This window comes from Ambystoma mexicanum, chromosome 8 (genome assembly GCF_040938575.1).
Source record: "Ambystoma mexicanum isolate Mex_15411 chromosome 8, UKY_AmexF1_1, whole genome shotgun sequence".
Taxonomy (NCBI): Eukaryota; Metazoa; Chordata; class Amphibia; order Caudata; family Ambystomatidae; genus Ambystoma; species Ambystoma mexicanum.
This window is the reverse complement of record NC_090929.1, coordinates 959791-1028514: the sequence shown is the minus strand read 5'-3', so window position 1 is coordinate 1028514 and position 68724 is coordinate 959791.

Here is a 68724-nt window from a genome sequence, read left to right as displayed (position 1 = left end):
AGAAGAGGATGTGAAGGTAGCTGCATTGGGGGGGGTGGTAGAAGTGCAACCCTTGTAATGAAGAGGAGGTACAGGTAGCTGCATTAAGGGGGTGGTAGAGGTGCACCCCTTGTAAAGAAGAGGAGGTGAAGGTAGCTGCATTGGGGGGTGGTAGAGGTGCACCCCTTGTAACGAAGAGGAGGTACAGGTAGCTGCATTAAGGGTTGGTAGAGGTGCACCCCCTGTAATGAAGGGGAGGTGAAGGTAGGAGCATTGGGGGGGTGGTAGAGGTGCACCACTTGTAAAGAAGAGGAGGTGAAGGTAGCTGCATTGGGGAGGGGGGGTGGTAGAGGTGCACCCCTTGTAATGAAGAGGAGGTACAGGTAGCTGCATTAACGGGGCGGTAGAGGGGCACCCCTTGTAGTGGAGTGGAGGTACAGGTAGCTGCATTAAGGGGGTGGTAGAGGTGCAAACCTTGTAAAGAAGAGGAGGTGAAGGAAGCTACACTGGGGGGGTGGGAGAGGTGCACCCCTTGTAATGAAGAGGAGGTACAGGTAGCTGCATTAAGGGGGTGGTAGAGGTGTACCCCTTGTAAAGAAGAGGAGGTGAAGGTAGCTGCAATAGGGGGTGATAGAGGTTCACCCCTTGTAATGAAGGGGAGGTGAATGTAGCTGCATTAAGGGGGTGGTAGAGGAGCACCCTTGTAATGAAGGGGAGTTACAGGTAGCTGCATTAAGGGGTGGTAGAGGTGCACCCCTTGTAAAGAAGAGGAGGTGAAGGTAGCTGCAATAGGGGTGATAGAGGTGCACTCCTTGTAATGAAGAGGAGGTGCAGGTAGCTGCATTAAGGGGGGTAGAGGTGCACCCCTTGTAATGAAGAGGAGGTACAGGTAGCTGCATTAAGGGGGTGGTAGAGGTGCACCCCTTGTAAAGAAGAGGAGGTGAAGGTAGCTGCAATAGGGGGTGCTAGAGGTGCACCCCTTGTAATGTAGGGGAGGTGAATGTAGCTGCATTAAGGGGGTGGTAGAGGTGCACCCTTTGTAAAGAAGAGGAGGTGAAGGTAGCTGCAATAGGGGGGTGATAGAGGTGCACCCCTTTTAATGAAGGGGAGGTGAATGTAGCTGCATTGGGCGGTGGTAGAGGTGAACCCCTTGTAAAGAAGAGGAGGTACAGGTAGCTGCATTAATCGGGTGGTAGAGGTGCACCCCTTGTAAAGTAGAGGATGTGCAGGTAGCAGCAATAGGGGGGTTATAGAGGTGCACCCCTTGTAATAAAGAGGAGGTACAGGTAGCTGCATTAAGGGGGTGGTAGAGGTACACCCCTTGTAAAGAAGAGGAGGTACAGGTAGCTGCATTAAGGGGGTTGTAGAGGTGCGCCCCTTGTAATGAAGACGAGGTACAGGGAGCTGAATTAAGGGGGTGGTAGAGGTGCACCCCTTGTAAAGTAGAGGAGATGAAGGTAGCTGCAATAGGGGGGTGATAGAGGTGCACCCCTTGTAATGAAGGGGAGGTGAATGTAGCTGCATTGGGAGGTGGTAGAGGTGCACCCCTTGTAATGAAGAGGAGGTACAGGTAGCTGCATTAAGGGGTGGTAGAGGTGCACCCCCTGTAAAGAAGAGGAGGTGAAGGTAGCTGCAATAGGGGGGTGATAGAGGTGCACCCCTTGTAATGAAGGGGAGGTGAATGTAGCTGCATTAGGGGGTTGGTAGAGGTGAACCCCTTGTAAAGAAGGGGAGGTTGAGGTAGCTGCATTAAGGGGGTGGTAGAGGTGGACCCCTTGTAAAGAAGGAAGGTGAAGGTAGCTTCAATAAAGGGGGTGATAGAGGTGCAATCCTTGTAATGAAGGGGAGGTGAAGGTACGAGCATTAGGGGGGTGGTAGAGGTACACCCCTTGTAAAGAAGAGGAGGTGAAGGTAGCTGCATTGGGGGGTGGTAGAGGTGCACCCCTTGTAATGAAGAGGAGGTACAGGTAGCTGCATTAAGGGGGTGGTAGAGGTGCACCCCTTGTAAAGAGGAGGAGGTGAGGGTAGCTGCAATAGGGAGGTGATAGAGGTGCACCCCTTGTAAAGAAGAGGAGGTGAAGGTAGCTGCATTGGGGGGTGGTAGAGGTGCACCCCTTGTAATGAAGAGGAGGTACAGGTAGGTGTATTAAGGGGGTGGTAGAGGTGCACCCCTTGTAAAGGAGAGGAGGTGAAGGTAGCTGCAATAGGGGCTTGATAGAGGTGCACCCCTTGTAATGAAGGGGGGGGGTGAAGGTAGGAGCATTAGGGGGGTGGTAGAGGGGCACCCCTGGTAAAGAAGAGGAGGTGAAGGTAGCTGCATTGGGGGGTGGTAGAGGTGCATCCCTTGTAATGAAGAGGAGGTACAGGTAGCTGCATTAAGGGGGTGGTAGAGGTGCACCCCTTGTAATGAAGAGGAGGTACAGGTAGCTGCATTAAGGGGGTGGTAGAGGTGCACCCCCTGTAAAGAAGAGGAGGTGAAGGTAGCTGCATTGGGGGGTGGTAGAGGTGGACCCCTTGTAATGAAGAGGAGGTACAGGTAGCTGCATTAAGGGGGTTGTAGAGGTGCACCCCTTGTAAAGAAGAGGAGGTGAAGGTAGCTATAGCAATAGGGGGTTGATAGAGGTGCACCCCTTGTAATGAAGGGGAGGTGAACGTAGGAGCATTAGGGGGTTGGTAGAGTTGCACCCCTTGTAAAGAAGAGGAGGTGAAGGTAGCTGCATTGGGTGGGTGGTAGAGGTGCACCCCTTATAATGAAGAGGAGATACAGGTAGCTGCATTAAGGGGGTGGTAGAGGTGCACCCCTTGTAAAGAAGAGGAGGTGAATGTAGCTGCATTGGGGGGGTGGTAGAGGTGCACCCCTTATAATGAAGAGGAGGTACAGGTAGCTGCATTAAGGGGGTGGTAGAGGTGCACCCCTTGTAATGAAGAGGAGGTACAGGTAGCTGCATTAAGGGGGTCGCAGAGGTGCACCCCTTGTAAAGAAGAGGAGGTGAGCGTAGCAGCAATAGGGGCTTGATAGAGGTGCACCCCTTGTAATGAAGGGGGGGTGAAGGTAGGAACATTAGGGGGTTGTTAGAGGTGCACCCCTTGTAAAGAAAAGGAGGTGAAGGTAGCTGCATTGTGTGGTGGTAGAGGTGCACCCCTTGTAATGAAGTGGAGGTACAGGTAGCTGCATTAAGGGGGTGGTAGAGGTGCACCCCTTGTAAAGAAGAGGAGGTGAAGGTAGCTGCATTGGGGGGTGGTAGAGGTGCACCCCTTGTAATGAAGAGGAGGTACAGGTAGCTGCATTGAGCGGTGTTAGAGGTGCACCCATTGTAAAGAGGAGGTACAGGTAGCTGCATTAGGGGGGTTGTAGAGGTGCACCCCTTGTAAAGAAGTGGAGGTGAAGGTAGCTGCAATAGGGGGGTGATAGAGATACACTCCTTGTAATGAAGAGGAGGTGAAGGTAGGAGCATTACGGGGGGTGGTAGAGGTGCACCCCTTGTAAAGAAGAGGAGGTGAAGGTAGCTGCATTGGGGGGTGGTAGAGGTGCACCCCTTGTAACGAAGAGGAGGTACAGGTAGCTGCATTAAGGGTTGGTAGAGGTGCACCCCCTGTAATGAAGGGGAGGTGAAGGTAGGAGCATTGGGGGGGGGGGGTGGTAGAGGTGCACCACTTGTAAAGAAGAGGAGGTGAAGGTAGCTGCATTGGGGAGGGGGGGTGGTAGAGGTGCACCCCTTGTAATGAAGAGGAGGTACAGGTAGCTGCATTAAGGGGGCGGTAGAGGTGCACCCCTTGTAGTGGAGAGGAGGTACAGGTAGCTGCATTAAGGGGGTGGTAGATGTGCAAACCTTGTAAAGAAGAGGAGGTGAAGGAAGCTACACTGGGGGGGTGGTAGAGGTGCACCCCTTGTAATGAAGAGGAGGTACAGGTAGCTGCATTAAGGGGTGGTAGAGGTGTACCCCTTGTAAAGAAGAGGAGGTAAAGGTAGCTGCAATAGGGGGTGATAGAGGTTCACCCCTTGTAATGAAGGGGAGGTGAATGTAGCTGCATTAAGGGGGTGGTAGAGGAGCACCCTTGTAATGAAGGGGAGTTACAGGTAGCTGCATTAAGGGGTGGTAGAGGTGCACCCCTTGTAAAGAAGAGGAGGTGAAGGTAGCTGCAATAGGGGTGATAGAGGTGCACTCCTTGTAATGAAGAGGAGGTGCAGGTAGCTGCATTAAGGGGGGTAGAGGTGCACCCCTTGTAATGAAGAGGAGGTACAGGTAGCTGCATTAAGGGGTGGTAGAGGTGCACCCCTTTTAAAGAAGAGGAGGTGAAGGTAGCTGCAATAGGGGGTGCTAGAGGTGCACCCCTTGTAATGTAGGGGAGGTGAATGTAGCTGCATTAAGGGGGTGGTAGAGGTGCACCCTTTGTAAAGAAGAGGAGGTGAAGGTAGCTGCAATAGGGGGGTGATAGAGGTGCACCCCTTTTAATGAAGGGGAGGTGAATGTAGCTGCATTGGGCGGTGGTAGAGGTGAACCCCTTGTAAAGAAGAGGAGGTACAGGTAGCTGCATTAATCGGGTGGTAGAGGTGCACCCCTTGTAAAGTAGAGGATGTGCAGGTAGCAGCAATAGGGGGGGTTATAGAGGTGCACCCCTTGTAATAAAGAGGAGGTACAGGTAGCTGCATTAAGGGGGTGGTAGAGGTGCACCCCTTGTAAAGAAGAGGAGGTACAGGTAGCTGCATTAAGGGGGTGGTAGAGGTGCGCCCCTTGTAATGAAGAGGAGGTACAGGGAGCTGAATTAAGGGGGTGGTAGAGGTGCACCCCTTGTAAAGTAGAGGAGGTGAAGGTAGCTGCAATAGGGGGGTGATAGAGGTGCACCCCTTGTAATGAAGGGGAGGTGAATGTAGCTGCATTGGGAGGTGGTAGAGGTGCGCCCCTTGTAATGAAGAGGAGGTACAGGTAGCTGCATTAAGGGGGTGGTAGAGGTGCACCCCTGTAAAGACGAGGAGGTGAAGGTAGCTGCAATAGGGGGGTGATAGAGGTGCACCCCTTGTAATGAAGGGGGGGTGAAGGTAGGAGCATTAGGGGGGTGGTAGAGGGGCACCCCTTGTAAAGAAGAGGAGGTGAAGGTAGCTGCATTGGGGGGTGGTAGAGGTGCATCCCTTGTAATGAAGAGGAGGTACAGGTAGCTGCATTAAGGGGGTGGTAGAGGTGCACCCCTTGTAATGAAGAGGAGGTACAGGTAGCTGCATTAAGGGGGTGGTAGAGGTGCACCCCCTGTAAAGAAGAGGAGGTGAAGGTAGCTGCATTGGGGGGTGGTAGAGGTGGAGCCCTTGTAATGAAGAGGAGGTACAGGTAGCTGCATTAAGGGGGTTGTAGAGGTGCACCCCTTGTAAAGAAGAGGAGGTGAAGGTAGCTATAGCAATAGGGGGTTGATAGAGGTGCACCCCTTGTAATGAAGGGGAGGTGAACGTAGGAGCATTAGGGGGGTTGGTAGAGTTGCACCCCTTGTAAAGAAGAGGAGGTGAAGGTAACTGCATTGGGTGGGTGGTAAAGGTGCACCCCTTATAATGAAGAGGAGATACAGGTAGCTGCATTAAGGGGGTGGTAGCGGTGCACCCCTTGTAAAGAAGAGGAGGTGAAGGTAGCTGCATTGGGGGGTGGTAGAGGTGCACCCCTTGTAATGAAGAGGAGGTACAGGTAGCTGCATTGAGCGGTGTTAGAGGTGCACCCATTGTAAAGAGGAGGTACAGGTAGCTGCATTAGGGGGGTGGTAGAGGTGCACCCCTTGTAAAGAAGAGAAGGTGAAGGTAGCTTCAATAGGGGGTGATAGAGGTGCACCCCTTGTAATGAAGGGGAGGTGAACGTAGGAGCATTAGGGGGGTTGGTAGAGCTGCACCCCTTGTAAAGAAGAGGAGGTGAAGGTAGCTGCATTGGGTGGGTGGTAGAGGTGCACCCCTTATAATGAAGAGGAGGTACAAGTAGCTGCATTAAGGGGGTGGTAGAGGTGCACCCCTTGTAAAGAAGAGGAGGTGAATGTAGCTGCATTGGGGGGGTGGTAGAGGTGCACCCCTTATAATGAAGAGGAGGTACAGGTAGCTGCATTAAGGGGGTGGTAGAGGTGCACCCCTTGTAATGAAGAGGAGGTACAGGTAGCTGCATTAAGGGGGTCATAGAGGTGCACCCCTTGTAAAGAAGAGGAGGTGAGCGTAGCAGCAATAGGGGCTTGATAGAGGTGCACCCCTTGTAATGAAGGGGGGGTGAAGGTAGGAACATTAGGGGGTTGGTAGAGGTGCACCCCTTGTAAAGAAGAGGAGGTGAAGGTAGCTGCATTGGGTGGTGGTAGAGGTGCACCCCTTGTAATGAAGAGGAGGTACAGGTAGCTGCATTAAGGGGGTGGTAGAGGTGCACCCGTTGTAAAGAAGAGGAGGTGAAGGTAGCTGCATTGGGGGGTGGTAGAGGTGCACCCCTTGTAATGAAGAGGAGGTACAGGTAGCTGCATTGAGCGGTGTTAGAGGTGCACCCATTGTAAAGAGGAGGTACAGGTAGCTGCATTAGGGGGGTGGTAACGGTGCACCCCTTGTAAAGAAGAGAAGGTGAAGGTAGCTTCAATAGGGGGGTGATAGAGGTGCACCCATTGTAAAGAAGGGGAGGTGAAGGTACGAGCATTAGGGGGAGTGGTAGAGGTGCACCCCTTGTAAAGAAGAGGAGGTGAAGGTAGCTGCATTGGGGGGTGGTAGAGGTGCAACCCTTGTAATGAAGAGGAGGTACAGGTTGCTGCATTAAGTGGGTGGTAGAGGTGCACCCCTTGTAAAGAAGAGGAGGTGAAGGTAGCTGCAATAGGGAGGTGATAGAGGTGCACCCCTTGTAATGAAGGGGAGGTGAAGGTAGGAGCATTAGGGGGTGATAGAGATGCACCCCTTGTAATGAAGATGAGGTGCAGGTAGCTGCATTAAGGGGGTTGTAGAGGTGCACCCCTTGTAAAGAAGTGGAGGTGAAGGTAGCTGCAATAGGGGGGTGATAGAGGTACACTCCTTGTAATGAAGGGGAGGTGAAGGTAGGAGCATTACGGGGGGTGGTAGAAGTGCAACCCTTGTAATGAAGAGGAGGTACAGGTAGCTGCATTAAGGGGGTGGTAGAGGTGCACCCCTTGTAAAGAAGAGGAGGTGAAGGTAGCTGCATTGGGGGTGGTAGAGGTGCACCCCTTGTAACGAAGAGGAGGTACAGGTAGCTGCATTAAGGGTTGGTAGAGGTGCACCCCCTGTAATGAAGGGGAGGTGAAGGTAGGAGCATTGGGGGGGTGGTAGAGGTGCACCACTTGTAAATAAGAGGAGGTGAAGGTAGCTGCATTGGGCAGGGGGGGTGGTAGAGGTGCACCCCTTGTAATGAAGAGGAGGTACAGGTAGCTGCATTAAGGGGGCGGTAGAGGTGCACCCCTTGTAGTGGAGTGGAGGTACAGGTAGCTGCATTAAGGGGGTGGTAGAGGTGCAAACCTTGTAAAGATGAGGAGGTGAAGGAAGCTACACTGGGGGGGTGGTAGAGGTGCACCCCTTGTAATGAAGAGGAGGTACAGGTAGCTGCATTAAGGGGGTGGTAGAGGTGTACCCCTTGTAAAGAAGAGGAGGTGAAGGTAGATGCAATAGGGGGTGATAGAGGTTCACCCCTTGTAATGAAGGGGAGGTGAATGTAGCTGCATTAAGGGGGTGGTAGAGGAGCACCCTTGTAATGAAGGGGAGTTACAGGTAGCTGCATTAAGGGGTGGTAGAGGTGCACCCCTTGTAAAGAAGAGGAGGTGAAGGTAGCTGCAATAGGGGTGATAGAGGTGCACTCCTTGTAATGAAGAGGAGGTGCAGGTAGCTGCATTAAGGGGGGTAGAGGTGCACCCCTTGTAATGAAGAGGAGGTACAGGTAGCTGCATTAAGGGCGTGGTAGAGGTGCACCCCTTGTAAAGAAGAGGAGGTGAAGGTAGTTGCAATAGGGGGTGCTAGAGGTGCACCCCTTGAATTGTAGGGGAGGTGAATGTAGCTGCATTAAGGGGGTGGTAGAGGTGCACCCTTTGTAAAGAAGAGGAGGTGAAGGTAGCTGCAATAGGGGGGTGATAGAGGTGCACCCCTTTTAATGAAGGGGAGGTGAATGTAGCTGCATTGGGCGGTGGTAGAGGTGAACCCCTTGTAAAGAAGAGGAGGTACAGGTAGCTGCATTAATCGGGTGGTAGAGGTGCACCCCTTGTAAAGTAGAGGATGTGCAGGTAGCAGCAATAGGGGGGTTATAGAGGTGCACCCCTTGTAATAAAGAGGAGGTACAGGTAGCTGCATTAAGGGGGTGGTAGAGGTACACCCCTTGTAAAGAAGAGGAGGTACAGGTAGCTGCATTAAGGGGGTTGTAGAGGTGCGCCCCTTGTAATGAAGAGGAGGTACAGGGAGCTGAATTAAGGGGGTGGTAGAGGTGCACCCCTTGTAAAGTAGAGGAGGTGAAGGTAGCTGCAATAGGGGGGGTGATAGAGGTGCACCCCTTGTAATGAAGGGGAGGTGAATGTAGCTGCATTGGGAGGTGGTAGAGGTGCACCCCTTGTAATGAAGAGGAGGTACAGGTAGCTGCATTAAGGGGTGGTAGAGGTGCACCCCCTGTAATGAAGGGGAGGTGAATGTAGCTGCATTAGGGGGTTGGTAGAGGTGAACCCCTTGTAAAGAAGGGGAGGTTGAGGTAGCTGCATTAAGGGGGTGGTAGAGGTGCACCCCTTGTAAAGAAGGAAGGTGAAGGTAGCTTCAATAAGGGGGTGATAGAGGTGCAATCCTTGTAATGAAGGGGAGGTGAAGGTACGAGCATTAGGGGGGGTGGTAGAGGTACACCCCTTGTAAAGAAGAGGAGGTGAAGGTAGCTGCATTGGGGGTGGTAGAGGTGCACCCCTTGTAATGAAGAGGAGGTACAGGTAGCTGCATTAAGGGGGTGGTAGAGGTGCACCCCTTGTAAAGAGGAGGAGGTTAGGGTAGCTGCAATAGGGAGGTGATAGAGGTGCACCCCTTGTAAAGAAGGGGAGGTGAAGGTACGAGCATTAGGGGGAGTGGTAGAGGTGCACCCCTTGTAAAGAAGAGGAGGTGAAGGTAGCTGCAATAGGGAGGTGATAGAGGTGCACCCCTTGTAATGAAGGGGAGGTGAAGGTAGGAGCATTAGGGGGCTGATAGAGGTGCACCCCGTGTAAAGAAGAGGAGGTGAAGGTAGCTGCATTGGGTGGGTGGTAGAGGTGCACCCCTTGTAATGAAGGGGAGGTGAAGGTAGCTGCATTAAGGGGGTGGTAGAGGTGCACCCCTTGTAATGAAGAGGAGGTACAGGTAGCTGCATTAAGGGGGTGGTAGAGGTGCACCCCTTGTAATGAAGAGGAGGTACAGGTAGCTGCATTAAGGGGGTGGTAGAGGTGCACCCTTTGTAATGAAGAGGAGGTACAGGTAGCTGCATTAAGGGGGTGGTAGAGGTGCACCCCTTGTAAAGAAGAGGAGGTGAAGGTAGCTGCAATAGGGGGGTGATAGAGGTGCACCCCTTGTAGTGAAGCGGAGGTGACGGTAGGAGCATTAGGGGGGTAGAGGTGCACCCTTTGTGAAGAAGAGGATGTGACAGCAGCTGCATTGGGGGGGTGGTAGAGGTGCACCCCTTGTAATGAAGAGGAGGTACAGGTAGCTGCATTGGGGGTGGTAGAGGTGCACCCCTTGTAATGAAGAGGAGGTACAGGTTGCTGCATTGGGGGTGGTAGAGGTGCACCCCTTTTAATGAAGAGGAGGTACAGGTAGCTTCATTAAGGGGGTGGTAGAGGTGCACCCCTTGTAATGAAGAGGAGGTACAGGTAGCTGCATTAAGGGGGTGGTAGAGGTGCACCCCCTGTAAAGAAGAGGAGGTGAAGGTAGCTGCATTGGGGGGTGGTAGAGGTGGACCCCTTGTAATGAAGAGGAGGTACAGGTAGCTGCATTAAGGGGGTTGTAGAGGTGCACCCCTTGTAAAGAAGAGGAGGTGAAGGTAGCTATAGCAATAGGGGGTTGATAGAGGTGCACCCCTTGTAATGAAGGGGAGGTGAACGTAGGAGCATTAGGGGGGTTGGTAGAGTTGCACCCCTTGTAAAGAAGAGGAGGTGAAGGTAGCTGCATTGGGTGGGTGGTAGAGGTGCACCCCTTATAATGAAGAGGAGATACAGGTCGCTGCATTAAGGGGGTGGTAGAGGTGCACCCCTTGTAAAGAAGAGGAGGTGAATGTAGCTGCATTGGGGGGTGGTAGAGGTGCACCCCTTATAATGAAGAGGAGGTACAGGTAGCTGCATTAAGGGGGTGGTAGAGGTGCACCCCTTGTAATGAAGAGGAGGTACAGGTAGCTGCATTAAGGGGGTCGTAGAGGTGCACCCCTTGTAAAGAAGAGGAGGTGAGCGTAGCAGCAATAGGGGCTTGATAGAGGTGCACCCCTTGTAATGAAGGGGGGGTGAAGGTAGGAACATTAGGGGGTTGTTAGAGGTGCACCCCTTGTAAAGAAGAGGAGGTGAAGGTAGCTGCATTGTGTGGTGGTAGAGGTGCACACCTTGTAATGAAGAGGAGGTACAGGTAGCTGCATTAAGGGGGTGGTAGAGGTGCACCCCTTGTAAAGAAGAGGAGGTGAAGGTAGCAGCATTGGGGGGTGGTAGAGGTGCACCCCTTGTAATGAAGAGGAGGTACAGGTAGCTGCATTGAGCGGTGTTAGAGGTGCACCCATTGTAAAGAGGAGGTACAGGTAGCTGCATTAGGGGGGTTGTAGAGGTGCACCCCTTGTAAAGAAGTGGAGGTGAAGGTAGCTGCAATAGGTGGGTGATAGAGATGCACTCCTTGTAATGAAGAGGAGGTGAAGGTAGGAGCATTACGGGTGGTGGTAGAGGTGCACCCCTTGTAAAGAAGAGGATGTGAAGGTAGCTGCATTGGGGGGGTGGTAGAAGTGCAACCCTTGTAATGAAGATGAGGTACAGGTAGCTGCATTAAGGGGGTGGTAGAGGTGCACCCCTTGTAAAGAAGAGGAGGTGAAGGTAGCTGCATTGGGGGGTGGTAGAGGTGCACCCCTCGTAACGAAGAGGAGGTACAGGTAGCTGCATTAAGGGTTGGTAGAGGTGCACCCCCTGTAATGAAGGGGAGGTGAAGGTAGGAGCATTGGAGGGGGGGTGGTAGAGGTGCACCACTTGTAAAGAAGAGGAGGTGAAGGTAGCTGCATTGGGGAGGGGGGGGTGGTAGAGGTGCACCCCTTGTAATGAAGAGGAGGTACAGGTAGCTGCATTAAGGGGGCGGTAGAGGTGCACCCCTTGTAGTGGAGAAGAGGTACAGGTAGCTGCATTAAGGGGGTGGTAGAGGTGCAAACCTTGTAAAGAAGAGGAGGTGAAGGAAGCTACACTGGGGTGGTGGTAGAGGTGCACCCCTTGTAATGAAGAGGAGGTACAGGTAGCTGCATTAAGGGGGTGGTAGAGGTGTACCCCTTGTAAAGAAGAGGAGGTGAAGGTAGCTGCAATAGGGGGTGATAGAGGTTCACCCCTTGTAATGAAGGGGAGGTGAATGTAGCTGCATTAAGGGGGTGGTAGAGGAGCACCCTTGTAATGAAGGGGAGTTACAGGTAGCTGCATTAAGGGGTGGTAGAGGTGCACCCCTTGTAAAGAAGAGGAGGTGAAGGTAGCTGCAATAGGGGTGATAGAGGTGCACTCCTTGTAATGAAGAGGAGGTGCAGGTAGCTGCATTAAGGGGGGTAGAGGTGCACCCCTTGTAATGAAGAGGAGGTACAGGTAGCTGCATTAAGGGGTGGTAGAGGTGCACCCCTTGTAAAGAAGAGGAGGTGAAGGTAGCTGCAATAGGGGGTGCTAGAGGTGCACCCCTTGTAATGTAGGGGAGGTGAATGTAGCTGCATTAAGGGGGTGGTAGAGGTGCACCCTTTGTAAAGAAGAGGAGGTGAAGGTAGCTGCAATAGGGGGGTGATAGAGGTGCACCCCTTTTAATGAAGGGGAGGTGAATGTAGCTGCATTGGGCGGTGGTAGAGGTGAACCCCTTGTAAAGAAGAGGAGGTACAGGTAGCTGCATTAATCGGGTGGTAGAGGTGCACCCCTTGTAAAGTAGAGGATGTGCAGGTAGCAGCAATAGGGGGGGTTATAGAGGTGCACCCCTTGTAATAAAGAGGAGGTACAGGTAGCTGCATTAAGGGGGTGGTAGAGGTGCACCCCTTGTAAAGAAGAGGAGGTACAGGTAGCTGCATTAAGGGGGTGGTAGAGGTGCGCCCCTTGTAATGAAGAGGAGGTACAGGGAGCTGAATTAAGGGGGTGGTAGAGGTGCACCCCTTGTAAAGTAGAGGAGGTGAAGGTAGCTGCAATAGGGGGGTGATAGAGGTGCACCCCTTGTAATGAAGGGGAGGTGAATGTAGCTGCATTGGGAGGTGGTAGAGGTGCGCCCCTTGTAATGAAGAGGAGGTACAGGTAGCTGCATTAAGGGGGTGGTAGAGGTGCACCCCCTGTAATGAAGGGGGGGGGGGTGAAGGTAGGAGCATTAGGGGGGTGGTAGAGGGGCACCCCTTGTAAAGAAGAGGAGGTGAAGGTAGCTGCATTGGGAGGTGGTAGAGGTGCATCCCTTGTAATGAAGAGGAGGTACAGGTAGCTGCATTAAGGGGGTGGTAGAGGTGCACCCCTTGTAATGAAGAGGAGGTACAGGTAGCTGCATTAAGGGGGTGGTAGAGGTGCACCCCCTGTAAAGAAGAGGAGGTGAAGGTAGCTGCATTGGGGGTGGTAGAGGTGGACCCCTTGTAATGAAGAGGAGGTACAGGTAGCTGCATTAAGGGGGTTGTAGAGGTGCACCCCTTGTAAAGAAGAGGAGGTGAAGGTAGCTATAGCAATAGGGGGTTGATAGAGGTGCACCCCTTGTAATGAAGGGGAGGTGAACGTAGGAGCATTAGGGGGGTTGGTAGAGTTGCACCCCTTGTAAAGAAGAGGAGGTGAAGGTAACTGCATTGGGTGGGTGGTAGAGGTGCACCCCTTATAATGAAGACGAGATACAGGTAGCTGCATTAAGGGGGTGGTAGCGGTGCACCCCTTGTAAAGAAGAGGAGGTGAAGGTAGCTGCATTGGGGGGTGGTAGAGGTGCACCCCTTGTAATGAAGAGGAGGTACAGGTAGCTGCATTGAGCGGTGTTAGAGGTGCACCCATTGTAAAGAGGAGGTACAGGTAGCTGCATTAGGGGGGTGGTAGAGGTGCACCCCTTGTAAAGAAGAGAAGGTGAAGGTAGCTTCAATAGGGGGTGATAGAGGTGCACCCCTTGTAATGAAGGGGAGGTGAACGTAGGAGCATTAGGGGGGTTGGTAGAGCTGCACCCCTTGTAAAGAAGAGGAGGTGAAGGTAGCTGCATTGGGTGGGTGGTAGAGGTGCACCCCTTATAATGAAGAGGAGGTACAAGTAGCTGCATTAAGGGGGTGGTAGAGGTGCACCCCTTGTAAAAAAGAGGAGGTGAATGTAGCTGCATTGGGGGGGTGGTAGAGGTGCACCCCTTATAATGAAGAGGAGGTACAGGTAGCTGCATTAAGGGGGTGGTAGAGGTGCACCCCTTGTAATGAAGAGGAGGTACAGGTAGCTGCATTAAGGGGGTCATAGAGGTGCACCCCTTGTAAAGAAGAGGAGGTGAGCATAGCAGCAATAGCGGCTTGATAGAGGTGCACCCCTTGTAATGAAGGGGGGGTGAAGGTAGGAACATTAGGGGGTTGGTAGAGGTGCACCCCTTGTAAAGAAGAGGAGGTGAAGATAGCTGCATTGGGTGGTGGTAGAGGTGCACCCCTTGTAATGAAGAGGAGGTACAGGTAGCTGCATTAAGGGGGTGGTAGAGGTGCACCCGTTGTAAAGAAGAGGAGGTGAAGGTAGCTGCATTGGGGGTGGTAGAGGTGCACCCCTTGTAATGAAGAGGAGGTACAGGTAGCTGCATTGAGCGGTGTTAGAGGTGCACCCATTGTAAAGAGGAGGTACAGGTAGCTGCATTAGGGGGGTGGTAGAGGTGCACCCCTTGTAAAGAAGAGAAGGTGAAGGTAGCTTCAATAGGGGGGTGATAGAGGTGCACCCCTTGTAAAGAAGGGGAGGTGAAGGTACGAGCATTAGGGGGAGTGGTAGAGGTGCACCCCTTGTAAAGAAGAGGAGGTGAAGGTAGCTGCATTGGGGGGTGGTAGAGGTGCAACCCTTGTAATGAAGAGGAGGTACAGGTTGCTGCATTAAGTGGGTGGTAGAGGTGCACCCCTTGTAAAGAAGAGGAGGTGAAGGTAGCTGCAATAGGGAGGTGATAGAGGTGCACCCCTTGTAATGAAGGGGAGGTGAAGGTAGGAGCATTAGGGGGTGATAGAGATGCACCCCTTGTAATGAAGATGAGGTGCAGGTAGCTGCATTAAGGGGGTTGTAGAGGTGCACCCCTTGTAAAGAAGTGGAGGTGAAGGTAGCTGCAATAGGGGGGTGATAGAGGTACACTCCTTGTAATGAAGGGGAGGTGAAGGTAGGAGCATTACGGGGGGTGGTAGAGGTGCACCCCTTGTAAAGAAGAGGATGTGAAGGTAGCTGCATTGGGGGGGGTGAAAGAAGTGCAACCCTTGTAATGAAGAGGAGGTACAGGTAGCTGCATTAAGGGGGTGGTAGAGGTGCACCCCTTGTAAAGAAGAGGAGGTGAAGGTAGCTGCATTGGGGGGTGGTAGAGGTGCACCCCTTGTAACGAAGAGGAGGTACAGGTAGCTGCATTAAGGGTTGGTAGAGGTGCACCCCCTGTAATGAAGGGGAGGTACAGGTAGCTGCATTAAGGGGGCGGTAGAGGGGCACCCCTTGTAGTGGAGTGGAGGTACAGGTAGCTGCATTAAGGGGGTGGTAGAGGTGCAAACCTTGTAAAGAAGAGGAGGTGAAGGAAGCTACACTGGGGGGGTGGTAGAGGTGCACCCCTTGTAATGAAGAGGAGGTACAGGTAGCTGCATTAAGGGGGCGGTAGAGGGGCACCCCTTGTAGTGGAGTGGAGGTACAGGTAGCTGCATTAAGGGGGTGGTAGAGGTGCAAACCTTGTAAAGAAGAGGAGGTGAAGGAAGCTACACTGGGGGGGTGGTAGAGGTGCACCCCTTGTAATGAAGAGGAGGTACAGGTAGCTGCATTAAGGGGGTGGTAGAGGTGTACCCCTTGTAAAGAAGAGGAGGTGAAGGTAGCTGCAATAGGGGGTGATAGAGGTTCACCCCTTGTAATGAAGGGGAGGTGAATGTAGCTGCATTAAGGGGGTGGTAGAGGAGCACCCTTGTAATGAAGGGGAGTTACAGGTAGCTGCATTAAGGGGTGGTAGAGGTGCACCCCTTGTAAAGAAGAGGAGGTGAAGGTAGCTGCAATAGGGGTGATAGAGGTGCACTCCTTGTAATGAAGAGGAGGTGCAGGTAGCTGCATTAAGGGGGGTAGAGGTGCACCCCTTGTAATGAAGAGGAGGTACAGGTAGCTGCATTAAGGGGGTGGTAGAGGTGCACCCCTTGTAAAGAAGAGGAGGTGAAGGTAGCTGCAATAGGGGGTGCTAGAGGTGCACCCCTTGTAATGTAGGGGAGGTGAATGTAGCTGCATTAAGGGGGTGGTAGAGGTGCACCCTTTGTAAAGAAGAGGAGGTGAAGGTAGCTGCAATAGGGGGGTGATAGAGGTGCACCCCTTTTAATGAAGGGGAGGTGAATGTAGCTGCATTGGGCGGTGGTAGAGGTGAACCCCTTGTAAAGAAGAGGAGGTACAGGTAGCTGCATTAATCGGGTGGTAGAGGTGCACCCCTTGTAAAGTAGAGGATGTGCAGGTAGCAGCAATAGGGGGGTTATAGAGGTGCACCCCTTGTAATAAAGAGGAGGTACAGGTAGCTGCATTAAGGGGGTGGTAGAGGTACACCCCTTGTAAAGAAGAGGAGGTACAGGTAGCTGCATTAAGGGGGTTGTAGAGGTGCGCCCCTTGTAATGAAGAGGAGGTACAGGGAGCTGAATTAAGGGGGTGGTAGAGGTGCACCCCTTGTAAAGTAGAGGAGGTGAAGGTAGCTGCAATAGGGGGGTGATAGAGGTGCACCCCTTGCAATGAAGGGGACGTGAATGTAGCTGCATTGGGAGGTGGTAGAGGTGCACCCCTTGTAATGAAGAGGAGGTACAGGTAGCTGCATTAAGGGGTGGTAGAGGTGCACCCCCTGTAAAGAAGAGGAGGTGAAGGTAGCTGCAATAGGGGGGTGATAGAGGTGCACCCCTTGTAATGAAGGGGAGGTGAATGTAGCTGCATTAGGGGGTTGGTAGAGGTGAACCCCTTGTAAAGAAGGGGAGGTTGTGGTAGCTGCATTAAGGGGGTGGTAGAGGTGGACCCCTTGTAAAGAAGGAAGGTGAAGGTAGCTTCAATAAGGGGGTGATAGAGGTGCAATCCTTGTAATGAAGGGGAGGTGAAGGTACGAGCATTAGGGGGGTGGTAGAGGTACACCCCTTGTAAAGAAGAGGAGGTGAAGGTAGCTGCATTGGGGGGTGGTAGAGGTGCACCCCTTGTAATGAAGAGGAGGTACAGGTAGCTGCATTAAGGGGGTGGTAGAGGTGCACCCCTTGTAAAGAGGAGGAGGTGAGGGTAGCTGCAATAGGGAGGTGATAGAGGTGCACCCCTTGTAATGAAGGGGAGGTGAAGGTAGGAGAATTAGGGGGAGTGGTAGAGGTGCACCCGGGGTAAAGAAGAGGAGGTGAAGGTAGCTGCATTAGGGGGTTGGTAGAGGTGAACCCCTTGTATAGAAGGGTAGGTTGAGGTAGCTGCATTAAGGGGTGGTAGAGGTGCATCCCTTGTAAAGAAGAGAAGGTGAAGGTAGCTTCAATAGGGGGGTGATAGAGGTGCACCCCTTGTAAAGAAGGGGAGGTGAAGGTAGGAGAATTAGGGGGGGTGGTAGAGGTGCACCCGGGGTAAAGAAGAGGAGGTAAAGGTAGCTGCATTGGGTGGGTGGTAGAGGTGCTCCCCTTGTAATGAAGAGGAGGTACAGGTAGGTGTATTAAGGGGGTGGTAGAGGTGCACCCCTTGTAAAGGAGAGGAGGTGAAGGTAGCTGCAATAGGGGCTTGATAGAGGTGCACCCCTTGTAATGAAGGGGGGGGGTGAAGGTAGGAGCATTAGGGGGGTGGTAGAGGGGCACCCCTGGTAAAGAAGAGGAGGTGAAGATAGCTGCATTGGGGGGTGGTAGAGGTGCATCCCTTGTAATGAAGAGGAGGTACAGGTAGCTGCATTAAGGGGGTGGTAGAGGTGCACCCCTTGTAATGAAGAGGAGGTACAGGTAGCTGCATTAAGGGGGTGGTAGAGGTGCACCCCCTGTAAAGAAGAGGAGGTGAAGGTAGCTGCATTGGGGGGTGGTAGAGGTGGACCCCTTGTAATGAAGAGGAGGTACAGGTAGCTGCATTAAGGGGGTTGTAGAGGTGCACCCCTTGTAAAGAAGAGGAGGTGAAGGTAGCTATAGCAATAGGGGGTTGATAGAGGTGCACCCCTTGTAATGAAGGGGAGGTGAACGTAGGAGCATTAGGGGGGTTGGTAGAGTTGCACCCCTTGTAAAGAAGAGGAGGTGAAGGTAGCTGCATTGGGTGGGTGGTAGAGGTGCACCCCTTATAATGAAGAGGAGATACAGGTAGCTGCATTAAGGGGGTGGTAGAGGTGCACCCCTTGTAAAGAAGAGGAGGTGAATGTAGCTGCATTGGGGGGGTGGTAGAGGTGCACCCCTTGTAATGAAGAGGAGGTACAGGTAGCTGCATTAAGGGGGTGGTAGAGGTGCACCCCTTGTAATGAAGAGGAGGTACAGGTAGCTGCATTAAGGGGGTCGTAGAGGTGCACCCCTTGTAAAGAAGAGGAGGTGAGCGTAGCAGCAATAGGGGCTTGATAGAGGTGCACCCCTTGTAATGAAGGGGGGGTAAAGGTAGGAACATTAGGGGGTTGTTAGAGGTGCACCCCTTGTAAAGAAGAGGAGGTGAAGGTAGCTGCATTGTGTGGTGGTAGAGGTGCACCCCTTGTAATGAAGAGGAGGTACAGGTAGCTGCATTAAGGGGGTGGTAGAGGTGCACCCCTTGTAAAGAAGAGGAGGTGAAGGTAGCTGCATTGGGGGGTGGTAGAGGTGCACCCCTTGTAATGAAGAGGAGGTACAGGTAGCTGCATTGAGCGGTGTTAGAGGTGCACCCATTGTAAAGAGGAGGTACAGGTAGCTGCATTAGGGGGGTTGTAGAGGTGCACCCCTTGTAAAGAAGTGGAGGTGAAGGTAGCTGCAATAGGGGGGTGATAGAGATACACTCCTTGTAATGAAGAGGAGGTGAAGGTAGGAGCATTACGGGGGGTGGTAGAGGTGCACCCCTTGTAAAGAAGAGGAGGTGAAGGTAGCTGCATTGGGGGGTGGTAGAGGTGCACCCCTTGTAACGAAGAGGAGGTACAGGTAGCTGCATTAAGGGTTGGTAGAGGTGCACCCCCTGTAATGAAGGGGAGGTGAAGGTAGGAGCATTGGGGGGGGGGTGGTAGAGGTGCACCACTTGTAAAGAAGAGGAGGTGAAGGTAGCTGCATTGGGGACGGGGGGTGGTAGAGGTGCACCCCTTGTAATGAAGAGGAGGTACAGGTAGCTGCATTAAGGGGGCGGTAGAGGTGCACCCCTTGTAGTGGAGAGGAGGTACAGGTAGCTGCATTAAGGGGGTGGTAGATGTGCAAACCTTGTAAAGAAGAGGAGGTGAAGGAAGCTACACTGGGGGGGTGGTAGAGGTGCACCCCTTGTAATGAAGAGGGGGTACAGGTAGCTGCATTAAGGGGTGGTAGAGGTGTACCCCTTGTAAAGAAGAGGAGGTAAAGGTAGCTGCAATAGGGGGTGATAGAGGTTCACCCCTTGTAATGAAGGGGAGGTGAATGTAGCTGCATTAAGGGGGTGGTAGAGGAGCACCCTTGTAATGAAGGGGAGTTACAGGTAGCTGCATTAAGGGGTGGTAGAGGTGCACCCCTTGTAAAGAAGAGGAGGTGAAGGTAGCTGCAATAGGGGTGATAGAGGTGCACTCCTTGTAATGAAGAGGAGGTGCAGGTAGCTGCATTAAGGGGGGTAGAGGTGCACCCCTTGTAATGAACAGGAGGTACAGGTAGCTGCATTAAGGGGTGGTAGAGGTGCACCCCTTGTAAAGAAGAGGAGGTGAAGGTAGCTGCAATAGGGGGTGCTAGAGGTGCACCCCTTGTAATGTAGGGGAGGTGAATGTAGCTGCATTAAGGGGGTGGTAGAGGTGCACCCTTTGTAAAGAAGAGGAGGTGAAGGTAGCTGCAATAGGGGGGTGATAGAGGTGCACCCCTTTTAATGAAGAGGAGGTGAATGTAGCTGCATTGGGCGGTGGTAGAGGTGAACCCCTTGTAAAGAAGAGGAGGTACAGGTAGCTGCATTAATCGGGTGGTAGAGGTGCACCCCTTGTAAAGTAGAGGATGTGCAGGTAGCAGCAATAGGGGTGGTTATAGAGGTGCACCCCTTGTAATAAAGAGGAGGTACAGGTAGCTGCATTAAGGGGGTGGTAGAGGTGCACCCCTTGTAAAGAAGAGGAGGTACAGGTAGCTGCATTAAGGGGGTGGTAGAGGTGCGCCCCTTGTAATGAAGAGGAGGTACAGGGAGCTGAATTAAGGGGGTGGTAGAGGTGCACCCCTTGTAAAGTAGAGGAGGTGAAGGTAGCTGCAATAGGGGGGTGATAGAGGTGCACCCCTTGTAATGAAGGGGAGGTGAATGTAGCTGCATTGGGAGGTGGTAGAGGTGCGCCCCTTGTAATGAAGAGGAGGTACATGTAGCTGCATTAAGGGGGTGGTAGAGGTGCACCCCTGTAAAGAAGAGGAGGTGAAGGTAGCTGCAATAGGGGGGTGATAGAGGTGCACCCCTTGTAATGAAGGGGGGGGTGAAGGTAGGAGCATTAGGGGGGTGGTAGAGGGGCACCCCTTGTAAAGAAGAGGAGGTGAAGGTAGCTGCATTGGGGGGTGGTAGAGGTGCACCCCTTGTAATGAAGAGGAGGTACAGGTAGCTGCATTAAGGGGGTGGTAGAGGTGCACCCCCTGTAAAGAAGAGGAGGTGAAGGTAGCTGCATTGGGGGGTGGTAGAGGTGGAGCCCTTGTAATGAAGAGGAGGTACAGGTAGCTGCATTAAGGGGGTTGTAGAGGTGCACCCCTTGTAAAGAAGAGGAGGTGAAGGTAGCTATAGCAATAGGGGGTTGATAGAGGTGCACCCCTTGTAATGAAGGGGAGGTGAACGTAGGAGCATTAGGGGGGTTGGTAGAGTTGCACCCCTTGTAAAGAAGAGGAGGTGAAGGTAACTGCATTGGGTGGGTGGTAAAGGTGCACCCCTTATAATGAAGAGGAGATACCGGTAGCTGCATTAAGGGGGTGGTAGCGGTGCACCCCTTGTAAAGAAGAGGAGGTGAAGGTAGCTGCATTGGGGGGTGGTAGAGGTGCACCCCTTGTAATGAAGAGGAGGTACAGGTAGCTGCATTGAGCGGTGTTAGAGGTGCACCCATTGTAAAGAGGAGGTACAGGTAGCTGCATTAGGGGGGTGGTAGAGGTGCACCCCTTGTAAAGAAGAGAAGGTGAAGGTAGCTTCAATAGGGGGTGATAGAGGTGCACCCCTTGTAATGAAGGGGAGGTGAACGTAGGAGCATTAGGGGGGTTGGTAGAGCTGCACCCCTTGTAAAGAAGAGGAGGTGAAGGTAGCTGCATTGGGTGGGTGGTAGAGGTGCACCCCTTATAATGAAGAGGAGGTACAAGTAGCTGCATTAAGGGGGTGGTAGAGGTGCACCCCTTGTAAAGAAGAGGAGGTGAATGTAGCTGCATTGGGGGGGTGGTAGAGGTGCACCACTTATAATGAAGAGGAGGTACAGGTAGCTGCATTAAGGGGGTGGTAGAGGTGCACCCCTTGTAATGAAGAGGAGGTACAGGTAGCTGCATTAAGGGGGTCATAGAGGTGCACCCCTTGTAAAGAAGAGGAGGTGAGCGTAGCAGCAATAGGGGCTTGATAGAGGTGCACCCCTTGTAATGAAGGGGGGGTGAAGGTAGGAACATTAGGGGGTTGGTAGAGGTGCACCCCTTGTAAAGAAGAGGAGGTGAAGGTAGCTGCATTGGGTGGTGGTAGAGGTGCACCCCTTGTAATGAAGAGGAGGTACAGGTAGCTGCATTAAGGGGGTGGTAGAGGTGCACCCGTTGTAAAGAAGAGGAGGTGAAGGTAGCTGCATTGGGGGGTGGTAGAGGTGCACCCCTTGTAATGAAGAGGAGGTACAGGTAGCTGCATTGAGCGGTGTTAGAGGTGCACCCATTGTAAAGAGGAGGTACAGGTAGCTGCATTAGGGGGGTGGTAGAGGTGCACCCCTTGTAAAGAAGAGAAGGTGAAGGTAGCTTCAATAGGGGGGTGATAGAGGTGCACCCCTTGTAAAGAAGGGGAGGTGAAGGTACGAGCATTAGGGGGAGTGGTAGAGGTGCACCCCTTGTAAAGAAGAGGAGGTGAAGGTAGCTGCATTGGGGGGTGGTAGAGGTGCACACCTTGTAATGAAGAGGAGGTACATGTAGCTGCATTAAGGGAGTGGTAGAGGTGCACCCCTTGTTAAGAAGAGGAGGTGAAGGTAGCTGCAATAGGGGGGTGATAGAGGTGCAACCCTTGTAATGAAGGGGAGGTGAAGGTAGCTGCAATAGGGGGGTGATAGAGGTGCACCCCTTGTAAAGAAGAGGAGGTGAAGGTAGCTGCAATAGGGGGGTGATAGAGGTGCACCCCTTGTAATGAAGAGGAGGTACAGGTAGCTGCTTTAAGGGGGTCGTAGAGATGCACCCCTTGTAAAGAAAAGGAGGTGAAGGTAGCTACAATAGGTGGGTGATAGAGGTGCACCCCTTGTAATGAAGAGGAGGTACAGGTAGCTGCATTAAGGGGGTGGTAGAGGTGCACGCCTTTTAAAGAAGAGGAGGTGAAGGTAGCTGCAATAGCGGGGTGATAGAGATGCACCCCTTATAATGAAGAGGAGGTACAGGTAGCTGCATTAAGGGGGTGCTAGAGGTGCACCCCTTGTAAAGAAGAGGAGGTGAAGGTAGCTGCAATAGGGGGTTGGTAGAGGTGCACCCCCTGTAATGAAGAGGAGGTACAGGTAGCTGCATTAAGGAGGTAGTAGAGTTGCACCCCTTGTAAAGAAGAGGAGGTGAAGATAGCTGCAATAGGGAAGTGATAGAGGTGCACCCCTTGTAATGAAGGGGAGGTGAAGGTAGGAGCATTAGGGGGTGGTACAGGTCCACCCCTTGTAAAGAAGAGGAGGTGAAGTTAGCTGCAATAGGGGGGTGATAGAGGTGCACCCCTTGTAATGAAGAGGAGGTACAGGTAGCTGCATTAAGGGGGTGGTAGAGGTGCAACCCTTGTAAAGAAGAGGAGGTGAAGGTAGCTGCAATAGGGGGATGATAGAGGTGCACCCCTTGTAATGAAAAGGAGGTACAGGTAGCTGCATTAAGGGGGTGCTAGAGGTGCACCCCTTGTAATGAAGAGGAGGTACAGGTAGCTGCATTAAGGGGGTGGTAGAGGTGCACCCCTTGTAAAGAAGAGGAGGTGAAGGTAGCTGCAATAGGGAGGTGATAGAGGTGCACCCCTTGTAATGAAGGGGAGGTGAACGTAGGAGCATTAGGGGGGTTGGTAGAGTTGCACCCCTTGTAAAGAAGAGGAGGTGAAGGTAACTGCATTGGGTGGGTGGTAAAGGTGCACCCCTTATAATGAAGAGGAGATACCGGTAGCTGCATTAAGGGGGTGGTAGCGGTGCACCCCTTGTAAAGAAGAGGAGGTGAAGGTAGCTGCATTGGGGGGTGGTAGAGGTGCACCCCTTGTAATGAAGAGGAGGTACAGGTAGCTGCATTGAGCGGTGTTAGAGGTGCACCCATTGTAAAGAGGAGGTACAGGTAGCTGCATTAGGGGGGTGGTAGAGGTGCACCCCTTGTAAAGAAGAGAAGGTGAAGGTAGCTTCAATAGGGGGTGATAGAGGTGCACCCCTTGTAATGAAGGGGAGGTGAACGTAGGAGCATTAGGGGGGTTGGTAGAGCTGCACCCCTTGTAAAGAAGAGGAGGTGAAGGTAGCTGCATTGGGTGGGTGGTAGAGGTGCACCCCTTATAATGAAGAGGAGGTACAAGTAGCTGCATTAAGGGGGTGGTAGAGGTGCACCCCTTGTAAAGAAGAGGAGGTGAATGTAGCTGCATTGGGGGGGTGGTAGAGGTGCACCCCTTATAATGAAGAGGAGGTACAGGTAGCTGCATTAAGGGGGTGGTAGAGGTGCACCCCTTGTAATGAAGAGGAGGTACAGGTAGCTGCATTAAGGGGGTCATAGAGGTGCACCCCTTGTAAAGAAGAGGAGGTGAGCGTAGCAGCAATAGGGGCTTGATAGAGGTGCACCCCTTGTAATGAAGGGGGGGGTGAAGGTAGGAACATTAGGGGGTTGGTAGAGGTGCACCCCTTGTAAAGAAGAGGAGGTGAAGGTAGCTGCATTGGGTGGTGGTAGAGGTGCACCCCTTGTAATGAAGAGGAGGTACAGGTAGCTGCATTAAGGGGGTGGTAGAGGTGCACCCGTTGTAAAGAAGAGGAGGTGAAGGTAGCTGCATTGGGGGGTGGTAGAGGTGCACCCCTTGTAATGAAGAGGAGGTACAGGTAGCTGCATTGAGCGGTGTTAGAGGTGCACCCATTGTAAAGAGGAGGTACAGGTAGCTGCATTAGGGGGGTGGTAGAGGTGCACCCCTTGTAAAGAAGAGAAGGTGAAGGTAGCTTCAATAGGGGGGGGATAGAGGTGCACCCCTTGTAAAGAAGGGGAGGTGAAGGTACGAGCATTAGGGGGAGTGGTAGAGGTGCACCCCTTGTAAAGAAGAGGAGGTGAAGGTAGCTGCATTGGGGGGTGGTAGAGGTGCAACCCTTGTAATGAAGAGGAGGTACAGGTTGCTGCATTAAGTGGGTGGTAGAGGTGCACCCCTTGTAAAGAAGAGGAGGTGAAGGTAGCTGCAATAGGGAGGTGATAGAGGTGCACCCCTTGTAATGAAGGGGAGGTGAAGGTAGGAGCATTAGGGGGTGATAGAGATGCACCCCTTGTAATGAAGATGAGGTGCAGGTAGCTGCATTAAGGGGGTTGTAGAGGTGCACCCCTTGTAAAGAAGTGGAGGTGAAGGTAGCTGCAATAGGGGGGTGATAGAGGTACACTCCTTGTAATGAAGGGGAGGTGAAGGTAGGAGCATTACGGGGGGTGGTAGAAGTGCAACCCTTGTAAAGAAGAGGAGGTGAAGGTAGCTGCATTGGGGGGTGGTAGAGGTGCACCCCTTGTAACGAAGAGGAGGTACAGGTAGCTGCATTAAGGGTTGGTAGAGGTGCACCCCCTGTAATGAAGGGGAGGTGAAGGTAGGAGCATTGGGGGGGTGGTAGAGGTGCACCACTTGTAAATAAGAGGAGGTGAAGGTAGCTGCATTGGGGAGGGGGGTGGTAGAGGTGCACCCCTTGTAATGAAGAGGAGGTACAGGTAGCTGCATTAAGGGGGCGGTAGAGGTGCACCCCTTGTAGTGGAGTGGAGGTACAGGTAGCTGCATTAAGGGGGTGGTAGAGGTGCAAACCTTGTAAAGAAGAGGAGGTGCAGGAAGCTACACTGGGGGGGTGGTAGAGGTGCACCCCTTGTAATGAAGAGGAGGTACAGGTAGCTGCATTAAGGGGGTGGTAGAGGTGTACCCCTTGTAAAGAAGAGGAGGTGAAGGTAGATGCAATAGGGGGTGATAGAGGTTCACCCCTTGTAATGAAGGGGAGGTGAATGTAGCTGCATTAAGGGGGTGGTAGAGGAGCACCCTTGTAATGAAGGGGAGTTACAGGTAGCTGCATTAAGGGGTGGTAGAGGTGCACCCCTTGTAAAGAAGAGGAGGTGAAGGTAGCTGCAATAGGGGTGATAGAGGTGCACTCCTTGTAATGAAGAGGAGGTGCAGGTAGCTGCATTAAGGGGAGTAGAGGTGCACCCCTTGTAATGAAGAGGAGGTACAGGTAGCTGCATTAAGGGGGTGGTAGAGGTGCACCCCTTGTAAAGAAGAGGAGGTGAAGGTAGCTGCAATAGGGGGTGCTAGAGGTGCACCCCTTGAATTGTAGGGGAGGTGAATGTAGCTGCATTAAGGGGGTGGTAGAGGTGCACCCTTTGTAAAGAAGAGGAGGTGAAGGTAGCTGCAATAGGGGGGTGATAGAGGTGCACCCCTTTTAATGAAGGGGAGGTGAATGTAGCTGCATTGGGCGGTGGTAGAGGTGAACCCCTTGTAAAGAAGAGGAGGTACAGGTAGCTGCATTAATCGGGTGGTAGAGGTGCACCCCTTGTAAAGTAGAGGATGTGCAGGTAGCAGCAATAGGGGGGTTATAGAGGTGCACCCCTTGTAATAAAGAGGAGGTACAGGTAGCTGCATTAAGGGGGTGGTAGAGGTACACCCCTTGTAAAGAAGAGGAGGTACAGGTAGCTGCATTAAGGGGGTTGTAGAGGTGCGCCCCTTGTAATGAAGAGGAGGTACAGGGAGCTGAATTAAGGGGGTGGTAGAGGTGCACCCCTTGTAAAGTAGAGGAGGTGAAGGTAGCTGCAATAGGGGGGTGATAGAGGTGCACCCCTTGTAATGAAGGGGAGGTGAATGTAGCTGCATTGGGAGGTGGTAGAGGTGCACCCCTTGTAATGAAGAGGAGGTACAGGTAGCTGCATTAAGGGGTGGTAGAGGTGCACCCCCTGTAATGAAGGGGAGGTGAATGTAGCTGCATTAGGGGGTTGGTAGAGGTGAACCCCTTGTAAAGAAGGGGAGGTTGAGGTAGCTGCATTAAGGGGGTGGTAGAGGTGCACCCCTTGTAAAGAAGGAAGGTGAAGGTAGCTTCAATAAGGGGGTGATAGAGGTGCAATCCTTGTAATGAAGGGGAGGTGAAGGTACGAGCATTAGGGGGGGTGGTAGAGGTACACCCCTTGTAAAGAAGAGGAGGTGAAGGTAGCTGCATTGGGGGGTGGTAGAGGTGCACCCCTTGTAATGAAGAGGAGGTACAGGTAGCTGCATTAAGGGGGTGGTAGAGGTGCACCCCTTGTAAAGAGGAGGAGGTGAGGGTAGCTGCAATAGGGAGGTGATAGAGGTGCACCTCTTGTAAAGAAGGGGAGGTGAAGGTACAAGCATTAGGGGGAGTGGTAGAGGTGCACCCCTTGTAAAGAAGAGGAGGTGAAGGTAGCTGCAATAGGGAGGTGATAGAGGTGCACCCCTTGTAATGAAGGGGAGGTGAAGGTAGGAGCATTAGGGGGCTGATAGAGGTGCACCCCGTGTAAAGAAGAGGAGGTGAAGGTAGCTGCATTGGGTGGGTGGTAGAGGTGCACCCCTTGTAATGAAGGGGAGGTGAAGGTAGCTGCATTAAGGGGGTGGTAGAGGTGCACCCCTTGTAATGAAGAGGAGGTACAGGTAGCTGCATTAAGGGGGTGGTAGAGGTGCACCCCTTGTAATGAAGAGGAGGTACAGGTAGCTGCATTAAGGGGGTGGTAGAGGTGCACCCTTTGTAATGAAGAGGAGGTACAGGTAGCTGCATTAAGGGGGTGGTAGAGGTGCACCCCTTGTAAAGAAGAGGAGGTGAAGGTAGCTGCAATAGGGGGGTGATAGAGGTGCACCCCTTGTAGTGAAGCGGAGGTGAAGGTAGGAGCATTAGGGGGGTAGAGGTGCACCCTTTGTGAAGAAGAGGATGTGACAGCAGCTGCATTGGGGGGGTGGTAGAGGTGCACCCCTTGTAATGAAGAGGAGGTACAGGTAGCTGCATTGGGGGTGGTAGAGGTGCACCCCTTGTAATGAAGAGGAGGTACAGGTTGCTGCATTGGGGGTGGTAGAGGTGCACCCCTTTTAATGAAGAGGAGGTACAGGTAGCTTCATTAAGGGGGTGGTAGAGGTGCACCCCTTGTAATGAAGAGGAGGTACAGGTAGCTGCATTAAGGGGGTGGTAGAGGTGCACCCCTTGTAAAGAAGAGGAGGTGAAGGTAGCTGCAATAGGGGGTTGATAGAGGTGCACCTCTTGTAGTGAAGGGGAGGTGAAGGTAGGAGCATTAGGGGGGTAGAGGTGCACCCCTTGTAATGAAGAGGAGGTACGGGTAGCTGCATTGGGGGTGGTAGAGGTGCACCCCTTGTAATGAAGAGGAGGTACAGGTAGCTGCATTAAGGGGGTGGTAGAGGTGCACCCCTTGTAATGAAGAGGAGGTACAGGTAGCTGCATTAAGGGGGTGGTAGAGGTGCACCCCTTGTAAAGAAGAGGAGGTGAAGGTAGCTGCTATAGGGGGGTGATAGAGGTGCACCCCTTGTAGTGAAGGGGAGGTGAAGGTAGGAGAATTTGGGGGGTAGAGGTGCACCCCTTGTAAAGAAGAGGAGGTTCAGGTAGCTGCATTAAGGGGGTGGTAGAGGTGCACCCTTTGTAATGAAGAGGAGGTACAGGTAGCTGCATTAAGGGGGTGATAGAGGTGCACCCCTTGTAAAGAAGAGGAGGTGAAGGTAGCTGCATTGGGGGGGGTCGAGGTGCACCCCTTGTAATGAAGAGAAAGTACAGGTAGCTGCATTAAGGGTGTGGTAGAGGTGCACCCCTTGTAAAGAGGAGGAGGTGAAGGTAGCTGCAATAGGGGGGTGATAGAGGTGCACCCCTTGTAATGAAGAGGAGGTTCAGGTAGCTGCATTAAGGGGGTGGTAGAGGTGCACCCTTTGTAATCAAGAGGAGGTACAGGTAGCTGAATTAAGGGGGTGGTAGAGGTGCACCCCTTGTAAAGAAGAGGAGGTGAAGGTAGCTGCAATAGGGGGGTGGTAGAGGTGCACCCCTTGTAATGAAGGGGAGGTGAATGTAGCTGCATTGGGCGGGGTAGAGGTGCACCCCTTGTAATGAAGAGGAGGTACAGGTAGCTGCATTAAGGGGGTGGTAGAGGTGCACCCCTTGTAATGAAGAGGAGGTACAGGTAGCTGCATTAAGGGGGTGTTAGAGGAGCACCCCTTGTAAAGAAGAGGAGGTGAAGGTAGCTGCAATAGGGGGGGTGATAGAGATGCACCCCTTGTAATGAAGTGGAGGTACAGGTAGCTGCATTAAGGGGGTGGTAGAGGTGCACCCCTTGTAAAGCAGAGGAGGTGAAGGTAGCTGCAATAAGGGATGATAGAGGTGCACCCCTTGTAATGAAGGGGAGGTGAATGTAGCTGCATTGGGCGGTGGTAGATGTGCACCCCTTGTAATGAAGAGGAGGTACAGGTAGCTGCATTAAGGGGGTGGTAGAGGTGCACACCTTGTAAAGAAGAGGAGGTACAGGTAGCTGCATTTAGGGGGTGATAGAGGTGCACCCCTTGTAATGAAGAGGAGGTACAGGTAGCTGCATTAAGGGGTGGTAGAGGTGCACCCCTTGTAAAGAAGAGGAGGTGAAGGTAGCTGCAATAGGGGAGTGATAGAGGTGCACCCCTTGTAATGAAGGGGAGGTGAATGTAGCAGCATTAGGCGGTGGTAGAGGTGCACCCCTTGTAATGAAGAGGAGGTGAAGGTAGCTGCAATAGGGGGGTTATAGAGGTGCACCCCTTGCAATGAAGAGGAGGTACAGGTAGCTGCATTAAGGGGGTGGTAGAGGTGCACCCTTTGTAAAGAAGAGGAGGTGAAGGTAGCTGCATTGGGGGTTGGTAGAGGTGCACCCCCTGTAATGAAGTGGAGGTACAGGTAGCTGCATTAAGGGGGTAGTAGAGGTGCAGCCCTTGTAAAGAAGAGGAGGTGAAGGTAGCTGCAATAGGGAAGTGATAGAGGTGCACCCCTTGTAATGAAAGGGAGGTGAAGGTAGGAGCATTAGGGGGTGGTACAGGTGCACCCCTTGTAAAGAAGAGGAGGTGAAGGTAGCTGCATTGGGGGTTGGTAGAGGTGCACCCCTTGTAATGAAGAGGAGGTAGAGGTAGCTGCATTAAGGGGGTGGTAGAGGTGCACCCCTTGTAAAGAAGAGGAGGTGAAGGTAGCTGCAATAGGGGGGTGATAGAGGTGCACCCCTTGTAATGAAGAGGAGGTGCAGGTAGCTACATTAAGGGGGTGCTAGAGGTGCACCCCTTGAAATGAAGAGGAGCTGCATTAAGGGGGTGGTAGAGGTGCACCCCTTGTAAAGAAGAGGAGGTGAAGGTCCTGCAATAGGTGGGTGATAGAGGTGCACCCCTTGTAATGAAGAGGAGGTGAAGGTAGGAGCATTAGGGGGGTGGTAGAGGTGCACCCCTTGTAATGAAGAGGAGAAGGTAGGAGCATTAGGGGGGTGGTACAGGTGCACCCCTTTTAAAGAAGAGGAGGTGAAGGTAGCTGCATTGGGGGTTGGTAGAGGTGCACCCCCTGTAATGAAGGGGAGGTGAAGGTAGGAGCATTAGGGGGTTTGTAGAGGTACACGCCTTGTAAAAAAAGAGGAGGTGAAGGTAGCTGCATTGGGGGTTGGTAGAGGTGCACCCCTTGTAAAGAAGAGGAGGTGAAGGCAGCTGCAATAGGGGGGTGACAGAGGTGCACCCCTTGTAATGAAGAGGAGGTACAGGTAGCTGCATTAAGGGGTGCTAGAGGTACACCCCTTGTAATGAAGAGGAGGTACAGGTAGCTGCATTAAGGGGGTGGTAGAGGTGCACCCCTTGTAAAGAAGAGGAGGTGAAGGTAGACGCAAGAGGGGGGTGATAGAGGTACACCCCTTGCAATGAAGAGGAGGTGAAGGTAGGAGCATTAGGGGGATGGTACAGGTGCACCCCTTGTAAAGAAGAGGAGGTGAAGGTAGCTGCAATAGGGGGATGATAGAGGTGCACCCCTTGTAATGAAGAGGAGGTGCAGGTAGCTGCATTAAGGGGGTGCTAGAGGTGCACCCCTTGAAATGAAGAGGAGCTGCATTAAGGGGGTGGTAGAGGTGCACCCCTTGTAAAGAAGAGGAGGTGAAGGTCCTGCAATAGGTGGGTGATAGAGGTGCACCCCTTGTAATGAAGAGGAGGTGAAGGTAGGAGCATTAGGGGGGTGGTACAGGTGCACACCTTGTAATGAAGAGGAGAAGGTAGGAGCATTAGGGGGGTGGTACAGGTGGACCCCTTTTAAAGAAGAGGTAGTGAAGGTAGCTGCATTGGGGGGTTGGTAGAGGTGCACCCCCTGTAATGAAGGGGAGGTGAAGGTAGGAGCATTAGGGGGTTTGTAGAGGTGCACGCCTTGTAAAGAAGAGGAGGTGAAGGTAGCTGCATTGGGGGTTGGTAGAGGTGCACCCCTTGTAAAGAAGAGGAGGTGAAGGCAGCTGCAATAGGGGGGTGATAGAGGTGCACCCCTTGTAATGAAGAGGAGGTACAGGTAGCTGCATTAAGGGGTGCTAGAGGTACACCCCTTGTAATGAAGAGGAGGTACAGGTAGCTGCATTAAGGGGGTGGTAGAGGTGCACCCCTTGTAAAGAAGAGGAGGTGAAGGTAGCTGCAAGAGGGGGGTGATAGAGGTACACCCCTTGCAATGAAGAGGAGGTGAAGGTAGGAGCATTAGGGGGATGGTACAGGTGCACCCCTTGTAAAGAAGAGGAGGTGAAGGTAGGGGCATTAGGGGGGTAATAGAGGGGCACCCCTTGTAATGAAGAGGAGGTACAGGTAGCTGCAATAGGGGGGTGATAGTGGTGCACCCCTTGTAATGAAGAGGAGGTACAGGTAGCTGCATTAAGGGGGTGCTAGAGGTTCACCCCTTTTAAAGAAGAGGAGTTGAAGGTAGCTGCAATAGGGGGGTGATAGAGGTGCACCCCTTGTAATGAAGAGGAGGTGAAGGTAGGAGCATTAGGGGGGAGGTACAGATGCACCCCTTGTAATGAAGGGGGTGAATGTAGCTGCATTAAGGGGGTGATAGAGGTGCACCCCTTGTAATGAAGAGGTGGTACAGGTAGCTGCATTAAGGGAGTGGTAGAGGTGCACCCCTTGTAAAGAAGAGGAGGTGAAGGTAGCTGCAATAGGGGGTGGTAGAGGTACACCCCTTGTAATGAAGGGGAGGTGAAGGTAGCTGCATTAAGGGGGTGGTAGAGTTGCTCCCCTATTAAAGAAGAGGAGGTGAAGGTAGCTGCATTGGGGGGTTGGTAGAGGTGCACCCCTTGTAATGAAGAGGAGGTACAGGTAGCTGCAATAGTGGGGTGATAGAGGTGCACCCCTTGTAATGAAGGGGAGGTGAACTTAGGAGCATTAGGGTGGGTGATAGAGGTGCACCCCTTGTAAAGAAGAGGAGGTGGAGCTAGCCGCAATAGGGGGTTGGGAGAGGTGCACCCCTTGTAAAGAAGAGGAGGTGAAGGTAGCTGCATTAGGGGGGTGATAGAGGTACACCCTTTGTAATGAAGAGGAGGTACAGGTAGCTGCATTAAGGGGGTGGTAGAGGTGCACCCCTTGTAAAGAAGAGGAGGTGAAGGTAGCTGCAATTGGGGGGTGATAGAGGTGCACCCCTTGTAGTGAAGCGGAGGTGAAGGTAGGAGCATTAGGGGGGTAGAGGTGCACCCTTTGTGAAGAAGAGGATGTGACAGCAGCTGCATTGGGGGGGTGGTAGAGGTGCACCCCTTGTAATGAAGAGGAGGTACAGGTAGCTGCATTGGGGGTGGTAGAGGTGCACCCCTTGTAATGAAGAGGAGGTACAGGTTGCTGCATTGGGGGTGGTAGAGGAGCACCCCTTTTAATGAAGAGGAGGTACAGGTAGCTGCATTAAGGGGGTGGTAGAGGTGCACCCCTTGTAATGAAGAGGAGGTACAGGTAGCTGCATTAAGGGGGTGGTAGAGGTGCACCCCTTGTAAAGAAGAGGAGGTGAAGGTAGCTGCAATAGGGGGTTGATAGAGGTGAACCTCTTGTAGTGAAGGGGAGGTGAAGGTAGGAGCATTAGGGGGGTAGAGGTGCACCCCTTGTAATGAAGAGGAGGTACAGGTAGCTGCATTGGGGGTGGTAGAGGTGCACCCCTTGTAATGAAGAGGAGGTACAGGTAGAGCATTAAGGGGGTGGTAGAGGTGCACCCCTTGTAATGAAGAGGAGGTACAGGTAGCTGCATTAAGGGGGTGGTAGAGGTGCACCCCTTGTAAAGAAGAGGAGGTGAAGGTAGCTGCTATAGGGGGGTGATAGAGGTGCACCCCTTGTAGTGAAGGGGAGGTGAAGGTAGGAGCATTTGGGGGGTAGAGGTGCACCCCTTGTAAAGAAGAGGAGGTTCAGGTAGCTGCATTAAGGGGGTGGTAGAGGTGCACCCTTTGTAATGAAGAGGAGGTACAGGTAGCTGCATTAAGGGGGTGATAGAGGTGCACCCCTTGTAAAGAAGAGGAGGTGAAGGTAGCTGCATTGGGGGGGGGTCGAGGTGCACCCCTTGTAATGAAGAGAAAGTACAGGTAGCTGCATTAAGGGTGTGGTAGAGGTGCACCCCTTGTAAAGAGGAGGAGGTGAAGGTAGCTGCAATAGGGGGGTGATAGAGGTGCACCCCTTGTAATGAAGAGGAGGTTCAGGTAGCTGCATTAAGGGGGTGGTAGAGGTGCACCCCTTGTAATCAAGAGGAGGTACAGGTAGCTGAATTAAGGGGGTGGTAGAGGTGCACCCCTTGTAAAGAAGAGGAGGTGAAGGTAGCTGCAATAGGGGGGTGGTAGAGGTGCACCCCTTGTAATGAAGGGGAGGTGAATGTAGCTGCATTGGGCGGGGTAGAGGTGCACCCCTTGAAATGAAGAGGAGCTGCATTAAGGGGGTGGTAGAGGTGCACCCCTTGTAAAGAAGAGGAGGTGAAGGTCCTGCAATAGGTGGGTGATAGAGGTGCACCCCTTGTAATGAAGAGGAGGTGAAGGTAGGAGCATTAGGGGGGTGGTAGAGGTGCACCCCTTGTAATGAAGAGGAGAAGGTAGGAGCATTAGGGGGGTGGTACAGGTGCACCCCTTTTAAAGAAGAGGAGGTGAAGGTAGCTGCATTGGGGGTTGGTAGAGGTGCACCCCCTGTAATGAAGGGGAGGTGAAGGTAGGAGGATTAGGGGGTTTGTAGAGGTACACGCCTTGTAAAAAAGAGGAGGTGAAGGTAGCTGCATTGGGGGTTGGTAGAGGTGCACCCCTTGTAAAGAAGAGGAGGTGAAGGCAGCTGCAATAGGGTGGTGACAGAGGTGCACCCCTTGTAATGAAGAGGAGGTACAGGTAGCTGCATTAAGGGGTGCTAGAGGTACACCCCTTGTAATGAAGAGGAGGTACAGGTAGCTGCATTAAGGGGGTGGTAGAGGTGCACCCCTTGTAAAGAAGAGGAGGTGAAGGTAGACGCAAGAGGGGGGTGATAGAGGTAAACCCCTTGCAATGAAGAGGAGGTGAAGGTAGGAGCATTAGGGGGATGGTACAGGTGCACCCCTTGTAAAGAAGAGGAGGTGAAGGTAGCTGCAATAGGGGGATGATAGAGGTGCACCCCTTGTAATGAAGAGGAGGTGCAGGTAGCTGCATTAAGGGGGTGCTAGAGGTGCACCCCTTGAAATGAAGAGGAGCTGCATTAAGGGGGTGGTAGAGGTGCACCCCTTGTAAAGAAGAGGAGGTGAAGGTCCTGCAATAGGTGGGTGATAGAGGTGCACCCCTTGTAATGAAGAGGAGGTGAAGGTAGGAGCATTAGGGGGGTGGTACAGGTGCACACCTTGTAATGAAGAGGAGAAGGTAGGAGCATTAGGGGGGTGGTACAGGTGGACCCCTTTTAAAGAAGAGGTAGTGAAGGTAGCTGCATTGGGGGGTTGGTAGAGGTGCACCCCCTGTAATGAAGGGGAGGTGAAGGTAGGAGCATTAGGGGGTTTGTAGAGGTGCACGCCTTGTAAAGAAGAGGAGGTGAAGGTAGCTGCATTGGGGGTTGGTAGAGGTGCACCCCTTGTAAAGAAGAGGAGGTGAAGGCAGCTGCAATAGGGGGGTGATAGAGGTGCACCCCTTGTAATGAAGAGGAGGTACAGGTAGCTGCATTAAGGGGTGCTAGAGGTACACCCCTTGTAATGAAGAGGAGGTACAGGTAGCTGCATTAAGGGGGTGGTAGAGGTGCACCCCTTGTAAAGAAGAGGAGGTGAAGGTAGCTGCAAGAGGGGGGTGATAGAGGTACACCCCTTGCAATGAAGAGGAGGTGAAGGTAGGAGCATTAGGGGGATGGTACAGGTGCACCCCTTGTAAAGAAGAGGAGGTGAAGGTAGGGGCATTAGGGGGGTAATAGAGGGGCACCCCTTGTAATGAAGAGGAGGTACAGGTAGCTGCAATAGGGGGGTGATAGTGGTGCACCCCTTGTAATGAAGAGGAGGTACAGGTAGCTGCATTAAGGGGGTGCTAGAGGTTCACCCCTTTTAAAGAAGAGGAGTTGAAGGTAGCTGCAATAGGGGGGTGATAGAGGTGCACCCCTTGTAATGAAGAGGAGGTGAAGGTAGGAGCATTAGGGGGGAGGTACAGATGCACCCCTTGTAATGAAGGGGGTGAATGTAGCTGCATTAAGGGGGTGATAGAGGTGCACCCCTTGTAATGAAGAGGTGGTACAGGTAGCTGCATTAAGGGAGTGGTAGAGGTGCACCCCTTGTAAAGAAGAGGAGGTGAAGGTAGCTGCAATAGGGGGTGGTAGAGGTACACCCCTTGTAATGAAGGGGAGGTGAAGGTAGCTGCATTAAGGGGGTGGTAGAGTTGCTCCCCTATTAAAGAAGAGGAGGTGAAGGTAGCTGCATTGGGGGGTTGGTAGAGGTGCACCCCTTGTAATGAAGAGGAGGTACAGGTAGCTGCAATAGTGGGGTGATAGAGGTGCACCCCTTGTAATGAAGGGGAGGTGAACTTAGGAGCATTAGGGTGGGTGATAGAGGTGCACCCCTTGTAAAGAAGAGGAGGTGGAGCTAGCCGCAATAGGGGGTTGGGAGAGGTGCACCCCTTGTAAAGAAGAGGAGGTGAAGGTAGCTGCATTAGGGGGGTGATAGAGGTACACCCTTTGTAATGAAGAGGAGGTACAGGTAGCTGCATTAAGGGGGTGGTAGAGGTGCACCCCTTGTAAAGAAGAGGAGGTGAAGGTAGCTGCAATTGGGGGGTGATAGAGGTGCACCCCTTGTAGTGAAGCGGAGGTGAAGGTAGGAGCATTAGGGGGGTAGAGGTGCACCCTTTGTGAAGAAGAGGATGTGACAGCAGCTGCATTGGGGGGGTGGTAGAGGTGCACCCCTTGTAATGAAGAGGAGGTACAGGTAGCTGCATTGGGGGTGGTAGAGGTGCACCCCTTGTAATGAAGAGGAGGTACAGGTTGCTGCATTGGGGGTGGTAGAGGAGCACCCCTTTTAATGAAGAGGAGGTACAGGTAGCTGCATTAAGGGGGTGGTAGAGGTGCACCCCTTGTAATGAAGAGGAGGTACAGGTAGCTGCATTAAGGGGGTGGTAGAGGTGCACCCCTTGTAAAGAAGAGGAGGTGAAGGTAGCTGCAATAGGGGGTTGATAGAGGTGCACCTCTTGTAGTGAAGGGGAGGTGAAGGTAGGAGCATTAGGGGGGTAGAGGTGCACCCCTTGTAATGAAGAGGAGGTACAGGTAGCTGCATTGGGGGTGGTAGAGGTGCACCCCTTGTAATGAAGAGGAGGTACAGGTAGAGCATTAAGGGGGTGGTAGAGGTGCACCCCTTGTAATGAAGAGGAGGTACAGGTAGCTGCATTAAGGGGGTGGTAGAGGTGCACCCCTTGTAAAGAAGAGGAGGTGAAGGTAGCTGCTATAGGGGGGTGATAGAGGTGCACCCCTTGTAGTGAAGGGGAGGTGAAGGTAGGAGCATTTGGGGGGTAGAGGTGCACCCCTTGTAAAGAAGAGGAGGTTCAGGTAGCTGCATTAAGGGGGTGGTAGAGGTGCACCCTTTGTAATGAAGAGGAGGTACAGGTAGCTGCATTAAGGGGGTGATAGAGGTGCACCCCTTGTAAAGAAGAGGAGGTGAAGGTAGCTGCATTGGGGGGGGTCGAGGTGCACCCCTTGTAATGAAGAGAAAGTACAGGTAGCTGCATTAAGGGTGTGGTAGAGGTGCACCCCTTGTAAAGAGGAGGAGGTGAAGGTAGCTGCAATAGGGGGGTGATAGAGGTGCACCCCTTGTAATGAAGAGGAGGTTCAGGTAGCTGCATTAAGGGGGTGGTAGAGGTGCACCCCTTGTAATCAAGAGGAGGTACAGGTAGCTGAATTAAGGGGGTGGTAGAGGTGCACCCCTTGTAAAGAAGAGGAGGTGAAGGTAGCTGCAATAGGGGGGTGGTAGAGGTGCACCCCTTGTAATGAAGGGGAGGTGAATGTAGCTGCATTGGGCGGGGTAGAGGTGCACACCTTGTAATGAAGAGGAGGTACAGGTAGCTGCATTAAGGGGGTGGTAGAGGTGCACCCCTTGTAATGAAGAGGAGGTACAGGTAGCTGCATTAAGGGGGTGTTAGAGGAGCACCCCTTGTAAAGAAGAGGAGGTGAAGGTAGCTGCAATAGGGGGGGTGATAGAGATGCACCCCTTGTAATGAAGAGGAGGTACAGGTAGCTGCATTAAGGGGGTGGTAGAGGTGCACCCCTTGTAAAGCAGAGGAGGTGAAGGTAGCTGCAATAAGGGATGATAGAGGTGAACCCCTTGTAATGAAGGGGAGGTGAATGTAGCTGCATTGGGCGGTGGTAGATGTGCACCCCTTGTAATGAAGAGGAGGTACAGGTAGCTGCATTAAGGGGGTGGTAGAGGTGCACACCTTGTAAAGAAGAGGAGGTACAGGTAGCTGCATTTAGGGGGTGATAGAGGTGCACCCCTTGTAATGAAGAGGAGGTACAGGTAGCTGCATTAAGGGGTGGTAGAGGTGCACCCCTTGTAAAGAAGAGGAGGTGAAGGTAGCTGCAATAGGGGAGTGATAGAGGTGCACCCCTTGTAATGAAGGGGAGGTGAATGTAGCTGCATTAGGCGGTGGTAGAGGTGCACCCCTTGTAATGAAGAGGAGGTGAAGGTAGCTGCAATAGGGGGGTTATAGAGGTGCACCCCTTGCAATGAAGAGGAGGTACAGGTAGCTGCATTAAGGGGGTGGTAGAGGTGCACCCTTTGTAAAGAAGAGGAGGTGAAGGTAGCTGCATTGGGGGGTTGGTAGAGGTGCACCCCCTGTAATGAAGAGGAGGTACAGGTAGCTGCATTAAGAGGGTAGTAGAGGTGCAGCCCTTGTAAAGAAGAGGAGGTGAAGGTAGCTGCAATAGGGAAGTGATAGAGGTGCACCCCTTGTAATGAAAGGGAGGTGAAGGTAGGAGCATTAGGGGGTGGTACAGGTGCACCCCTTGTAAAGAAGAGGAGGTGAAGGTAGCTGCATTGGGGGTTGGTAGAGGTGCACCCCTTGTAATGAAGAGGAGGTACAGGTAGCTGCATTAAGGGGGTGGTAGAGGTGCACCCCTTGTAAAGAAGAGGAGGTGAAGGTAGCTGCAATAGGGGGATGATAGAGGTGCACCCCTTGTAATGAAGAGGAGGTGCAGGTAGCTGCATTAAGGGGGTGCTAGAGGTGCACCCCTTGAAATGAAGAGGAGCTGCATTAAGGGGGTGGTAGAGGTGCACCCCTCGTAAAGAAGAGGAGGTGAAGGTCCTGCAATAGGTGGGTGATAGAGGTGCACCCTTTGTAATGAAGAGGAGGTGAAGGTAGGAGCATTAGGGGGGTGGTACAGGTGCACCCCTTGTAATGAAGAGGAGAAGGTAGGAGCATTAGGGGGGTGGTACAGGTGCACCCCTTTTAAAGAAGAGGAGGTGAAGGTAGCTGCATTGGGGGGTTGGTAGAGGTGCACCCCCTGTAATGAAGGGGAGGTAAAGGTAGGAGCATTAGGGGGTTTGTAGAGGTGCACGCCTTGTAAAAAAGAGGAGGTGAAGGTAGCTGCATTGGGGGTTGGTAGAGGTGCACCCCTTGTAAAGAAGAGGAGGTGAAGGCAGCTGCAATAAGGGGGTGATAGAGGTGCACCCCTTGTAATGAAGAGGAGGTACAGGTAGCTGCATTAAGGGGTGCTAGAGGTACACCCCTTGTAATGAAGAGGAGGTACAGGTAGCTGCATTAAGGGGGTGGTAGAGGTGCACCCCTTGTAAAGAATAGGAGGTGAAGGTAGACGCAAGAGGGGGGTGATAGAGGTACACCCCTTGCAATGAAGAGGAGGTGAAGGTAGGAGCATTAGGGGGATGGTACAGGTGCACCCCTTGTAAAGAAGAGGAGGTGAAGGTAGCTGCAATAGGGGGATGATAGAGGTGCACCCCTTGTAATGAAGAGGAGGTGCAGGTAGCTGCATTAAGGGGGTGCTAGAGGTGCACCCCTTGAAATGAAGAGGAGCTGCATTAAGGGGGTGGTAGAGGTGCACCCCTTGTAAAGAAGAGGAGGTGAAGGTCCTGCAATAGGTGGGTGATAGAGGTGCACCCCTTGTAATGAAGAGGAGGTGAAGGTAGGAGCATTAGGGGGGTGGTACAGGTGCACCCCTTGTAATGAAGAGGAGAAGGTAGGAGCATTAGGGGGGTGGTACAGGTGGACCCCTTTTAAAGAAGAGGAGGTGAAGGTAGCTGCATTGGGGGGTTGGTAGAGGTGCACCCCCTGTAATGAAGGGGAGGTGAAGGTAGGAGCATTAGGGGGTTTGTAGAGGTGCACGCCTTGTAAAGAAGAGGAGGTGAAGGCAGCTGCAATAGGGGGGTGATAGAGGTGCACCCCTTGTAATGAAGAGGAGGTACAGGTAGCTGCATTAAGGGGTGCTAGAGGTACACCCCTTGTAATGAAGAGGAGGTACAGGTAGCTGCATTAAGGGGGTGGTAGAGGTGCACCCCTTGTAAAGAAGAGGAGGTGAAGGTAGCTGCAAGAGGGGGGTGATAGAGGTACACCCCTTGCAATGAAGAGGAGGTGAAGGTAGGAGCATTAGGGGGATGGTACAGGTGCACCCCTTGTAAAGAAGAGGAGGTGAAGGTAGGAGCATTAGGGGGGTAATAGAGGGGCACCCCTTGTAATGAAGAGGAGGTACAGGTAGCTGCAATAGGGGGGTGATAGTGGTGCACCCCTTGTAATGAAGAGGAGGTACAGGTAGCTGCATTAAGGGGGTGCTAGAGGTTCACCCCTTTTAAAGAAGAGGAGTTGAAGGTAGCTGCAATAGGGGGGTGATAGAGGTGCACCCCTTGTAATGAAGAGGAGGTGAAGGTAGGAGCATTAAGGGGGAGGTACAGATGCACCCCTTGTAATGAAGGGGGGGTGAATGTAGCTGCATTAAGGGGGTGATAGAGGTGCACCCCTTGTAATGAAGAGGTGGTACAGGTAGCTGCATTAAGGGAGTGGTAGAGGTGCACCCCTTGTAAAGAAGAGGAGGTGAAGGTAGCTGCAATAGGGGGTGGTGGAGGTGCCCCCCTTGTAAAGAAGAGGAGGTGAAGGTAGCTGCATTAAGGGGGTGGTAGAGTTGCTCCCCTATTAAAGAAGAGGAGGTGAAGGTAGCTGCATTGGGGGGTTGGTAGAGGTGCACCCCTTGTAATGAAGAGGAGGTACAGGTAGCTGCAATAGTGGGGTGATAGAGGTGCACCCCTTGTAATGAAGGGGAGGTGAAGGTAGGAGCATTAGGGTGGGTGATAGAGGTGCACCCCTTGTAAAGAAGAGGAGGTGGAGCTAGCCGCAATAGGGGGTTGGGAGAGGTGCACCCCTTGTAAAGAAGAGGAGGTGAAGGTAGCTGCATTAGGGGGGTGATAGAGGTGCACCCCTTGTAATGAAGAGGAGGAGAAGGTAGAAGCATTAGGGTGGTGGTAGAGGTGTACCCCTTGTAAAGAAGAGGAGGTGAAGGTAGCTGCATTGGGGTGGTAGAGGTGCACCCCTTGTAATGAAGAGGAGGTGAAGTAAGCAGCATTAGGGGTGGTGGTAGAGGAGCACTCCTTGTAATGAAAAGGAGGTGAAGGTAACTGCATTAGGGGAGTGGTAGAGGTGCACCCGTTGTAATGAAGAGGAGGTGAAGGTAGCTGCATTAAGGGGGTGGTAGAGGTGCCCCCCTTGTAATGAAGAGGAGGTACAGGTAGCTGCATTAAGGGGGTGGTAGAGGTGCACCCCTTGTAAAGAAGAGGAGGTGAAGGTAGCTGCAATAGGGGGGTTATAAAGGTGCACCCCTTGTAATGAAGGGGAGGTGAAGGTAGCTGCATTAAGGGGGTGGTAGAGGTGCACCCCTTGTAAAGAAGAGGAGGTACAGGTAGCTGCATTAAGGGGGTGGTAGAGGTGCACCCCTTGTAATGAAGAGAAGGAACAGGTAGCTGCATTAAGGGGGTGGTAGAGGTGCACCCCTTGTAATGAAGGGGAGGTGAATGTAGCTGCATTGGGCGGTGGTAGAGGTGCACCCCTAGTAAAGAGGAGGTAGGAGTAGCTGCATTGGGGGTGGTAGAGGTGCACCCATTGTAAAGAAGAGAAGATGAAGGTAGCTGCAATAGGGAGGTGATAGAGGTGCACCCCTTGTAATGAAGGGGAGGTGAAGGTACAAGCATTAGGGGGGGTGGTAGAGGTGCACCCTGTGTAAAGAAGAGGAGGTGAAGGTAGCTGCATTGGGTGGGTGGTAGAGGTGCACCCCTTGTAATGAAGAAGAGGTAGAATTAGCTGCATTAAGGAGGTGGTAGAGGTGCACCCTTTCTAAAGGAGAGGAGGTGTAGGTAGCTGCAATAGGGGCTTGATAGAGGTGCACCCCTTGTAATGAAAGGGGGGCTGAATGTAGGAGCATTAGGGGGGTGGTAGAGGTGCACCCCTTATAAAGAGGAGGAGGTGAAGGTAGCTGCATTGGGGGTGGTAGAGGTGCACCCCTTGTAATGAAGAGGAGGTACAGGTAGCTGCATTAAGGGGGTGGTAGAGGTGCACCCCTTGTAAAGAAGAGGAGGTGAAGGTAGCTGCAATAGGGGGTGATATAGGTGCACCCCTTGTAATGAAGGGGAGGTGAAAGTAGGAGCATTAGGGGGGGTGGTAGAGGTACACCCCGTGTAAAGAAGAGGAGGTGAAGGTAGCTGCATTGGGTGGGTGGTAGAGGTGCACCCCTTGTAATGAAGAAGAGATACAGGTAGTTGCATTAATGAGGTGGTAGAGGTTCACCCCTTGTAAAGGAGAGGAGGTGAGGGTAGCTGCAATAGGGGCTTGATAGAGGTGCACCCCTTGTAATGAAGGGGAGGTGAAGGTAGGAGCATTAGGGGGGTTGGTAGAGGTGCGCCCCTTGTAAAGAAGAGGAGGTGAAGGTAGCTGCATTGGGGGGTGTTAGAGGTGCACCCCTTGTAATGAAGAGGAGGTTCAGGTAGCTGCATTAAGGGGGTGGTAGAGGTGCACCCCTTGTAATGAAGAGGAGGTACAGGTAGCTGAATTAAGGGGGTGGTAGAGGTGCACCCCTTGTAAAGAAGAGGAGGTGAAGGTAGCTGCAATAGGTGGGTGATAGAGGTGCACCCCTTGTAATGAAGAGGAGGTACAGGTAGCTGCATTAAGGGGGTGGTAGAGGTGCACCCCTTGTAAAGAAGAGGAGGTGAAGGTAGCTGCATTGGGGGGGTGGTAGAGGTGCACCCCTTGTAATGAAGAGAAGGTACAGGTAGCTGCATTAAGGGGGTGGTAGAGGTGCAACCCTTGTAATGAAGAGGAGGTACAGGTACTTGCTTTGGGGGGGTGGTAGAGGTGCACCCCTTGTAATGAAGAGAAGGTACAGGTAGCTGCATTAAGGGGGTGGTAGAGGTGCAACCCTTGTAATGAAGAGGAGGTACAGGTAGCTGCATTACGGGGGTGGTAGAGGTGCACCCCTTGTAAAGAAGAGGAGGTGAATGTAACTGCATTGGGGGGGTGGTAGAGGTGCACCCCTTGTAATGAAGAGGAGGTACAGGTAGCTGCATTAAGGGGGTGGTAGAGGTGCACCCCTTGTAAAGAAGAGGAGGTGAAGGTAGCTGCAATAGGGGGGTGATAGAGGTGCACCCCTTGTAATGAAGAGGAGGTACACATAGCTGCATTACGGGGGTGGTAGAGGTGCACCCCTTATAATGAAGAGGAGGTGACGGTAGCTGCAATAGTGTTGTGATAGAGGTGCACCCCTTGTAATGAAGAGGAGGTACAGGTAGCTGCATTAAGGGGGGTAGAGGTGTCCACCCCTTGTAATGAATAGGAGGTACAGGTAGCTGCATTAAGGGGGTGGTAGAGGTGCACCCCTTGTAAAGAAGAGGAGGTACAGGTAGCTGCATTGGGCGGTGGTAGAGGTGCACCCCTTGTAATGAAGAGGAGGTACAGGTAGCTGCATTAAGGGTGTGGTAGAGGTGCACCCCTTGTAAAGAGGAGGAGGTGAAGGTAGCTGCAATAGGGGGTGATAGAGGTGCACCCCTTGTAATGAAGAGGAGGTACAGGTAGCTGCATTAAGGGGGTGGTAGAGGTGCACCCCTTGTAATGAAGAGGAGGTACAGGTAGCTGAATTAAGGGGGTGGTAGAGGTGCACCCCTTGTAAAGAAGAGGAGGTGAAGGTAGCTGCAATAGGGGGGTGGTAGAGGTGCACCCCTTGTAATGAAGGGGAGGTCAATGTAGCTGCATTGGGCGGGGGTAGAGGTGCACTCCTTGTAATGAAGAGGAGGTACAGGTAGCTGCATTAAGGGGGTGGTAGAGGTGCACCCCTTGTAATGAAGAGGAGGTACAGGTAGCTCCATTAAGGGGGTGGTAGAGGTGCACCCCTTGTAAAGAAGAGGAGGTGAAGGTATCTGCAATAGGGGGGTGATAGAGGTGCACCCCTTGTAATAAAGAGGAGGTACAGGTAGCTGCATTAAGGGGGTGGTAGAGGTGCACCCCTTGTAAAGAAGAGGAGGTGAAGGTAGCTGCAATAGGGGGATGATAGAGGTGCACCCCTTGTAATGAAGGGGAGATGAATGTAGCTGCATTGGGCGGTGGTAGAGGTGCACCCCTTGTAATGAAGAGGAGGTACAGGTAGCTGCATTAAGGGGGTGGTAGAGGCGCACCCCTTGTAAAGAAGAGGAGTTGAAGGTAGCTGCAATAGGGGGGTGATAGAGGTGCACCCCTTGCAATGAAGAGGAGGTACAGGTAGCTGCATTTCGGGGGTGGTAGAGGTGCACACCTTGTAATGAAGAGGAGGTACATGTAGCTGCATTAAGGGAGTGGTAGAGGTGCACCCCTTGTTAAGAAGAGGAGGTGAAGGTAGCTGCAATAGGGGGGTGATAGAGGTGCAACCCTTGTAATGAAGGGGAGGTGAAGGTAGCTGCAATAGGGGGGTGATAGAGGTACACCCCTTGTAAAGAAGAGGAGGTGAAGGTAGCTGCAATAGGGGGGTGATAGAGGTGCACCCCTTGTAATGAAGAGGAGGTACAGGTAGCTGCTTTAAGGGGGTCGTAGAGATGCACCCCTTGTAAAGAAAAGGAGGTGAAGGTAGCTACAATAGGTGGGTGATAGAGGTGCACCCCTTGTAATGAAGAGGAGGTACAGGTAGCTGCATTAAGGGGGTGGTAGAGGTGCACGCCTTTTAAAGAAGAGGAGGTGAAGGTAGCTGCAATAGCGGGGTGATAGAGATGCACCCCTTATAATGAAGAGGAGGTACAGGTAGCTGCATTAAGGGGGTGCTAGAGGTGCACCCCTTGTAAAGAAGAGGAGGTGAAGGTAGCTGCAATAGGGGGTTGGTAGAGGTGCACCCCCTGTAATGAAGAGGAGGTACAGGTAGCTGCATTAAGGAGGTAGTAGAGTTGCACCCCTTGTAAAGAAGAGGAGGTGAAGATAGCTGCAATAGGGAAGTGATAGAGGTGCACCCCTTGTAATGAAGGGGAGGTGAAGGTAGGAGCATTAGGGGGTGGTACAGGTCCACCCCTTGTAAAGAAGAGGAGGTGAAGGTAGCTGCAATAGGGGGGTGATAGAGGTGCACCCCTTGTAATGAAGAGGAGGTACAGGTAGCTGCATTAAGGGGGTGGTAGAGGTGCAACCCTTGTAAAGAAGAGGAGGTGAAGGTAGCTGCAATAGGGGGATGATAGAGGTGCACCCCTTGTAATGAAAAGGAGGTACAGGTAGCTGCATTAAGGGGGTGCTAGAGGTGCACCCCTTGTAATGAAGAGGAGGTACAGGTAGCTGCATTAAGGGGGTGGTAGAGGTGCACCCCTTGTAAAGAAGAGGAGGTGAAGGTAGCTGCAATACGTGGGTGATAGAGGTGCACCCCTTGTAATGAAGAGGAGGTGAAGGTAGGAGCATTAGGGGGGAGGTACAGATGCACCCCTTGTAAAGAAGAAGAGGTGAAGGTAGGAGCATTAGGGGGGTGATAGAGTTGCACCCCTTGTAATGAAGGGGGGGTGAATGTAGCTGCATTAAGGGGGTGATAGAGGTGCACCCCTTGTAAAGAAGAGGTGGTACAGGTAGCTGCATTAAGGGAGTGGTAGAGGTGCACCCCTTGTAAAGAAGAGGAGGTGAAGGTAGCTGCAATAGGGGGTGGTGGAGGTGCCCCCCTTGTAAAGAAGAGGAGGTGAAGGTAGCTGCATTAAGGGGGTGGTAGAGTTGCTCCCCTATTAAAGAAGAGGAGGTGAAGGTAGCTGCATTGGGGGGTTGGTAGAGGTGCACCCCTTGTAATGAAGAGGAGGTACAGGTAGCTGCAATAGTGGGGTGATAGAGGTGCACCCCTTGTAATGAAGGGGAGGTGAAGGCAGGAGCATTAGGGTGGGTGATAGAGGTGCACCCCTTGTAAAGAAGAGGAGGTGGAGCTAGCCGCAATAGGGGGTTGGGAGAGGTGCACCCCTTGTAAAGAAGAGGAGGTGAAGGTAGCTGCATTAGGGGGGTGATAGAGGTGCACCCCTTGTAATGAAGAGGAGGAGAAGGTAGAAGCATTAGGGTGGTGGTAGAGGTGTACCCCTTGTAAAGAAGAGGAGGTGAAGGTAGCTGCATTGGGGTGGTAGAGGTGCACCCCTTGTAATAAAGAGGAGGTGAAGTAAGCAGCATTAGGGGTGGTGGTGGAGGAGCACCCCTTGTAATGAAAAGGAGGTGAAGGTAACTGCATTAGGGGAGTGGTAGAGGTGCACCCCTTGTAATGAAGAGGAGGTGAAGGTAGCTGCATTAAGGGGGTGGTAGAAGTGCCCCCCTTGTAATGAAGAGGAGGTACAGGTAGCTGCATTAAGGGGGTGGTAGAGGTGCACCCCTTGCAAAGAAGAGGAGGTGAAGGTAGCTGCAATAGGGGGGTTATAAAGGTGCACCCCTTGTAATGAAGGGGAGGTGAAGGTAGCTGCATTAAGGGGGTGGTAGAGGTGCACCCCTTGTAAAGAAGAGGAGGTACAGGTAGCTGCATTAAGGGGGTGGTAGAGGTGCACCCCTTGTAATGAAGAGGAGGTACAGGTAGCTGCATTAAGGGAGTGGTAGAGGTGCACCCCTTGTTAAGAAGAGGAGGTGAAGGTAGCTGCAATAGGGGGGTGATAGAGGTGCAACCCTTGTAATGAAGGGGAGGTGAAGGTAGCTGCAATAGGGGGGTGATAGAGGTGCACCCCTTGTAAAGAAGAGGAGGTGAAGGTAGCTGCAATAGGGGGGTGATAGAGGTGCACCCCTTGTAATGAAGAGGAGGTACAGGTAGCTGCTTTAAGGGGGTCGTAGAGATGCACCCCTTGTAAAGAAAAGGAGGTGAAGGTAGCTACAATAGGTGGGTGATAGAGGTGCACCCCTTGTAATGAAGAGGAGGTACAGGTAGCTGCATTAAGGGGGTGGTAGAGGTGCACCCCTTTTAAAGAAGAGGAGGTGAAGGTAGCTGCAATAGCGGGGTGATAGAGATGCACCCCTTATAATGAAGAGGAGGTACAGGTAGCTGCATTAAGGGGGTGCTAGAGGTGCACCCCTTGTAAAGAAGAGGAGGTGAAGGTAGCTGCAATAGGGGGTTGGTAGAGGTGCACCCCCTGTAATGAAGAGGAGGTACAGGTAGCTGCATTAAGGAGGTAGTAGAGTTGCACCCCTTGTAAAGAAGAGGAGGTGAAGGTAGCTGCAATAGGGAAGTGATAGAGGTGCACCCCTTGTAATGAAGGGGAGGTGAAGGTAGGAGCATTAGGGGGTGGTACAGGTCCACCCCTTGTAAAGAAGAGGAGGTGAAGGTAGCTGCAATAGGGGGGTGATAGAGGTGCACCCCTTGTAATGAAGAGGAGGTACAGGTAGCTGCATTAAGGGGGTGGTAGAGGTGCAACCCTTGTAAAGAAGAGGAGGTGAAGGTAGCTGCAATAGGGGGATGATAGAGGTGCACCCCTTGTAATGAAGAGGAGGTACAGGTAGCTGCATTAAGGGGGTGCTAGAGGTGCACCCCTTGTAATGAAGAGGAGGTACAGGTAGCTGCATTAAGGGGGTGGTAGAGGTGCACCCCTTGTAAAGAAGAGGAGGTGAAGGTAGCTGCAATACGTGGGTGATAGAGGTGCACCCCTTGTAATGAAGAGGAGGTGAAGGTAGGAGCATTAGGGGGGAGGTACAGATGCACCCCTTGTAAAGAAGAAGAGGTGAAGGTAGGAGCATTAGGGGGGTGATAGAGTTGCACCCCTTGTAATGAAGGGGGGGGTGAATGTAGCTGCATTAAGGGGGTGATAGAGGTGCACCCCTTGTAATGAAGAGGTGGTACAGGTAGCTGCATTAAGGGAGTGGTAGAGGTGCACCCCTTGTAAAGAAGAGGAGGTGAAGGTAGCTGCAATAGGGGGTGGTGGAGGTGCCCCCTTGTAAAGAAGAGGAGGTGAAGGTAGCTGCATTAAGGGGGTGGTAGAGTTGCTCCCCTATTAAAGAAGAGGAGGTGAAGGTAGCTGCATTGGGGGGTTGGTAGAGGTGCACCCCTTGTAATGAAGAGGAGGTACAGGTAGCTGCAATAGTGGGGTGATAGAGGTGCACCCCTTGTAATGAAGGGGAGGTGAAGGTAGGAGCATTAGGGTGGGTGATAGAGGTGCACCCCTTGTAAAGAAGAGGAGGTGGAGCTAGCCGCAATAGGGGGTTGGGAGAGGTGCACCCCTTGTAAAGAAGAGGAGGTGAAGGTAGCTGCATTAGGGGGGTGATAGAGGTGCACCCCTTGTAATGAAGAGGAGGAGAAGGTAGAAGCATTAGGGTGGTGGTAGAGGTGTACCCCTTGTAAAGAAGAGGAGGTGAAGGTAGCTGCATTGGGGTGGTAGAGGTGCACCCCTTGTAATAAAGAGGAGGTGAAGTAAGCAGCATTAGGGGTGGTGGTGGAGGAGCACCCCTTGTAATGAAAAGGAGGTGAAGGTAACTGCATTAGGGGAGTGGTAGAGGTGCACCCCTTGTAATGAAGAGGAGGTGAAGGTAGCTGCATTAAGGGGGTGGTAGAGGTGCCCCCCTTGTAATGAAGAGGAGGTACAGGTAGCTGCATTAAGGGGGTGGTAGAGGTGCACCCCTTGTAAAGAAGAGGAGGTGAAGGTAGCTGCAATAGGGGGGTTATAAAGGTGCACCCCTTGTAATGAAGGGGAGGTGAAGGTAGCTGCATTAAGGGGGTGGTAGAGGTGCACCCCTTGTAAAGAAGAGGAGGTACAGGTAGCTGCATTAAGGGGGTGGTAGAGGTGAACCCCTTGTAATGAAGAGAAGGAACAGGTAGCTGCATTAAGGGGGTGGTAGAGGTGCACCCCTTGTAATGAAGGGGAGGTGAATGTAGCTGCATTGGGAGGTGGTAGAAGTGCACCCCTAGTAAAGAGGAGGTACGAGTAGCTGCATTGGGGGTGGTAGAGGTGCACCCATTGTAAAGAAGAGAAGGTGAAGGTAGCTGCAATAGGGAGGTGATAGAGGTGCACCCCTTGTAATGAAGGGGAGGTGAAGGTACAAGCATTAGGGGGGGTGGTAGAGGTGCACCCTGTGTAAAGAAGAGGAGGTGAAGGTAGCTGCATTGGGTGGGTGGTAGAGGTGCACCCCTTGTAATGAAGAAGAGGTAGAATTAGCTGCATTAAGGAGGTGGTAGAGGTGCACCCTTTCTAAAGGAGAGGAGGTGTAGGTAGCTGCAATAGGGGCTTGATAGAGGTGCACCCCTTGTAATGAAGGGGGGGCTGAATGTAGAAGCATTAGGGGGGTGGTAGAGGTGCACCCCTTATAAAGAGGAGGAGGTGAAGGTAGCTGCATTGGGGGTGGTAGAGGTGCACCCCTTGTAATGAAGAGGAGGTACAGGTAGCTGCATTAAGGGGGTGGTAGAGGTGCACCCCTTGTAAAGAAGAGGAGGTGAAGGTAGCTGCAATAGGGGGTGATATAGGTGCACCCCTTGTAATGAAGGGGAGGTGAAAGTAGGAGCATTAGGGGGGTGGTAGAGGTGCACCCCGTGTAAAGAAGAGGAGGTGAAGGTAGCTGCATTGGGTGGGTGGTAGAGGTGCACCCCTTGTAATGAAGAAGAGGTACAGGTAGTTGCATTAATGAGGTGGTAGAGGTTCACCACTTGTAAAGGAGAGGAGGTGAGGGTAGCTGCAATAGGGGCTTGATAGAGGTGCACCGCTTGTAATGAAGGGGAGGTGAAGGTAGGAGCATTAGGGGGTTTGTAGAGGTGCACCCCTTGTAAAGAAGAGGAGGTGAAGGTAGCTGCATTGGGGGTGGTAGAGGTGCACCCCTTGTAATGAAGAGGAGGTTCAGGTAGCTGCATTAAGTGGGTGGTAGAGGTGCACCCCTTGTAATGAAGAGGAGGTACAGGTAGCTGAATTAAGGGGGTGGTAGAGGTGCACCCCTTGTAAAGAAGAGGAGGTGAAGGTAGCTGCAATAGGTGGGTGATAGAGGTGCACCCCTTGTAATGAAGAGGAGGTACAGGTAGCTGCATTAAGGGGGTGGTAGAGGTGCACCCCTGGTAAAGAAGAGGAGGTGAAGGTAGCTGCATTGGGGGGGTGGTAGAGGTGCACCCCTTGTAATGAAGAGAAGGTACAGGTAGCTGCATTAAGGAGGTGGTAGAGGTGCAACCCTTGTAATGAAGAGGAGGTACAGGTACTTGCTTTGGGGGGGTGGTAGAGGTGCACCCCTTGTAATGAAGAGAAGGTACAGGTAGCTGCATTAAGGGGGTGGTAGAGGTGCAACCCTTGTAATGAAGAGGAGGTACAGGTAGCTGCATTACGGGGGTGGTAGAGGTGCACCCCTTGTAAAGAAGAGGAGGTGAATGTAACTGCATTGGGGGGGTGGTAGAGGTGCACCCCTTGTAATGAAGAGGAGGTACAGGTAGCTGCATTAAGGGGGTGGTAGAGGTGCACCCCTTGTAAAGAAGAGGAGGTGAAGGTAGCTGCAATAGGGGGGTGGTAGAGGTGCACCCCTTGTAATGAAGGGGAGGTCAATGTAGCTGCATTGGGCGGGGGTAGAGGTGCACTCCTTGTAATGAAGAGGAGGTACAGGTAGCTGCATTAAGGGGGTGGTAGAGGTGCACCCCTTGTAATGAAGAGGAGGTACAGGTAGCTGCATTACGGGGGTGGTAGAGGTGCACCCCTTGTAAAGAAGAGGAGGTGAATGTAACTGCATTGGGGGGGTGGTAGAGGTGCACCCCTTGTAATGAAGAGGCGGTACACATAGCTGCATTAAGGGGGTGGTAGAGGTGCACCCCTTATAATGAAGAGGAGGTGACGGTAGCTGCAATAGTGTTGTGATAGAGGTGCACCCCTTGTAATGAAGAGGAGGTACAGGTAGCTGCATTAAGGGGGGTAGAGGTGTCCACCCCTTGTAATGAATAGGAGGTACAGGTAGCTGCATTAAGGGGGTGGTAGAGGTGCACCCCTTGTAAAGAAGAGGAGGTACAGGTAGCTGCATTGGGCGGTGGTAGAGGTGCACCCCTTGTAATGAAGAGGAGGTACAGGTAGCTGCATTAAGGGTGTGGTAGAGGTGCACCCCTTGTAAAGAGGAGGAGGTGAAGGTAGCTGCAATAGGGGGGTGATAGAGGTGCACCCCTTGTAATGAAGAGGAGGTACAGGTAGCTGCATTAAGGGGGTGGTAGAGGTGCACCCCTTGTAATGAAGAGGAGGTACAGGTAGCTGAATTAAGGGGGTGGTAGAGGTGCACCCCTTGTAAAGAAGAGGAGGTGAAGGTAGCTGCAATAGGGGGGTGGTAGAGGTGCACCCCTTGTAATGAAGGGGAGGTCAATGTAGCTGCATTGGGCGGGGGTAGAGGTGCACTCCTTTTAATGAAGAGGAGGTACAGGTAGCTGCATTAAGGGGGTGGTAGAGGTGCACCCCTTGTAATGAAGAGGAGGTACAGGTAGCTCCATTAAGGGGGTGGTAGAGGTGCACCCCTTGTAAAGAAGAGGAGGTGAAGGTAGCTGCAATAGGGGGGTGATAGAGGTGCACCCCTTGTAATAAAGAGGAGGTACAGGTAGCTGCATTAAGGTGGTGGTAGAGGTGCACCCCTTGTAAAGAAGAGGAGGTGAAGGTAGCTGCAATAGGGGGATGATAGAGGTGCACCCCTTGTAATGAAGGGGAGGTGAATGTAGCTGCATTGGGCGATGGTAGAGGTGCACCCCTTGTAATGAAGAGGAGGTACAGGTAGCTGCATTAAGGGGGTGGTAGAGGCGCACCCCTTGTAAAGAAGAGGAGTTGAAGGTAGCTGCAATAGGGGGGTGATAGAGGTGCACCCCTTGCAATGAAGAGGAGGTACAGGTAGCTGCATTTCGGGGGTGGTAGAGGTGCACCCCTTGTAATGAAGAGGAGGTACAGGTAGCTGCATTAAGGGAGTGGTAGAGGTGCACCCCTTGTTAAGAAGAGGTGAAGGTAGCTGCAATAGGGGGGTGATAGAGGTGCAACCCTTGTAATGAAGGGGAGGTGAAGGTAGCTGCAATAGGGGGGTGATAGAGGTGCACCCCTTGTAAAGAAGAGGAGGTGAAGGTAGCTGCAATAGGGGGGTGATAGAGGTGCACCCCTTGTAATGAAGAGGAGGTACAGGTAGCTGCTTTAAGGGGGTCGTAGAGATGCACCCCTTGTAAAGAAAAGGAGGTGAAGGTAGCTACAATAGGTGGGTGATAGAGGTGCACCCCTTGTAATGAAGAGGAGGTACAGGTAGCTGCATTAAGGGGGTGGTAGAGGTGCACCCCTTTTAAAGAAGAGGAGGTGAAGGTAGCTGCAATAGCGGGGTGATAGAGATGCACCCCTTATAATGAAGAGGAGGTACAGGTAGCTGCATTAAGGGGGTGCTAGAGGTGCACCCCTTGTAAAGAAGAGGAGGTGAAGGTAGCTGCAATAGGGGGTTGGTAGAGGTGCACCCCCTGTAATGAAGAGGAGGTACACGTAGCTGCATTAAGGAGGTAGTAGAGTTGCACCCCTTGTAAAGAAGAGGAGGTGAAGGTAGCTGCAATAGGGAAGTGATAGAGGTGCACCCCTTGTAATGAAGGGGAGGTGAAGGTAGGAGCATTAGGGGGGTGGTACAGGTCCACCCCTTGTAAAGAAGAGGAGGTGAAGGTAGCTGCAATAGGGGGGTGATAGAGGTGTACCCCTTGTAATGAAGAGGAGGTACAGGTAGCTGCATTAAGGGGGTGGTAGAGGTGCAACCCTTGTAAAGAAGAGGAGGTGAAGGTAGCTGCAATAGGGGGATGATAGAGGTGCACCCCTTGTAATGAAGAGGAGGTACAGGTAGCTGCATTAAGGGGGTGGTAGAGGTGCACCCCTTGTAATGAAGAGGAGGTACAGGTAGCTGAATTAAGGGGGTGGTAGAGGTGCACCCCTTGTAAAGAAGAGGAGGTGAAGGTAGCTGCAATAGGGGGGTGGTAGAGGTGCACCCCTTGTAATGAAGGGGAGGTCAATGTAGCTGCATTGGGCGGGGGTAGAGGTGCACTCCTTGTAATGAAGAGGAGGTACAGGTAGCTGCATTAAGGGGGTGGTAGAGGTGCACCCCTTGTAATGAAGAGGAGGTACAGGTAGCTCCATTAAGGGGGTGGTAGAGGTGCACCCCTTGTAAAGAAGAGGAGGTGAAGGTAGCTGCAATAGGGGGGTGATAGAGGTGCACCCCTTGTAATAAAGAGGAGGTACAGGTAGCTGCATTAAGGGGGTGGTAGAGGTGCACCCCTTGTAAAGAAGAGGAGGTGAAGGTATCTGCAATAGGGGGATGATAGAGGTGCACCCCTTGTAATGAAGGGGAGGTGAATGTAGCTGCATTGGGCGGTGGTAGAGGTGCGCCCCTTGTAATGAAGAGGAGGTACAGGTAGCTGCATTAAGGGGGTGGTAGAGGCGCACCCCTTGTAAAGAAGAGGAGTTGAAGGTAGCTGCAATAGGGGGGTGATAGAGGTGCACCCCTTGTAATGAAGGGGAGGTGAAGGTAGCTGCAATAGGGGGGTGATAGAGGTGCACCCCTTGTAATGAAGAGGAGGTACAGGTAGCTGCATTAAGGGAGTGGTAGAGGTGCACCCCTTGTTAAGAAGAGGAGGTGAAGGTAGCTGCAATAGGGGGTGATAGAGGTGCAACCCTTGTAATGAAGGGGAGGTGAAGGTAGCTGCAATAGGGGGGTGATAGAGGTGCACCCCTTGTAAAGAAGAGGAGGTGAAGGTAGCTGCAATAGGGGGGTGATAGAGGTGCACCCCTTGTAATGAAGAGGAGGTACAGGTAGCTGCTTTAAGGGGGTCGTAGAGATGCACCCCTTGTAAAGAAAAGGAGGTGAAGGTAGCTACAATAGGTGGGTGATAGAGGTGCACCCCTTGTAATGAAGAGGAGGTACAGGTAGATGCATTAAGGGGGTGGTAGAGGTGCACCCCTTTTAAAGAAGAGGAGATGAAGGTAGCTGCAATAGCGGGGTGATAGAGATGCACCCCTTATAATGAAGAGGAGGTACAGGTAGCTGCATTAAGGGGGTGCTAGAGGTGCACCCCTTGTAAAGAAGAGGAGGTGAAGGTAGCTGCAATAGGGGGTTGGTAGAGGTGCACCCCCTGTAATGAAGAGGAGGTACAGGTAGCTGCATTAAGGAGGTAGTAGAGTTGCACCCCTTGTAAAGAAGAGGAGGTGAAGGTAGCTGCAATAGGGAAGTGACAGAGGTGCACCCCTTGTAATGAAGGGGAGGTGAAGGTAGGAGCATTAGGGGGGTGGTACAGGTCCACCCCTTGTAAAGAAGAGGAGGTGAAGGTAGCTGCAATAGGGGGGTGATAGAGGTGCACCCCTTGTAATGAAGAGGAGGTACAGGTAGCTGCATTAAGGGGGTGGTAGAGGTGCAACCCTTGTAAAGAAGAGGAGGTGAAGGTAGCTGCAATAGGGGGATGATAGAGGTGCACCCCTTGTAATGAAGAGGAGGTACAGGTAGCTGCATTAAGGGGGTGCTAGAGGTGCACCCCTTGTAATGAAGAGGAGGTACAGGTAGCTGCATTAAGGGGGTGGTAGAGGTGCACCCCTTGTAAAGAAGAGGAGGTGAAGGTAGCTGCAATACGTGGGTGATAGAGGTGCACCCCTTGTAATGAAGAGGAGGTGAAGGTAGGAGCATTAGGGGGGTGGTACAGGTGCACCCCTTGTAATGAAGAGGAGGAGAAGGTAGGAGCATTAGGGGGGTGGTACAGGTGCACCCCTTGTAAAGAAGAGGAGGTGAAGGTAGTTGCATTGGGGGGTTGGTAGAGGTGCACCCCCTGTAATGAAGAGGAGGTACAGGTAGCTGCATTAAGGGGGTAGTAGAGGTGCACCCCTTGTAAAGAAGAGGAGGTGAAGGTAGCTGCAATAGGGGAGTGATAGAGGTGCACCCCTTGTAAAGAAGAGGAGGTGAAGGTAGCTGTAATAGGGGGGGTGATAGAGGTGCACCCCTTGTAATGAAGAGGAGGTGAAGGTAGGAGCATTAGGGGGGAGGTACAGGTGCACCCCTTGTAAAGAAGAAGAGGTGAAGGTAGGAGCATTAGGGGAGTGATAGAGTTGCACCCCTTGTAATGAAGGGGAGGTGAATGTAGCTGCATTAAGGTGGTGATAGAGGTGCACCCCTTGTAATGAAGAGGAGGTACAGGTAGCTGCATTAAGGGAGTGGTAGAGGTGCACCCCCTGTAAAGAAGAGGAGGTGAAGGTAGCTGCAATAGGGGGTGGTAGAGGTGCCCCCCTTGTAAAGAAGAGGAGGTGAAGGTAGCTGCAATAGGGGGGTGATAGAGGTGCACCCCTTGTAATGAAGAGGAGGTACAGGTAGCTGCTTTAAGGGGGTCGTAGAGATGCACCCCTTGTAAAGAAAAGGAGGTGAAGGTAGCTACAATAGGTGGGTGATAGAGGTGCACCCCTTGTAATGAAGAGGAGGTACAGGTAGCTGCATTAAGGGGGTGGTAGAGGTGCACCCCTTTTAAAGAAGTGGAGGTGAAGGTAGCTGCAATAGCGGGGTGATAGAGATGCACCCCTTATAATGAAGAGGAGGTACAGGTAGCTGCATTAAGGGGGTGCTAGAGGTGCACCCCTTGTAAAGAAGAGGAGGTGAAGGTAGCTGCAATAGGGGGTTGGTAGAGGTGCACCCCCTGTAATGAAGAGGAGGTACAGGTAGCTGCATTAAGGAGGTAGTAGAGTTGCACCCCTTGTAAAGAAGAGGAGGTGAAGGTAGCTGCAATAGGGAAGTGATAGAGGTGCACCCCTTGTAAAGAAGAGGAGGTGAAGGTAGCTGCAATAGGGGAGTGATAGAGGTGCACCCCTTGTAAAGAAGAGGAGGTGAAGGTAGCTGTAATAGGGGGGGTGTTAGAGGTGCACCCCTTGTAATGAAGAGGAGGTGAAGGTAGGAGCATTAGGGGGGAGGTACAGGTGCACCCCTTGTAAAGAAGAAGAGGTGAAGGTAGGAGCATTAGGGGAGTGATAGAGTTGCACCCCCTGTAATGAAGGGGAGGTGAATGTAGCTGCATTAAGGTGGTGATAGAGGTGCACCCCTTGTAATGAAGAGGAGGTACAGGTAGCTGCATTAAGGGAGTGGTAGAGGTGCACCCCCTGTAAAGAAGAGGAGGTGAAGGTAGCTGCAATAGGGGGTGGTGGAGGTGCCCCCCTTGTAAAGAAGAGGAGGTGAAGGTAGCTGCATTAAGGGGGTGGTAGAGTTGCTCCCCTTGTGAAGAAGAGGAGGTGATGGTATCTACATTGGGGATTGTGGTAGAGGTGCACCCCTTGTAATGAAGAGGAGGTACAGGCAGCTGCATTAAGGGGGTGGTAGAGAAGCACCCCTTGTAATGAAGAGGAGGTACAGGTAGCTGCATTAAGGGTGTGGTAGAGGTGCACCCCTTATAAAGAAGAGGAGGTGAAGGTAGCTGCAATAGGGAGGTGATAGAGGTGCACCCCTTGTAATGAAGAGGAGGTACAGGTAGGTGCATTAAGGGGGTGGTAGAGGTGCACCCCTTGTAAAGAAGAGGAGGTGACTGTAGCTGCATTAAGGGGGTGGTAGAGTTGCTCCTCTTGTAAAGAAGAGGAGGTGACGGTAGCTACATTGGGGATTGTGGTAGAGGTGCACCCCTTGTAATGAAGAGGAGGTACAGGCAGCTGCATTAAGGGGGTGGTAGAGATGCACCCCTTGTAATGAAGAGGAGGTACCGGTAGCTGCATTAAGGGTGTGGTAAAGGTGCACCCCTTATAAATAAGAGGAGGTGAAGGTAGCTGCAATAGGGAGGTGATAGAGGTGCACCCCTTGTAATGAAGAGGAGGTACAGGTAGGTGCATTAAGGTGGTGGTAGAGGTGCACCCCTTGTAAAGAAGAGGAGGTGACTGTAGCTGCATTCGGGAGGGTTGTAGAGGTGCACCCCTTGTAATGAAGAGGAGGTAGAGGTAGCTGCATTAAGGGGGTGGTAGAGGTGCACCCCTTGTAAAGAAGAGGAGGTGAAGGTAGCTGTAATAGGGGGGTGATAGAGGTGCACCCCTTGTAATAAAGAGGAGGTGAAGGTAGGTGCATTAGGGGGGTGGTACAGGTGCACCCCTTGTAAAGAAGAGGAGGTGAAAGTAGGAGCATTAGGGGAGTGATAGAGGTGCACCCCTTGTAATGAAGAGGAGGTACAGGTAGGTGCATTAAGGGGGTGGTAGAGGTGCACCCCTTGTAAAGAAGAGGAGGTGACTGTAGCTGCATTAAGGGGGTGGTAGAGTTGCTCCTCTTGTAAAGAAGAGGAGGTGACGGTAGCTACATTGGGGATTGTGGTAGAGGTGCACCCCTTGTAATGAAGAGGAGGTACAGGCAGCTGCATTAAGGGGGTGGTAGAGATGCACCCCTTGTAATGAAGAGGAGGTACAGGTAGCTGCATTAAGGGTGTGGTAAAGGTGCACCCCTTATAAAGAAGAGGAGGTGAAGGTAGCTGCAATAGGGAGGTGATAGAGGCGCACCCCTTGTAATGAAGAGGAGGTACAGGTAGGTGCATTAAGGGGGTGGTAGAGGTGCACCCCTTGTAAAGAAGAGGAGGTGACTGTAGCTGCATTCGGGAGGGTTGTAGAGGTGCACCCCTTGTAATGAAGAGGAGGTACAGGTAGCTGCATTAAGGGGGTGGTAGAGGTGCACCCCTTGTAAAGAAGAGGAGGTGAAGGTAGCTGTAATAGGGGGGTGATAGAGGTGCACCCCTTGTAATAAAGAGGAGGTGAAGGTAGGTGCATTAGGGGGGTGGTACAGGTGCACCCCTTGTAAAGAAGAGGAGGTGAAAGTAGGAGCATTAGGGGAGTGATAGAGGTGCACCCCTTGTAATGAAGAGGAGGTATAGGTAGCTGCAATAGGAGGGTGCTAGAGGTGCACCCCTTGTAAAGAAGAGGAGGTGAAGGTAGCTGCAATAGGGGGTGATAGAGGTGCACCACTTATAATGAAGAGGAGGTGAAGGTAGGAGCATTAGGGGGGAGGTACAGGTGCACCCCTTGTAAAGAAGAAGAGGTGAAGGTAGGAGCATTAGGGGGTGATAGAGGTGCACCCCTTGTAATAAAGAGGAGGTGAAGGTAGGTGCATTAGGGGGGTGGTACAGGTGCACCCCTTGTAATGAAGAGGAGGTACAGGTAGCTGCATTAAGGGAGTGGTAGAGGTGCACCCCTTGTAAAGAAGAGGAGGTGAAGGTAGCTGCAATAGGGGGTGGTGGAGGTGCCCCCCTTGTAAAGAAGAGGAGGTGAAGGTAGCTGCATTAAGGGGGTGGTAGAGTTGCTCCCCTTGTAAAGAAGAGGAGGTGACGGTAGCTGCATTGGGATTGTGGTAGAGGTGCACCCCTTGTAATGAAGAGGAGGTACAGGCAGCTGCATTAAGGGGGTGGTAGAGATGCACCCCTTGTAATGAAGAGGAGGTACAGGTAGCTGCATTAAGGGTGTGGTAGAGGTGCACCCCTTGTAAAGAAGAGGAGGTGAAGGTAGCTGCAATAGGGAGGTGATAGAGGTGCACCCCTTGTAATGAAGAGGAGGTACAGGTAGGTGCATTAAGGGGGTGGTAGAGGTGCACCCCTTGCAAAGAAGAGGAGGTGACAGTAGCTGCATTCGGGAGGGTGGTAGAGGTGCACCCCTTGTAATGAAGAGGAGGTACAGGTAGCTACATTAAGGGGGTGGTAGAGATGCACCCCTTGTAATGAAGAGGAGGTACAGGTAGCTGCATTAAGGAGGTGGTAGAGGTGCACCCCTTGTAAAGAAGAGGCGGTGAAGGTAGCTGCAATAGGAGGGTGATAGAGGTGCACCACTTGTAATGAAGGGGAGGTGAATGTAGCTTAATTGTGCGGTGGTAGAGGTGCACCGCTTGTAATGAAGAGGAGGTACAGGTAGCTGCATTAAGTGGGTGGTAGATGTGCACCCCTTGTAAAGAATACGAGGTGAAGGTAGCTGCAATAGGGGGGTGATAGAGGTGCACCCCTTGTAATGAAGAGGAGGTACAGGTAGCTGCATTAAGGGGGTGGTAGAGGTGTACCCCTTGTAAAGAAGAGGAGGTGACGGTAGCTGCATTCGGGAGGGTCGTAGAGGTGCACCCCTTGTAATGAAGAGGAGGTACAGGTAGCTGCATTAAGGGGGTGGTAGAGGTGCACCTCTTGTAATGATGAGGAGGTACAGGTAGCTGCATTAAGGGGGTGGTAGAGGTGAACCCCTTGTAAAGAAGAGGAGGTGAAGGTAGCTGCAATAGTGGGGTGATAGAGGTGCACCCCTTGTAATGAAGGGGAGGTGAAGGTAGGAGCATTGGGGGTGTGGTAGAAGTGCAACCCTTGTAAAGAAGAGGAGGTGAAGGTAGCTGCATTGGGGGGGTGGGGTGGTAGAGGTACACCCCTTGTAATGAAGAGGAGGTACAGGTAGCTGCATTAAGGGGGTGGTAGAGGTGCATCCCTTGTAATGAAGAGGAGGTACACGTAGCTGCATTAAGGGGGTGGTAGAGGTGCACCCCTTGTAAAGAAGAGGAGGTGAAGGTAGCTGCAATAGGGGGTGATAGAGGTGCACCCCTTGTAATGAAGAGGAGGTACAGGTAGCTGCATCAAGGGGGTGGTAGAGGTGCACCCCTTGTAATGAAGAGGAGGTACCGGTAGCTGCATTAAGGGGGTGGTAGAGGTGCACCCCTTGTAAAGAAGAGGAGGTGAAGGTAGCTGCAATAGGGGGTGCTAGAGGTGCACCCCTTTAATGAAGGGGAGGTGAATGTAGCTGCATTAAGGGGGTGGTAGAGGTGCACCCCTTGTAATGAAGGGGAGGTACAGGTAGCTGCATTAAGGGGGTGGTAGAGGTGCACCCCTTGTAAAGAAGAGGAGATGAAGGTAGCTGCAATAGGGGGGTCATAGAGGTGGACCCCTTTTAATGAAGGGGAGGTGAATGTAGCTGCATTGGGTGGTGGTAGAGGTGAACCCCTTGTAATGAAGAGGAGGTAGAGGTAGCTGCATTAAGGGGGTGGTAGAGGTACACCCCTTGTAAAGTAGAGGAGGTGCAGGTAGCTGCAATAGGGGGGTGATAGAGGTGCACCCCTTGTAATGAAGAGGAGGTACAGGTAGCTGCATTAAGGGGGTGGTAGAGGTGCACCCCTTGTAAAGTAGAGGAGGTGAAGGTAGCTGCAATAGGGGTGATAGAGGTGCACCCCTTGTAATGAAGGAGAGGTGAATGTAGCTGCATTGGGCGGTGGTAGAGGTGTACCCCTTGTAAAGAGGAGGTACAGGTAGCTGTATTGGTGGTGGTAGAGGTGCACCCGTTGTAAAGAAGAGAAGGTGAAGGTAGCTGCAATAGGGAGGTGATAGAGGTGCACCCCTTGTAATGAAGGGGAGGTGAAGGTACGAGCATTGGGGGGTGGTAAAGGTGCACCCCTTGTAAAGAAGAGGAGGTGAAGGTAGCTGCATTGAGTGGGTGGTAGAGGTGCACCCCTTGTAATGAAGAAGAGGTACAATTAGCTGCATTAAGGTGGTCGTAGAGGTGCACCCTTTCTAAAGGAGAGGAGGTGTAGGTAGCTGCAATAGAGGCTTGATAGAGGTGCACCCATTGTAATGAAGGGGGGGGTGAAGGTAGGAGCATTAAGGGGGTGGTAGAGGTGCACCCCTTGTAAAGAAGAGGAGGTGAAGGTAGCTGCATTGGGGGTGGTAGAGGTGCACCCCTTGTAAAGAGGAGGTACAGGTAGCTGCATTGGGGGGGTGGTAGAGGTGCACCCTTTGTAAAGAAGGGGATGTTGAGGTAGCTGCATTAAGGGGGTGGTAAAGGGGCACCCCTTGTAAAGAAGAGAAGGTGAAGGTAGCTGCAATAAGGAGGTGATAGAGGTGCACCCCTTGTAATGAAGGGGAGGTGAAGGTAGCTGCAATAGGGGGTGCTAGAGATGCACCCTTTTAATGAAGGGGAGGTGAATGTAGCTGCATTAAGGGGGTGGTAGAGGTGCACCCCTTGTAATGAAGGGGAGGTACAGGTAGCTGCATTAAGGGGGTGGTAGAGGTGCACCCCTTGTAAAGAAGAGGAGGTGAAGGTAGCTGCAATAGGGGGGTGATAGAGGTGCACCCCTTGTAATGAAGAGGAGGTACACGTAGCTGCATTAAGGGGGGTAGAGGTGTCCACCCCTTGTAATGAATAGGAGGTACAGGTAGCTGCATTAAGGGGGTGGTAGAGGTGCACCCCTTGTAAAGAAGAGGAGGTACAGGTAGCTGCATTGGGCGGTGGTAGAGGTGCACCCCTTGTAATGAAGAGGAGGTACAGGTAGCTGCATTAAGGGTGTGGTAGAGGTGTACCCCTTGTAAAGAGGAGGAGGTGAAGGTAGCTGCAATAGGGGGGTGATAGAGGTGCACCCCTTGTAATGAAGAGGAGATACAGGTAGCTGCATTAAGGGGGTGGTAGAGGTGCACCCCTTGTAATCAAGAGGAGGTACAGGTAGCTGAATTAAGGGGGTGGTAGAGGTGCACCCCTTGTAAAGAAGAGGAGGTGAAGGTAGCTGCAATAGGGGGGTGGTAGAGGTGCACCCCTTGTAATGAAGGGGAGGTCAATGTAGCTGCATTGGGCGGGGGTAGAGGTGCACCCCTTGTTATGAAGAGGAGGTACAGGTAGCTGCATTAAGGGGGTGGTAGAGGTGCACCCCTTGTAATGAAGAGGAGGTACAGGTAGCTCCATTAAGGGGGTGGTAGAGGTGCACCCCTTGTAAAGAAGAGGAGGTGAAGGTAGCTGCAATCTGGGGATGATAGAGGTGCACCCCTGTAATGAAGGGGAGGTGAATGTAGCTGCATTGGGCGGTGGTAGAGGTGCACCCCTTGTAATGAAGAGGAGGTACAGGTAGCTGCATTAAGGGGGTGGTAGAGGTGCACCCCTTGTAAAGAAGAGGAGTTGAAGGTAGCTGCAATAGGGGGGTGATAGAGGTGCTACAGGTAGCTGCATTTCGGGGGTGGTAGAGGTGCACCCCTTGTAATGAAGAGGAGGTACAGGTAGCTGCATTAAGGGAGTGGTAGAGGTGCACCCCTTGTTAAGAAGAGGAGGTGAAGGTAGCTGCAATAGGGGGGTGATAGAGGTGCACCCCTTGTAATGAAGGGGAGGTGAATGTAGCTGCATTGGGAGGTGGTAGAGGTGCACCCCTTGTAATGAAGAGGAGGTGAAGGTAGCTGCAATAGGGGGGTGATAGAGGTGCACCCCTTGTAATGAAGAGGAGGTACAGGTAGCTGCTTTAAGGGGGTGGTAGAGATGCACCCCTTGTAAAGAAGAGGAGGTGAAGGTAGCTACAATAGGTGGGTGATAGAGGTGCACCCCTTGTAATGAGGAGGAGGTACAGGTAGCTGCATTAAGGGGTGGTAGAGGTGCACCCCTTTTAAAGAAGAGGAGGTGAAGGTAGCTGCAATAGCGGGGTGATAGAGATGCACCCCTTATAATGAAGAGGAGGTACAGGTAGCTGCATTAAGGGGGTGCCAGAGGTGCACCCCTTGTAAAGAAGAGGAGGTGAAGGTAGCTGCATTGGGGGGTTGGTAGAGGTGCACCCCCTGTAATGAAGAGGAGGTACAGGTAGCTGCATTAAGGAGGTAGTATAGTTGCACCCCTTGTAAAGAAGAGGAGGTGAAGGTAGCTGCAATAGGGAAGTGATAGAGGTGCACCCCTTGTAATGAAGGGGAGGTGAATGTAGGAGCATTAGGGGGGTGGTAAAGGTGCACCCCTTGTAAAGAAGAGGAGGTGAAGGTAGCTGCATTGGGGGTTGGTAGAGGTGCACCCCTTGTAATGAAGAGGAGGTACAGGTAGCTGCATTAAGGGGGTGGTAGAGGTGCAACCCTTGTAAAGAAGAGGAGGTGAAGGTAGCTGCAATAGGGGGATGATAGAGGTGCACCCCTTGTAATGAAGAGGAGGTACAGGTAGCTGCATTAAGGGGGTGCTAGAGGTGCACCCCTTGTAATGAAGAGGAGGTACAGGTAGCTGCATTAAGGGGATGGTAGAGGTGCACCCCTTGTAAAGAAGAGGAGGTGAAGGTAGCTGCAATACGTGGGTGATAGAGGTGCACCCCTTGTAATGAAGAGGAGGTGAAGGTAGGAGCATTAGGGGGGTGGTACAGGTGCACCCCTTGTAATGAAGAGGAGGAGAAGGTAGGAGCACTAGGGGGGTGGTACAGGTGCACCCCTTGTAAAGAAGAGGAGGTGAAGGTAGCTGCATTGGGGGGTTGGTAGAGGTGCACCCCCTGTAATGAAGAGGAGGTACAGGTAGCTGCATTAAGGGGGTAGTAGAGGTGCACCCCTTGTAAAGAAGAGGAGGTGAAGGTAGCTGCAATAGGGGAGTGATAGAGGTGCACCCCTTGTAATGAAGAGGAGGTATAGGTAGCTGCAATAGGAGGGTGCTAGAGGTGCACCCCTTGTAAAGAAGAGGAGGTGAAGGTAGCTGTAATAGGGGGGTGATAGAGGTGCACCCCTTGTAATGAAGAGGAGGTGAAGGTAGGAGCATTAGGGGGGAGGTACAGGTGCACCCCTTGTAAAGAAGAAGAGGTGAAGGTAGGAGCATTAGGGGAGTGATAGAGTTGCACCCCTTGTAATGAAGGGGAGGTGAATGTAGCTGCATTAAGGTGGTGATAAAGGTGCACCCCTTGTAATGAAGAGGAGGTACAGGTAGCTGCATTAAGGGAGTGGTAGAGGTGCACCCCTTGTAAAGAAGAGGAGGTGAAGGTAGCTGCAATAGGGGGTGGTGGAGGTGCCGCCCTTGTAAAGAAGAGGAGGTGAAGGTAGCTGTATTAAGGGGGTGGTAGAGTTGCTCCCCTTGTAAAGAAGAGGAGGTGACAGTAGCTACATTGGGGATTGTGGTAGAGGTGCACCCCTTGTAATGAAGAGGAGGTACAGGCATCTGCATTAAGGGGGTGGTAGAGATGCACCCCTTGTAATGAAGAGGAGGTACAGGTAGCTGCATTAAGGGTGTGGTAGAGGTGCACCCCTTATAAAGAAGAGGAGGTGAAGGTAGCTGCAATAGGGAGGTGATAGAGGTGCACCCCTTGTAATGAAGAGGAGGTACAGGTAGGTGCATTAAGGGGGTGGTAGAGGTGCACCCCTTGTAAAGAAGAGGAGGTGACGGTAGCTGCATTCGGGAGGGTGGTAGATGTGCACCCCTTGTAATGAAGAGGAGGTACAGGTAGCTGCATTAAGGGGGTGGTAGAGGTGCACCCCTTGTAAAGAAGAGGAGGTGAAGGTAGGAGCATTAGGGGAGTGATAGAGGAGCACCCCTTGTAATGAAGAGGAGGTATAGGTAGCTGCAATAGGAGGGTGATAGAGGTGCACCCCTTGTATTGAAGAGGAGGTACAGGTAGTTGCATTAAGAGGGTGCTAGAGGTGCACCCCTTGTAAAGAAGAGGAGGTGAAGGTAGCTGCAATAGGGGGTGATAGAGGTGCACCCCTTGTAATGAAGAGGAGGTGAAGGTAGGAGCATTAGGGGGGAGGTACAGGTGCACCCCTTGTAAAGAAGAAGAGGTGAAGGTAGGAGCATTAGGGGGGTGATAGAGGTGCACCCCTTGTAATAAAGAGGAGGTGAAGGTAGGTGCATTAGGGGGGTGGTACAGGTGCACCCCTTGTAATGAAGAGGAGGTACAGGTAGCTGCATTAAGGGAGTGGTAGAGGTGCACCCCTTGTAAAGAAGAGGAGGTTAAGGTAGCTGCAATAGGGGGTGGTGGAGGTGCCCCCCTTGTAAAGAAGAGGAGGTGAAGGTAGCTGCATTAAGGGGGTGGTAGAGTTGCTCCCCTTGTAAAGAAGAGGAGGTGACGGTAGCTGCATTGGGGATTGTGGTAGAGGTGCACCCCTTGTAATGAAGAGGAGGTACAGGCAGCTGCATTAAGGGGGTGGTAGAGATGCACCCCTTGCAATGAAGAGGAGGTACAGGTAGCTGCATTAAGGGTGTGGTAGAGGTGCACCCCTTGTAAAGAAGAGGAGGTGAAGGTAGCTGCAATAGGGAGGTGATAGAGGTGCACCCCTTGTAATGAAGAGGAGATACAGGTAGGTGCATTAAGGGGGTGGTAGAGGTGCACCCCTTGCAAAGAAGAGGAGGTGACAGTAGCTGCATTCGGGAGGGTGGTAGAGGTGCACCCCTTGTAATGAAGAGGAGGTACAGGTAGCTACATTAAGGGGGTGTTAGTGATGCACCCTTTGTAATGAAGAGGAGGTACAGGTAGCTGCATTAAGGAGGTGGTAGAGGTGCACCCCGAGGTGCACCCCTTGTAAAGAAGAGGCGGTGAAGGTAGCTGCAATAGGAGGGTGATAGAGGTGCACCACTTGTAATGAAGGGGAGGTGAAGGTAGCTTAATTGTGCAGTTGTAGAGCTGCACCGCTTGTAATGAAGAGGAGGTACAGGTAGCTGCATTAAGTGGGTGGTAGATGTGCACCCCTTGTAAAGAAAAGGAGGTGAAGGTAGCTGCAATTGGGGGGTGATAGAGGTGCACCCCTTGTAATGAAGAGGAGGTACAGGTAGCTGCATTAAGGGGGTGGTAGAGGTGTACCCCTTGTAAAGAAGAGGAGGTGACGGTAGCTGCATTCGGGAGGGTCGTAAGGTGCACCCCTTGTAATGAAGAGGAGGTACAGGTAGCTGCATTAAGGGGGAGGTAGAGGTTCACCTCTTGTAATGATGAGGAGGTACAGGTAGCTGCATTAAGGGGTGGTAGAGGTGAACCCCTTGTAAAGAAGAGGAGGTGAAGGTAGCTGCAATAGGGGGGTGATAAAGGCGCACCCCTTGTAATGAAGGGGAGGTGAAGGTAGCTGCAATAGGGGGGTGATAGAGGTGCACCCCTTGTAATGAAGAGGAGGTACAGGTAGCTGCATCAAGGGGGTGGTAGAGGTGCACCCCTTGTAATGAAGAGGAGGTACTGGTAGCTGCATTAAGGGGGTGGTAGAGGTGCACCCCTTGTAAAGAAGAGGAGGTGAAGGTAGCTGCAATAGGGGGTGATAGAGGTGCACCCCTTTAATGAAGGGGAGGTGAATGTAGCTGCATTAAGGGGGAGGTAGAGGTGCACCCCTTGTAATGAAGGGGAGGTACAGGTAGCTGCATTAAGGTGGTGGTAGAGGTGCACCCCTTGTAAAGAAGAGGAGGTGAAGGTAGTTGCAATAGGGGGGGTGATAGAGGTGGACCCCTTTTAATGAAGGGGAGGTGAATGTAGCTGCATTGGGCGGTGGTAGAGGTGAACCCTTTGTAATGAAGAGGAGGTACAGGTAGCTGCATTAAGGATGTGGTAGAGGTGCACCCCTTGTAATGAAGAGGAGGTACAGGTAGCTGCATTAAGGGGGTGGTAGAGGTGCACCCCTTGTAAAGTAGAGGAGGTGAAGGTAGCTGCATTGGGGGGGTGGGGTGGTAGAGGTACACCCCTTGTAATGAAGAGGAGGTACAGGTAGCTGCATTAAGGGGGTGGTAGAGGTGCATCCCTTGTAATGAAGAGGAGGTACACGTAGCTGCATTAAGGGGGTGGTAGAGGTGCACCCCTTGTAATGAAGAGGAGGTACCGGTAGCTGCATTAAGGGGGTGGTAGAGGTGCACCCCTTGTAAAGAAGAGGAGGTGAAGGTAGCTGCAATAGGGGGTGATAGAGGTGCACCCCTTTAATGAAGGGGAGGTGAATGTAGCTGCATTAAGGGGGAGGTAGAGGTGCACCCCTTGTAATGAAGGGGAGGTACAGGTAGCTGCATCAAGGGGGTGGTAGAGGTGCACCCCTTGTAATGAAGAGGAGGTACCGGTAGCTGCATTAAGGGGGTGGTAGAGGTGCACCCCTTGTAAAGAAGAGGAGGTGAAGGTAGCTGCAATAGGGGGTGATAGAGGTGCACCCCTTTAATGAAGGGGAGGTGAATGTAGCTGCATTAAGGGGGAGGTAGAGGTGCACCCCTTGTAATGAAGGGGAGGTACAGGTAGCTGCATTAAGGTGGTGGTAGAGGTGCAACCCTTGTAAAGAAGAGAAGGTGAAGGTAGTTGCAATAGGGGGGTGATAGAGGTGGACCCCTTGTAATGAAGAGGAGGTACAGGTAGCTGCATCAAGGGGGTGGTAGAGGTGCACCCCTTGTAATGAAGAGGAGGTACCGGTAGCTGCATTAAGGGGGTGGTAGAGGTGCACCCCTTGTAAAGAAGAGGAGGTGAAGGTAGCTGCAATAGGGGGTGATAGAGGTGCACCCCTTTAATGAAGGGGAGGTGAATGTAGCTGCATTAAAGGGGAGGTAGAGGTGCACCCCTTGTAATGAAGGGGAGGTACAGGTAGCTGCATTAAGGTGGTGGTAGAGGTGCAACCCTTGTAAAGAAGAGGAGGTGAAGGTAGTTGCAATAGGGGGGTGATAGAGGTGGACCCCTTTTAATGAAGGGGAGGTGAATGTAGCTGCATTGGGCGGTGGTAGAGGTGAACCCCTTGTAATGAAGAGGAGGTACAGGTAGCTGCATTAAGGGGGTGGTAGAGGTGCACCCCTTGTAAAGTAGAGGAGGTGCAGGTAGCTGCAATAGGGGGGTGATAGAGGTGCACCCCTTGTAATGAAGAGGAGGTACAGGTAGCTGCATTAAGGGGGAGGTAGAGGTGCACCCCTTGTAAAGAAGAGGAGGTGAAGGTAGCTGCAATAGGGGGGTGATAGAGGTGCACCCCTTGTAATGAAGAGGAGGTACAGGTAGCTGCATTAAGGGGGTGGTAGAGGTGCACCCCTTGTAAAGTAGAGGAGGTGAAGGTAGCTGCAATAGGGGTGATAGAGGTGCACCCCTTGTAATGAAGGGGAGGTGAATGTAGCTGCATTGGGCGGTGGTAGAGGTGCACCCCTTGTAAAGAGGAGGTACAGGTAGCTGTATTGGTGGTGGTAGAGGTGCACCCGTTGTAAAGAAGAGAAGGTGAAGGTAGCTGCAATAGGGAGGTGATAGAGGTGCACCCCTTGTAATGAAGGGGAGGTGAAGGTACGAGCATTGGGGGGGGTGGTAGAGGTGCACCCCTTGTAAAGAAGAAGAGGTGAAGGTAGCTGCATTGAGTGGGTGGTAGAGGTGCACCCCTTGTAATGAAGAAGAGGTACAATTAGCTGCATTAAGGAGGTCGTAGAGGTGCACCCTTTCTAAAGGAGAGGAGGTGTAGGTAGCTGCAATAGGGGCTTGATAGAGGTGCACCCGTTGTAATGAAGGGGGGATGAAGGTAGGAGCATTAGGGGGTGGTAGAGGTGCACCCCTTGTAAAGAAGAGGAGGTGAAGGTAGCTGCATTGGGGGTGGTAGAGGTGCACCCCTTGTAAAGAGGAGGTACAGGTAGCTGCATTGGGGGGGGTAGAGGTGCACTCCTTGTAAAGAAAGGGAGGTTGAGGTAGCTGCATTAAGGGGGTGGTAAAGGTGCACCCCTTGTAAAGAAGAGAAGGTGAAGGTAGCTGCAATAGGGAGGTGATAGAGGTGCACCCCTTGTAATAAAGGGGAGGTGAAGGTAGCTGCAATAGGGGGTGCTAGAGGTGCACCCCTTGTAATGAAGGGGAGGTACAGGTAGCTGCATTAAGGGGGTGGTAGAGGTGCACCCCTTGTAAAGAAGAGGAGGTGAAGGTAGCTGCAATAGGGGGTTGATAGAGGTGCACCCCTTTTAATTAAGGGGAGGTGAATGTAGCTGCATTGGGCGGTTTTAGAGGTGAACCCCTTGTAATGAAGAGGAGGTACAGGTAGCTGCATTAAGGGGGTGGTAGAGGTGCACCCCTTGTAAAGTAGAGGAGGTGCAGGTAGCTGCAATACGGGGGTGATAGAGGTGCACCCCTTGTAATGAAGAGGAGGTACAGGTAGCTGCATTAAGGGGGTGGTAGAGGTGCACCCCTTGTAAAGAAGAGGAGGTACAGGTAGCTGCATTAAGGGGGTGGTAGAGGTGCACCCCTTGTAATGAATAGGAGGTACAGGTAGCTGCATTAAGGGGGTGGTAGAGGAGCACCCCTTGTAAAGTAGAGGAGGTGAAGGTAGCTCCAATAGGGGGTGATAGAGGTGCACCCCTTGTAATGAAGGGGAGGTGAATGTAGCTGCATTGGCGGTGGTAGAGGTGCACCCCTTGTAAAGAGGAGGTACAGGTAGCTGCAATAGGGAGGTGATAGAGGTGCACCCCTTGTAATGAAGGGGAGTTGAAGGTACGAGCATTACGGGGGGTGGTAGAGGTGCACCCCTTGTAAAGAAGAGGAGGTGAAGGTAGCTGCATTGGGTGGGTGGTAGAGGTGCATCCCTTGTAATGAAGAAGAGGTACAATTAGCTGCATTAAGGAGGTGGTAGAGGTGCACCCTTTCTAAAGGAGAGGAGGTGTAGGTAGCTGCAATAGGCGCTTTATAGATGTGCACCCATTGTAATGAAGGGGGGGTGAAGGTAGGAGCATTAGGGGGTGGTAGAGGTGCACCCCTTGTAAAGAAGAGGAGGTGAAGGTAGCTGCATTGGGGGTGGTAGAGGTGCACCTCTTGTAAAGAAGGGGAGGTTGAGGTAGCTGCATTAAGGGGGTGGTAAAGGTGCACCCCTTGTAAAGAAGAGAAGGTGAAGGTAGCTGCAATAGGGAGGTGATAGAGGTGCACCCCTTGTAATGAATGGGAGGTGAAAGTAGGAGCATTAAGGGGGGTGGTAGAGGTGCACCCCGTGTAAAGAAGAGGAGGTGAAGGTAGCTGCATTGAGTGGGTGGTAGAGGTGCACCCCTTGTAATGAAGAAGAGGTACAGGTAATTGCATTAATGAGGTGGTAGAGGTGCACCCCTTGTAAAGGAGAGGAGGTGAAGGTAGCTGCAATAGGGGCTGGATAGAGGTGCACCCGTTGTAATGAAGGGGGGGGTGAAGGTCGGAGCATTAGGGGGGTGGTAGAGGTGCACCACTTGTAATGAAGGGGAGGTACAGGTAGCTGCATTAAGTGGGTGGTAGATGTGCACCCCTTGTAAAGAATAGGAGGTGAAGGTAGCTGCAATAGGGGGGTGATAGAGGTGCACCCCTTGTAATGAAGAGGAGGTACAGGTAGCTGCATTAAGGGGGTGGTAGAGGTGTACCCCTTGTAAAGAAGAGGAGGTGGCGGTAGCTGCATTCGGAGGGGTCGTAGAGGTGCACCCCTTGTAATGAAGCGGAGGTACAGGTAGCTGCATTAAGGGGGTGGTAGAGGTGCACCTCTTGTAATGATGAGGAGGTACAGGTAGCTGCATTAAGGGGGTGGTAGAGGTGCACCCCTTGTAAAGAAGAGGAGGTGAAGGTAGCTGCAATAGGGGGGTGATAGAGGTGCACCCCTTGTAAT